The following is a 72,089-nucleotide window of genomic DNA, read 5'->3' on the forward strand; positions in this document are numbered from 1 at the left end:
TAGTGTAAATGAGTCTTAGTGCAAATGAGAGGACAAAATATAGGCGTGGTTTGAACCACAGATAAAAACAATGAAAATAAGTTGAAAAGTATTGCCTTATTTAAGAACAAAGGTCCTAAACTTTAAATCCTATATGAATCAAGTTTCTGAAACCATTCATATTCAAATACATTTAAATATTAGAAGCGATATTAGAAGGATGAAAAAAATAGCCTATGACATAAGGTATATCATAAATTAAAATTATCAACAATCTCCTCTATCTTGCTCAAATAATATGTATCTAATAACTTTAGAATACCTATTCCCATTACGAAACATAAAGAAACTACAACCATAACAAATACATTTAAATACGCAAATATGCAGCAAATCCCTAACACCAAATTCAAATTAACAATTTTCTCCACAAAAGAAAAAGATACCTGATTCGATTCAAAACAGTTCAAATTCCACAACCCCGAAGCAATTGGGGTTGTAATTTGACGTAATGGGATGGCTGTATCCAAACGAAGAGCTTCAATCAATTCAAGTCAACGAAATATCAATAATTTATCCAAAAATAAATAAATTCAAATAATGAACACCAGGGGACTAAGGAAGAGGTAAAATCTGAGACAAAAAAAAATTAAAATTTTAGAGATATTTTTATTGGAATAAGATTTTCTTACTCGGAGATGGAATAGAAAGTGCTAAGAGTAGTAGAGGGGTTTAGGCGTCCGTTTGAAGCCAGAGCAGGAAAAATGGAAGCAAACCTCCTGCAATTAAAAAAAAACCCATATGAAAAACTGAAAGCTGTTTTTGATGATGAGTCGTACCTGGTCCGAGAGAGGAGTAGTGTTAGCAGAGATCTCTTGTGAAAATACTAAAGATGGACCAAACCATTGGACAAAGATAACCCAGATTTTTAAAATTGAAATCACAAAAATTTGAACAAAGAAAAGAGAACCCACAACCAAACCCGAAACAAATATGTCGGAGAAGTATTCATGCAAAGGAAATCTGACAGCAACTTGAAAAAAAAGATGTGAGAGAGACAGAGACTAACCTACTTGCAGAGACCAGGGGTTCGGGTCTTGAGCGAGAGAGTGGAAAAACTGGAGAAATATGTTCTGGAAGCAAATGGAAGAGCCTTGGCTTTTCCATCCTTTTTTCCTTCACGATGAGCAACACATGTATAGAAGGGGTAAATAAGTAAATTCAATGTGCAACACACGTTATAAAAACCTTAGATGAGTGGTAAATAAAGGGCAAACTCGTCAAATCACTGTTAATGAACATTAACCAAAACTGAGTTTTAGTATATATAATGTCCACACACCCAAATTATTTCTCCCACACCCTTTTTAATTTTTTTAATATTTTCTATACACCACTAACACTTAATAGAAAAATATTAAAAAATTTAAAAAGTGTGGAAGAGGTAATTTGGGATGTGTGAATATAATCTTCCTATAAATAAAGATGAAACAATATTTAAATTAATACAAAGATAATATATTATTCTACTCTACTTGACTAAACACTTGATACCATTAGGCCTGGCAATTTCTGACACGATCCATTAACCTGACACTACACGACACGAAATTAATAGGTTTTCGGGTCGACACGAAAACAAATCAGGTCGTTATCAGGTAACCCGATAAGCACTTGTTAAGATAATGGGTTGGTCCAGATATACACATGAGTAACCCGTTACACGATAGAAAAATATTAATTTAATAATTTTATACCACGAAAAAGAAATATTATAATTAATTAACAGTAACATTTAACCCCTAACTGAACTGAAAGTTAACATACATATATATATATATATATATATAAGATAAATCTCAATTTACTACCCTCAAGTTTCGTGGTTTTCAACATTTAGTATATGGAGGTTTTTCGTCCCAGAGTCATACCTAAAGTGTTAATTTTAAGACAGTCTCATACATCCATTAGTTTGGCTGTTAAGTCTCCCGTTGATGACATGGCACCTATGTGTCAATAAGGGTCCCAGGTGGATATTAAAAATAAAAAAAAATTAAACATTACAAAATTACAAAATTACTAAAAAAAGGTGTCTTCTTCCTCAAACCCCTAACCCCCTCCCTTCTCCCTCCCTTTTTTCTAGGGGTGGGTTCAAAAAACCGAAAACCAAATTGAGATAGAAAAAAATCGAACTGAAAAAAAAACCAAACCGAACCGAATCTAGTTGGTTCGGTTTCGGTTTCTGGGATTCGAAAATTGAATCGAACCGAAAATATATTAATTTTATTTATTTATTTATTTATATTGGGTATTTATGTTTTTAGCCCAATTTTAGGCTCAATTTTCAAACCCAAATGTCTTGAAAGGCAAACTTAAGCCCAAATGTTTTGAGCCCTTTCACTGTAAGCTCTTCTCATTTGAAAATCCACTTCGCCACTTCGGATCGATCGATTTGTCTTCCTCCTCAGCTCATTGGAATCCATGGCGAAAGAACCAGCTTGCATCCTCGTTACTAAAGTCGCAGGTACTGTATCGAATCCATAATCTCACAGTTTCTTTGAATTTTTAACAAGTCCTAATCGATTTTCCAGATCTACGACTTTGTTCTTGCTTGTTAACTTGTAAATTCATATGATAGATGCACCGTCATGGTGGGTGGCTTCCCAAGGAAAGAAGGCATGAAAATGAAAGACATCCTGACAAAGAACGTTTCCATCTACAAGTCCAAAGCTTCTTCACTGGAAAAGCATGTAGCTCCTAACTGCAAGGTAAAAAATATTTGAATAGAACAAAAATTATTGGGTAGTTTGTTGATTTTTATAAGGAGTATGTTACTTCATTGTGATATGAATTTGTGCAGGATTCAAATACATCTTCATGCAGAATCATGACTAATTTCGCAATTATGTTTATACAAATTGTGATTTTTAGCAAAAAACCGAAAAAAACCGAAACCGAACTAAAAAAAACCGAAGGGAAACCGAACCGAACAACAAATTCGGTTTGGTTTTCAGTTTTGGCAAAAAACCAAACCAAATGAAATCGAACTCACCCCTACTTTTTTCCTTTGCACCTACCTAACCTCTACACATCCATCATTCCCCCTCCCTCTTTTACTCCACCCACTCAACCCTCATCCTCTTCGACGGCCCCGTGAGCTCAAAGGAGCGTGCCCCACCTACCAAATTTGACGGCAAATCTCAAGAAATCGACCGCAAATCTGGAGAAAAGCAGCTGATCGAGCTGCATTCGCATCTCCGATTTCATTCTCAAGCTGATTAAGCTTGACCTTGACCGGATCTGAGTGGTGCAAGAGGTTTAGGGGCATGTTTTGCCCTGAAACATGCAGCACCTTTATCGAGAGAAAGGGAAAGGATTTGGGGGCATGGTTTCAAAAATGCATCATCTTTATCAGCTCACTCATGGAGTTGGAACCCATGAGTCTGCTCTTTCGCCCTAAAACAGTTTTCTTTAGGATAAACGAAATCAAACTTTTGGTAGGAAATCTAGGAAAATAAGAAATAGGTGTAAGAGATTTGAGCCAACAAGAACGACGGATGAAGATTTTGAGATTTGGGTGGTGGAATAAATTGGTGGATGCTGATGATACAACGCCATCCCAATCCCAACCCTTCAATTTCCTCATCCTATCTCTTGTAAGAAATTATTCTGCATCGTTGACGAGTCGAAGCTCGTTATGGAGTTTGTCAAGTGTAACCTGGTGTCCGGCTGGTTTAAAGAGAAGTGGTAAGGTAAGGGGTGGTTGCAGCGGGTGGGGAAGTTCTAATGTCCTATTAAATTTTAATTTTTTTAAAAATATTTATAGCAAAATTAATTAATTAATTTATTTTTAATATCCACATGAGACCCTTATGGACACGTGGCACCCAATCATTGTTCACGTGGGTGCTATGTCATCAGTTAATGGGAGACTTAACGGTCAGACTAACGAATGTATAAGACTGTCCCAAAATTAACATTTTAGGTATGACTCTGAGACGAAAAAAACTTCATGTACTAAATGTTGAAAACCACGAAACTTGAGAATAGTAAACTGAGTTTAACCTATACATATTAATTAAATTTAAAAAAAAATTGATGACCCTTGGATTGGCTGAGATTTAATCTCAGCAGTCCAATGATTTTCACTGCCCTAAATCAGACTTGCTTTCATTCTTGAAGGCTCGAATTGAAGCAGTTGCCCTTTCTCTCTCTCTCTCTCTCTCTCTCTCTCTCTCTCTCTCTCTCTCTCTCTCTCTCTCTCTCGAGCTGAACTCTCGAAATTCAGTCTCGAACCTCAACTCTGGCCAACCACGAGTCCACGACCACCCTTTCCAGTCTCCCTCCACCACACCATTGTCACCACATACGACCTAGTAACCCATCACCAGTCGATCTGCAACTTTTGTCTCTGATTCTCTCTTTGGACCTAGCGAATCTCTAGTCTTAATCGAGGTAATTGTTGATTCTTTTGAATTACTTTCAAAATATAGGGTTTTGCTTCGAAATAATTTTCAAATTAAGATTGGTTTTATTTTTTCAATTTGGGATATTTCATTTATGGGGTTTGTGAAATTCGGAGTTTTTTTTTGTTTTGAATTAGTTTTCGAAGTAATATTTATATGGCAATGTTGTATGTGTAGATTTAGAAGAAGAAAAAAAAATCTTAATGGGTCATAATGAGGTCAGGTCATTTTACACCTATTAAGAACCCGTTAAGATAACATATATGACAGGATACGACTTATTAAGATAACAGGTGTTACACGATTATAACATGAACACGACAAACATAACTCGTTTGTCAGGTCTAGATCTACATGATGTTTGCAAGTACTGGCTTCTATTTATTCGAGGAGGATTCTCTACCTTCTTAATCTCTCTATCCTTCTATCCCCTTCTATTTGAATGGTCACGATTAAGCCACGTCAATATTTTATATTAATTTTTTTATAAAGATAATAAGACAAAAAATAATGTGTGAGAGGAAGGGAGGAAAGATGATGAGAATAAGAGGATAAAGAATCCTCCTCCCTATTTATTACCATATTGAAGTCCAATCTGACACGTTGGTACCTATAATCCCCAGCTTTTGGAAACTTAACACATTTTGATTAGACGTGAAGTAAACGTTATGTGCCACATAGAGATAGAGAGAGAGAGGTTATTCTGGCTTTGTTGCCAGCTGCTTGTACGAGTTTTGTCCTTATTTATAAGAGGAAGTTATGTTGGAAGCTTGGGAAGCAAAGCGCAACGCATGGCTAAAAATGGCGGCACCACCACACCCTAGCAAAACACCCCACAGCACCACCACACTCACACACTGACGAGAGAGGGAGAGGGAGAGGGAGAGAGCTAGCGTGGGTTGTATTTAAGGCTATTGACCTTTTGGGGTTTTGTGCGTTTGGACATTGAAGAGGAAGGCAGTGAGAAAAGCTGTTTATTTAAAAAAAAAAAAATTCAATTTTTGAATTTGATTTCATATCATGGGACAAAGAAATGGGTTTGCTGAGAAGGGAGCAGCAGCAGAAACAGAGTGGCTGGGATTGATGATGCGAAAAACCCAGCAAACCCAGCAATCATTTCCTCGGAAGAAGACGATGATGGTGATGAATCACCATCATCATCATCATGATCCTTTGCTTGCCAGTGCAGGAAGAGAAGCTTGTGGGGTTTGGGATAACAGTCCTGCTTCTGGTGGTGGACTTTTGTTTTGCAACACAAGCAATCCAGTCTCGAGTTGTCCGACTGATTTATATCCTGTCGGCTCTGATTTTGTCCTCCCAAAGTCTCTACAGCACCATCTGCCTTGCTCTGATCACAGCTTGGCTTTCAGTTCCACAGGTAAAGTTCCCACCTTTTTTTCATCACAAAAACAACAAAGATTCCAACTTTAACGAACAGTTCAGTAATTTTCTGGTTTATTTATTTTTATTTTTTTAATTTTTCCTGTTGGGTTTTATAAATTTTGAATTTGAATAGGTGGAATGGTGAATGCGAATGTGAGAGTTCCTTTTACATCAGCTCAAAGGGAAGAGCTTGAGAGACAGACAATGATTTACAAGTACATGGACTCTTCCCCTGCCCCTCCCCAATTACTTTTACCAATTTCCAAGTTCCCAAATTGTAAATATTTCTGCTTTTTTTGTTCATCTTTTTAAATCTTTCTACAATACACTGCAGTATTGCATACTTCGGCACTTACAGCCGTTACATTCAACCCGTAGATTGGATCTAACGGCTCTAAGTTCCCGAGAACTCCGATATATTGTAGGCAGACCCCATCCTTTGGTCATTTTAATTCCTTGTCTTAAAAAAAACATTCCTTTGTTTTACTTTGTTGTTGGGCTTTTTGTTTAGTGGTGAAAGGTTCACTGGAGTTGGGGATTTCCGGGAGCTCAGATCCGGAGCCATGGAGGTGCAAAAGAACAGATGGCAAAAAATGGAGGTGTTCCAGAGATGTAGCTTTTGATCAGAAGTATTGTGAGAGACATGCTCACAAGACCAGGAACCGTTCAAGAAAGCCTGTGGATTCCCAAACCCTAAACCCCAACCTCCTCACCAACAACAACAACATGAGAAGTCCTAGGTCTAATTTTTTCAGACAAAACCACATCAGCAGCCAGACAACTCCATTTTCTTGCAACATGGTTCCTAGTACTGCTGCTGGTGGATCACATGTCCAACCCAGGTGGGTTTGGTTTTGGGTTAGGTTAGGTTTGGGTTCAATTTTGAATGCTCTGAAACATAGGGCCAAAACCCATCAAGTTCTGTTGCTTTGTTCTTAATTATTGCCTCTGAATGTGCCAATTAGAGAAAATTACCTATAAGAGAATGTCAATATAGCAGTATGTCAAGCCAATCAGTCACTGCTATGCATTTTTAACGTTTTCATTTGGCATAGCATAACTGGCTTGTGATACAGTCACAGTAGCATCTCATGTTAGGGAAGATGGTTATAGAGAAACTTACAACAGGAGGCCATTGCAGCGGTGCAATGTGTTTTAACTTTTGCTAGTGAACCTTTACCACAGTGGTGGAAATGTGTTGAGTCTTTGTATGACAGTGTGAGTTCGAACTCTATCGATGGTTAATCTAACATCTAACAAAATCTATCCTTTGACCAAAAAAAAAGTGTTCTAACTTTTTACTTGGCGTCGCAAGAATGAATTGTGATACTGATATTGTAATAATGGCATCCCATTGCAGAAGTTGTCATGTGATTTGATTCTTTCATGGATGTTTCCATTGTTTTGTGTAATAAGTGTTGTTTTTTGTCCTTGACCATGGAAGGTCGTCGGCATGGTTCATGAATGGGGAAGCCCCAGCTGTGGATGGTTCAAACCAAGAGTGGGAACAAATGATGCAATTCAAGTTGGGCCTAAAGAGGAGCAGCAGCAGCTGCCCCTACACGAAGCCTACTAACAGAGATGTGGATATTCCGAAGCAGCAAACTGAAAGCTCACTAAATTTGCACACAGATTACACAGGTGAAATCCAAGGCCTGCAAACTCAACAGACAAGGCAAATCATCGATGCATGGTCCACGTTAGCATCAGCAGAGAGAGAAGACAGGGTCTTTGTTTCTTCAAACCAGAAGCTTCCCATTTCATCTCTCACTCTATCAATGTGTGGTGGGGAAGGAAGCAATGAAGAGAGAGGAAGTACCCTAATGGGGATTGGGGTTTTGGGGGCAGAGAGGGAAAGTGTTGGGGATTTGAAGTCTCAGCGGGCGAACCCCATGTCTTGGGTGATGGGGTCACCACCTGGTGGACCATTGGCTGAAGCTTTGTGCCTTGGCATTGCTGGTGGTTCTAATGGCAGCGACAGTGGCTCCACCAGCTATAGGAGCTCACGTGGAGATGGTAGACAAGAATATGGTTTGATTAACTAAATGTTTGATTTGAGGAGGGCAGTGGTGGTTTGTTTTCACCTAAATGTTTGAAGTTTTTTCTTTTGTGTCTTTGACTTTTGAAGTAGATCAAGAATGGGGAAGATAATTACTGTTTTAGTTGATTATGTTGCATGCCTGCTATGCCATTATGTTCCGGATTTTCGAACAACCTAAAAAGAAAATTTTGAATCGTTAAGTTAAATTACTTGCAAGTGTACAAGCGAATATGTAAGAACAAGACCGTACTAATTAAATTTCACTCAACGTCACGGCAATTTGTTCGACTTGATCTCATACCTTGCCCAGATGTAATAGATAATGGCAATACCCATGATGCAGATTGCAGAAGCCCTAAACCTCATAGTCTACCAAACTTCTTCAGCATTGAGAAACACTTGTTGCTGAAGAATTGCCCAAACTAAACAAGCTAACTCATTGCAAACCAAGCGCAATTCGGAAAAATAAGTATTGAACTTACAAGGTTTGTCTCGAATTAGGCTATATCTGCTTCTTGCTCACACTATTCAGTTGAACTCAACTTACAAATTCTCAGAATCTTCCAAAACTTGTCTCCTTAAAACTAGGGAGAAAAAGAGACGAAAGAACTTTGTATAAAGAACATTGTTAGGGAAATTAGGTATGGTTTGGTACTGAGGTGATTTTGAAAAAAGCAGGTATCGAAAAAAGTTGGGAGCATTTTGTTTTTGGAAAACTTCCAACTTTAGTTTTTTTTCACAGTTTTGGATGAAAGAAAAGCCAAAAACAGAAGCAGCAAAAGGCAACTTTGAAAAAGTGGCTTTTCAGCTTCTGCGCAAACCTCTTTTCTAAGAGGCGTTGAGCACTTTAATGAAACTTTCATGTACCCAAAATGACCTTAAGCAATTAAAACTTAACACAGAGGTTCAAAGATTTACCTAGTCATGGATTAGGAATGAATTGGTCTTTGATTAGTTGTAATGGCACCAGTTATGCTTCATTGGTTTCTGGGCAGAAAATACAGAGCATGGATTAGCTCTAGTCCTTCGAATTTAAACTTCATAGATAAAGTCAAGAGAGTTACCCAGAGTTGAGATTTGGGTGTAGATTCAGTATCGAGTTCGTCGGAAAAATGACCAAGAAGGTCACCAGATTTCTAGGCATGAACACAGAGAGGGCATTTGGGGTTAAATCCCAAGAATTTCATGCCAAAATTCGATATGCAGGATACAGAAGTTATACTTGAGATTAAATGAAGGTTGAATTGAGTTTGAAGCACCCCAATTTCGTCAAGCCTCAGATCAACTCGTCGAAGAGTTTTTCACCAAGAGGGAAGGGTTGGCTTTCTTCATTTTTGAGTACTTGATCTTCACATGCAACGCCACCATTCGAATCCATAGGTCAAACTACACCTAAACAGGGAATATTGGTATGGATTTCACTCGAAAATTGGCGTTGGTGTGGGTGATTCTCTCGGTAATTCGAGAAAGTGAGTATCATAGTTAGAGAAAGGAGAGTCTCACAGGCAAAAAGGAAGAACAAGAGAAGAAGAGGGAGACCAAATAAAGGAAGAACGAGAGAAGAAGAATGAGAGGCCAGCCTCTCTGCCTACCTGCATTTACATGTTGTGTTGGCCTAGGCCAGCTTTAATAAGTTCTATTTTGTACACCACAACATGATTGAATACTCAATTCAAATCTTCCACATTTTCTCTTCCTGAACCCAAAATTCCAAGAACCATTCGGAGTATTCTTCCCTTCATTAATTGGTTTCTATCCCATAGAAGAGTAGGGGATTGCATCCTACATCGATCGTCAAAGCAATAACACCGATGTGGGATAAAAACAAATTCTATGGTGCTTCAAGGTATCGAATATTCTTGACTTATAAAATCTTTTGTCAAAATGAAAAATCAGTCCAACGGTTCAAAAGTTTGGAATATTCGACACTTTGATTACTAGCACATTAGAAAACAGAGAAAAAATCTCTTTTCTTTTACCAGAAAAACAATGAAAACAGAGAAAAAAAAACATCTCCTCTAACCAAACTAATCATAAAGTTTTCATTCCCAGTTCCAAATCAAATAACAAATGAAGGGTGATGCTATCTACACATTTCTTTTTAACTCCCACACACACCAAATGAAAAACTAGTTTCAATTTCATAAGCACTTACCTCATTTTAACTCTCTCAGAGCATCTCCAATACAAGGAATCAAATCTTATATTTGAGTCCAAATATAAGGTTGGGGTTTGAGTCAAAGCGATACCCAAATTGGTGTTCATATGAGATTTGAGTCTAAGGTGAAACTCCCATGTCAACTAGAAAAAATGTTATTCAACCAAGAAAAATGACATGAGTTTTGAGTTCAATGTTTTCTTCTCCAGTGTAAAAACCCATTCTTAAGACTCAATTGGAGAAGAAAACTAAAATACATAAATTCACCACTGTTTTGGGACCCAAATTGAAAATAGGGGTTTAGAATTTGAGTCTTTGCATTGAAAATGCTCTCAGATCAGTGGTTGAACATGGAGAAATATCTCCCCCTATGCTATCGGTGTACGATGGCGAGTTCTCCCTCCCATAGTAGCCATTATTTTGTACACTCTTGAAGCTAGGACTTCTCAAGTTATGGCTGAAGCTACTATAACCAATGCCAACACAATTATGTGGTTGTGGCTCAGCCGGGACAGGGTACGAAAGGCGTTTCTTGGCTGAACCGCCTCCTCTTTCTCTCTCGGGTGTCGAAGGTCTTGTTCTAGGTGCACTAAGAGATTGAGCCTTGGCTTTTGCGGATTCAGTGGCAGCCATGTAATTTGGTGTTCCAGAACGGCACATTGCACCCTTGAAGCTGCAATAAGCATTGAAGCCTGATAGGCTTGGTGTGTGTGCAGCTGATGAGCAATAGTATTTTTCCTCTTTTGGGCATCTTGGACTCGCCGACCGCACTTTCAGAGTTTTCAGTTCTGAAGGAGAGGGTGTTGCGGGCGAGAGATGATCCATGTTCTGTGATTTGTGTAGGGGTGAAGCTGAAGCAATGGCGTAGGAGGCTGGTTGTTTTTGCTGTTGCGAATGTGAAATTCGAACATTTGGAGACGTGTATGAGGAAGGCCTGGAATTTTTGTCGATTTCAACTGTTTTTATGGAGTCCCTTTTGTCAATTGAAGCTCGGCTGCTGTTTTCGAATTGCTTCGTGGCCATCCATCTTTCTAGCCATCTTGTTCTCTCTTCTATCTCTGCATCATCACCTGCAGACGGGTTCCTCCCAGGCCTCCATATCTTCAATTAGGCATCAAAGTATTAAAGACATTAGCTTGTTAGACAGAAACTTATATGCACATGACGGTATCCTAAACCAATCACTAACTTTTTGACTTGGCATTGTACGATGAGATTGGGATACCGCCATTGTGCCATCTAGATTCACGAAATATTTCTTCTAAAATAAACACAAAAATACTAAAAGAACCATATATTAGAGAGTGAGGGAAAACTTGATCAACCTGATGAGAGAAAGCATAAGCAAGAGCCTTTTCGCGCTTTAAAGCGGCTTCCTTTCGACTCCGCGGTATGGGTTCAAGCCCATCGTCCCAATAGTCCTCACCACTAAGAATTTTCTCTCTAGACTGTTTGACGCAGCGAATATAAGAACGAGGAATTAGACAAGCATCTAACGCCAAGAAAAGAACACCAGGAAACTACTAACTGTAACTGAGAAAACCCTCAAGTTTTAGTTCATAACTTCATATCAAGCAAAAGTACGAAAATAAGAAGCATAAATGCGAAAGCCACTTACTACGATGAATAAATTCATGTTATATATTATTATGCTAAAAAGTGAAGAAATAGCAGCAGCTGCTTACTATTGACTTTCTGTCACGAATATCCTGAATTCTGGATTCCCACAAGTGAAGGCCTGTTTCAGCAAACATGGAGTTTCGACCAGCATCATGCGAAAGCCTTGATCTCTCGTTGTGAACCTGATCTTGTACCCGAACCAGAGCTTGCATGCATTTCAATGTCAGCTTTGCTTGCTTCCGAACGTTATGACCTCTCACTAAGGCTTGAAGCTTTACCAGGCCCTTAAGTGCACGTAGAGCTCTCCTTGCCTTCAGTCAAAAACCACATTTGCATTTGCAATAGGTAAAAAAAATCAAAATAACAACCATAGCGCTTTTGCAATATGTACACATTTGCATTTACATATATGTAAGTAGTTGCATCTATTGTGCTCTATTTTTGTGTTTTAGGGCTGGTTTGGGATTGTTTTGATAGAAATCACTGTTCATAGCGCTTTGCTAGATGTCCTATGTTGAAATTTTATGTTGAAAAGCCAAATGCGTCTTCAAAATTACTTGGGAGTTCATCCCGAAGAAACAGTTTTTAACCTTTTCTACTCAACACAGTCAAAAGTGTATTTGTTGTTAATAAATGATTTTAGCCTACCATGCAATCTCAAACATGCCCTTGGTAAGTTACTTACCAAGTAACCTCTGAATGCTGTTTGAATGAGTGTAGCAGCGTAGTGTTCTCTAGCAAAGTTAGTCGGTCTAGTGAGCCGAACAATTTCTTCCGCCGCTTGGGCAGTAGCCACTGCTGCTTCGGCTGCAGCTGCAGTTGCTGCGGCCACAGCAATTGCGTGCCTCTGCTCAGCGTCCAAAACAGGATTCACAGGTGGGGTTGCACCTACAGTCACTGTCCTTGCTTCACATTGTTGAACATGAACAGTTGGCTTCCGGAAAAGCCACCTTCTCTTCTCTCTCTTCTGCGTCCATATATAAACCAAACAATGAGCATTGAAACATATACAAAGCGATAGAGATTAAAATAGTTTAGAATATCGTATCGTCAGAAAATCAAATTTTAATTTTGTTACCTTTTCTTCTTCTTCTGGTTCATGCTCATCTCTTCTTTTGCTGCTTTTTTGCTGATCATAATCTTTAGTGGGAGACCTGAATGCCCTTTTCACTATAGTCAGCCATGAAGTCCCACTTTTCTTTCCCATTTGAGTGTTCGAGCAAAGCTTTGCTGCATTACATGAAATTTAGCCGAATAGGGCAAAAGAAGGTGAAGTTGGTAGAGAGAGAGAGAGAGAGAGAGCGAGCGAGCTTGAGGGTTGTTTGGTTACATGCAATGCAGGAATCAAAGTACGAGCTCTCAGGTCTCCAATATATTGTAAAAACAATGGTGTTTTTTTTGTGGCATGCGAAAAATTATAAAACAAATGGAGGGGCGGTGTCAGATATTGTAAAAAAAACAATGTAATAAGTTTTGAGAGAGATAGTGGACACAACGAGAGAGGGACATGTTTCAATGGAGGATAAAGAAGAATCCAAAGCATCCGAACTACCGAGCTAGGGCTTCTTTGATTGATCAATGGCTTTAAATTTCACTGACAAAAATATAATGGCTTCACATGGCATGGACAACTAAAAGACGACGTAGAGAGAGAGAGAAAGAGAGAGAGTTTTACAGTGAGAGAATGCGGCCAAATGGGAGTGTCGCTGTTGTTGCATGCATTTGAAGTCCTCGAAGACCACCAGCTCGTATTCATGGGTAAAAGCAAACAGTCTGGGGCTTCGTTTTGCGAGTAATCTCAGTCAAACTAGTTTGGTAGGGTTTCTCCTTTGGTCAATTTTGTTTATGTTAATTGTACTTAATTAAAACACAGTTACAGTGTACTAGAACTTAGGCTTTCTTTGCATGAGAATAACTAATGAGTTTGTGTTTTCTGCCAGTTTTTTTGAGATTAAATGTGTAGTACTGTCAGTGTCACATCATATTTACACCTTCATAATGGTCAGGCCGGACCACTCTCCTCAAAATAAAAACTAAAAAGAGGTTTAACTTTAAACCATTTCTACTAGTATCTTAAGCTAATCATGCATTATTTTATGTTTAAATTATTTTCACCTAATACAATAACATGTAATTAGCTTACAATATCTTCATAGTAACATGAAAGTTCTTCTATTTCTACTATTTTTCTAGCAATATATTTTGAAATGGGAATGAAACTTGTATGCATCCTAAACTAGTAGATTTCATAGGTCAAATGTGTTAAGATCTATCCTCGAAAGGCTACCTTTGTAGGTGTTTTCAATTTGTTCTTTTTCGGGTTTTATTAGAGTAAATCGAACTCTGACCTATTATAATCTCAACCCGTTAATGAATTGTTAAAATAAACAAGAGAATAAGGCATTCATTATGATCAACCCTTGTATAATCTTGTGTGGAACTTTTTCTTCATCAACTGCCTTACTAAACCTATCACCAAGGTGATTTCGCACTTCCTTTTTGTCCTCTTACATTTTTTTGTTCTTTTAGCCTCTAGACTGAATAAAGGAAAAAGGAAATTAATCGACAGAAACAAAGGGAAGGCCACAAAAGTAGAAAATCCGAGCGTAAAAATTACTACCCTTAACCATAAAGTGGGTTACAAGACAGACCAAACTTTGCCAAACCCTGCAACTGAAACTTAACAGTAGCTGGTGAAAAAATTGAGCCTAATCCCGATTCAACACACAAATTTTACCCCTTCACAATCATTGTCATTCACCCTGGATAACGAGAGCATCCTTTCCTGGCATCCACTTCAATCCTCGGTGAAACTTCAAAAGGAAAACAGTAAAGAAAGTGAAAAAGCTTCAGGAAAGTACATATTAGCCAACTCACGTCAAACCTTTTCAGGACCAAAGTTCACAGAAAAACCAGAGGCCTCCAAAGCGCTTTTTGTTTAGGAATGATATGTTCATCATTCAATCAAGCAAATGTAAACATTCATGATGCGATCGGAGTTCCACCTACTCACCGTAAACTGATGTTTTTTTTCTGGAGAACAAAGCAGTCTAAGGAAAGTTTAAGCTTGATACCACTGGTTTATGTCAATCTAATTCAGAAGGTTTCCGCCACTTATGTCGTTCCTCGCTAGCCTTAAAGATTGATCCCTCTCTTCCACAAATATATTAGATTGCCAGTTAAACCTCTTTGCATAATTCGGATGGGAGAATGGATGAGCTTTGGACACTCATTTTCTAGAGACAGAGAAGAATACAAAAGCACGGAAGGGCAATGACAAGTCGGCATCGACTAAGTTTGTGTTTAAAGGTGTTTTAAAGATTCTGTACTTTCTCTCAAGGTCAGTACTTCCCTAGATTCAGAACTGTTATTTTCTCCACTGATAAATCAGCGGACTCTTTGCCACAAACTTGTGGCAGGCAAGAAGCATCGTCGTTCTACATAGATTCTTCAAACAAAGAGCACACCTATATGTTCAACTCTATACGATTGAATGGATAACTATTAGTTTTACCCTGTTCAAAACTTTCTAGTATAGTAAATACTTCATTTGTTGCGCTAAATTTTCTGCAAGTTGTTGTGATCAGTAGAGTTAAGCACAAGTCGTCTTGTTAATATAACAACTGATCGGCATAAAGAAAAACCACTTTAATCCAACATTGCTAACTATGCAACTAGAACCTATGTTCCCCTGGAACAGTGAAAGGCAACAAACTCTGGAGACTGAAGTAAGTTTCAAATAATTTCTAACCTACTGCACAGACGGCTGAAGCAAACTAGGAAACTCGGAGGCCAAGAATTCCAAAAGATGTAGGAAGTAATCTTTGACACACTGATTGCTTAGGGATTGTTCAAATATCAACAACTTCTCCAATTTTACTCGAGTACAACAGTTTTATAGCATAAGCAGAATTAAGACTCTTAACGGCTCATTTAGTGCCTAAGAGTGGGTTGGATTAGATAACTCACTATATTTAGGGTACATTGAAGGAAGAAACGAAGAAATGTTTTTCCAACTTGGAGGTAGAAGATGGACTACTCGTTAAGGCAACTTATCTCTTTCAGTCCCCTCAAATGGAAAAATTTATTAACCTCTACTTTCAACATACCTCAAATATTATGAGTTATATAATCCAATACTAAATACCAAACGAGCCCTAAGCACGTAAGATTAGTATATCTTGACAGAAATCAACTACACTTAGGTCTAATTTTATCTAAAACTACACCCGAAATACACAATTGAGACAATGGAATGAACAATCCTACTCCTAAATCTCCCTAATTATGTCTTCTAAACTTCAAATTGTTCAAAGCTTCATGCAAATCAAACATCTTCCGATCTTTGCAAATCAAAAACATAGATATATATAACTATCAACAGACAAAAACAAGAGAGTACAGTACAGAATTAGAAGCCTTTGGTTTCCATCAGAAACACAAAAAAAGCCCCAAAATTAAGAGAGAAAGTGCTTACAAAAACCCAATTTTGACACGAAAACAGAGATCTTTGCATCTCTTGTTCTTCACCATTCAGCTACAAATTGGGCAAAGCACCAACCCATTCTCATTACACTCAGGACACTTCACCACCACCGTCGTCCCCTGCCGCTGCCCGGCCACGTCATCCTTCACCACCAGCACCATCTTTGAGCTCCCATTGCATTGGAAGCAGGGCAAGAACCTTGCCTCCCCACACCCTTCACACACAGACCCAGCTTTTTTCTTTGGACACCCAGCAAGAATCTCAACCAGCAAACCCTCCTCCAAAATCTTCAACACCTCCTCAGCGCCGCCTATATATCTCCCCTTCACAAACACCTGAGGCGGCACCGCCACGTCCTTCCCTTTCCCCTTCATCAAATCGTTCAACTCTTCTCTGAACCCGCGATCCATCGACACGTCACGCTCGACAATCATCACCCCGAGGCCTTCTATCGCCGCCCGGACGGCGTTACACTCCTCGAAAGTCCGCCGCACTCCTCGCAGCGTCGTAGTGTAGACCACCACTTTGCTTTCTCCTCCCGGTGGGCATATTTTTTCGAACCGGTCAAGTGGGTCCTTCTTGTTGTTGACCCGGAAGACGCCGTCGTACGGAGATTTGAAAATTACCCGATTCGGGTTGGAGTTTTCTTTATCGGGGTTTTTTGGGTCATTGAAAACGAAGGGTTTGGGCGGCGGGAGCGGCGAGAATCGGAAACTATCAGCGTCGAGGCCGGCCATAAGCTCCCATGAGTTAATGACTTCCGGGTCGGACCGTAGCGGCCTAGGGTCGGACCATAGCGACCTGGGTTCGGACCAGAGCGACTTGGGATCCGACAGGGGGCTCGGAAAAATGGACCCGAGAGTGAATCGAGGAGGAGGGGTCGGCGGAGTGGTGGGCGCAGGCGGCGGCGGGTCCAGAGTGAGAAGGCCGTAGGTGGAGGAAGTGAGCGAGACGATGTGGTGGCTGAGCGCGGAGCTGCCGAGTTGGGAGAACTCGTCGTCGTGGTTGAAGAGATTGGAAGAAACACAACCCATGTTCTCGTTTCTCGAATAGCGAAGTGTGAAGTGGCGGAGGAGTGAAAAAAGCTGCGAGCTTGAGATGCAGAGGAAGTAGACTTTTTCTGGAGTCGAATTTAATGTTTTTTTTAATTTTATAATTGGGTTGGGGAGTTGGGAAGTAATTCTAAATTTGTAAATTTATTTGTTTTTGAAGGAATTGAAGATTTTTTATTTTTTGTTATTTTTAATTTTTATTTCGATTTTGAAATGGGGGATTCTGTAGCACGTGAGATTTGAGCGCTAAAATTTAATTCAAATTTATAGTGTGGGTGGGTGTTACGAAGAGGAGCGTTACCAATTATTGCGTTACTGTCCTGTGTGAGGAGGGAGGAGGGAGGAGGGAGGAGAGGAGGACCGTACGTTTCCTTTCCTTTCCAATCGACAGGCTCTTGGTTTCCACAATGGGCCTTGTGGTTTCTAATCTAAATTCTTTCTACACTCCATCACCATTTCTCTCTGTGTAAATCGGTCCAGTGTGTCAATACAATTGGGCTCTTTTCTTGTCTCTTCATAGGCCTTCTTTATCCAATGGGTCATTCTCTCATGTGCGAGTAGGCCTTCTTTACGTGTCTCCTCCTAACTGTAAGAGTCATGATCAAAACATCTTAGAAAACCTAGATTACTTAGAAAAGGGAGAGGATAAACTAAATACAAGTTTAGAAAGATTTAGTAATGTACCCACTGAACAAGAAGGCTAGTACATGAGACTTATCTTAGAAGACAAACCAAAAGAAATAGAAGTTAACACTAGAGATGTATTAAAAAAGGTAGAAGACCAAATAAAACAATTAGGACTAGAATAAATAATATTGAAGAAACACATAATCAATTACAAAGAACTATAATAGATTGCAGCTATGAATAGTGTCGATCAGTTTACAAATTATCTATCTTTCATAGATTGGTCTGACAAAACTAAAATTTTAAGAATAAAAGAAAGACTTCTAGACCAACTTTTACAAATAGAACAAGAAGTTAGAGCAATAATGGCTAGACCAGGATTAGTGAATAGATTAGAAATACATTTCAAAATAAAAATAATTACAGCAATTTTAGATCAAATAGAAGAGTTTTTGGAAAATCTCGATGGATAAATATAAAAATAGTAATTATTTTAAAGAATCAATTAAAGAAACGGATACATTAATTTTTAGTCAATTACAAGCAACATGGGTGAGCAGATTTTGTGTTTTGAAGCGCAGGAGAGACTCCTTGGTCTGGTTGTTTTGGGGTTTGGTCCCATTCCACCAAAATAAAATTGTGAAAGAGAGAGCTTAACTTCCCAAATGGAACCAATTGCTCTTAACAACTAGCTAATATGTGGTTTATAAAGTGGCACAACAAGATTAACCATAAAAGTTTGAAATTGAATAACTAATCGATTCTGCCAATCATGCAAGAAGGTTTGTTCTCCAAATAATTAAAGCTTGGCTTAAATTTCCATAGAGTCAACAAATTACATTATTAGTTTCTACTAAGTAATTATTATGAAAAGATAATTATTTTACGTGAACAGCAAAATTATCGTCCCAAATTGAAGATGATCCGTTCCTTTCTGGAAAATGCTTTCTAGTGGGGTTTGTCGGCAGGACCCATTCATCGGATGTAAATATCTTCTTCTTTCTTAAAACGAATATTATTGAAAAGGTTTGCTCATTTTTTGAAGAATCATTTAAAATTAAGAAATACTAATATGAAAAATATATTTGGATTCAGCGTCAACTACAGTACTGTCTGAGATTTTAACTACAAAATTAGCGTCCCAAATTGAAAACTTGGTATTTGGTATAGAAACCTAATGATAACATGGATTGATGATATATTCACATACACTTGCATAAAAATTAAAAATAACGCAATCTCATATATGGCTGTGTTTATCTAGTTTTCCATGTTATGAATAGTTTCATATTGTATAACGTGTTGCTATATATATTGATATGCTGAAAGGCTTGTATTAAACAATTTATTTGTCTAATCATCGGAAATCGTTTAGTCATTCATATGTTTCAAATAAATTGACAATATTAAAGAAAATAGGCTGTTATGGTACTAATACGATATAAAAAATGATAGATGATTAAACAATCTCCGATTTAATTTTTTAATACATAAAAAATGATCTAGAAAAAATGATTAAGAAAATGAATCATTATAATTATGAAATTTGTAGGGTAAAAATTATATGCTAATCGCAAGAGAGTAGTGGATAAGATTGATGGAAAATTTTTGGTATTATGTGGGTTATGGTTATTATGATGGATAAAAGATTGCTTCAAAACACATAGTAACTACGGTATCTTTCATATTTTATTTGCCCTCACAAAGTGTGTATATATTATCTGAATAAGCCTTGAAGATATAATGTAGCATGACCTTACACCTTTCGCTCGTCGAAGTTACAAACTCCACACACAGGAGAAAGCAATATGCTCAAGATTGTTTAGTTAATGATGGAAGAATGTGTGAAGGTAAAAGAGTCTCACATTGGTTAAAAGAAAGTCTTGCAAGGACTTATAAGAGGTTAGACTACTCTTAATATTGTCAATTGGTTTTATAGTAGAAGCTCAACTTTCTTCATGGTATCAGAGTAGTTTGAGCTACTCTCATATTGTCAATTAATTTTAAGGTGAAACCTGTTGGGCTACTCCCCATATTGAAAGTTATGATCTTAGGTTACTTATTTCTTGTAGAAATCTTCCCTATATGTACAGTGATATTCTGAATTGATTAAGCAACCAATCAAATAGGAAGCATATCTTAGTTCAAACCTCCCAATCAAGAGGTACCTTTTCTTTTAGATCGTAACACTAGATAAAAGATTGTTAATAACCTCGTTTAAATTAACAAATCTTCAAAGTTTTGAGCTTAACGACACGATCGAGCAACTGGTCACTAGCGATAGCCGATCGGTCGTCAGCATGAAACTCGTTTAACTTTTAGACTTTGAGCGATAGCTTGTATATCCTTACTTCTACAATCTAGGGTTAAGGAAATTTAGCACAAATCAGTGATTTACCTACAAATTAAGGGGTGGTTTGAGAGTGAGGTGCTTAAAAAAAAAGCACCCATGAAAAAAAGCTGTGAGGGTTTTAGGTGTTTGGTAAACTAAAAAAAAAAGGTTTATTTTGGAAGCTGCTGTGAGAATAAGCTGAAATCAAAGGAAAAAGCTGAAGCTGCTATTTGCAGCTTTGGAAAATTGGCTTTTTTCAAAGCACACGGAGCTACAGTGCTCCTTTAATGAAAAGACCCACTATCAGACTGTTTTTTTTTTTTTTTTTTTTTTTTTCCAAAAGCACTTTCACAAAAAAGTTTACCAAACACTCTGCTAATTTATTTCACAGCCGCTTATTCTCACAGCACAGCCGCTTATTTTCACAACAGCTTTTTTTTCAAAGCACAGCAATACCAAACCAGCCCTAAGAGTCGTGTGCATGACCAATCACTATCTCCTATGAAAAGATGCTTGAAAGAAATCATTCTAAGTAGCTATCATGTTTGCAATAATGGGGATGCATGGAGCCTTCGATATGTTGATCAATCAGATGGAAAATCTTTTGTAATCTTTTTCTTTTTCGGTACAAATTTGGTGCGCGGGATTAAGTCGTATGACTATGGCTGCCCCTTTCAGTTATCTGATGCAGAACGCTCCTTTCATAGACTACCATTATACCATCAATTGGTCGTTTCTGTGCAGGCACCTACTTTTCTGAAAGTTTATGTAATCGCATAGTCTTCCATATAATCATTTTCCCAGTGTGACGATCGATGTGATTTAATTCTTACTTTAGTAGGCAACAATATCTTCTAGGTCTTTAGCAAAGAAACAATATATCTTCCGGGTCAAGTCTAACATATAATTAATTATACCAACTTTCATTGAATTATAGTAGTATTCTTTCTTTTGTTGGAATTATTGAATACACCTTAGAAGTTCAATATTAAACAGCTTATATACTCTAATATGAAAGTACTATTTAAGCTTTAGAAGCTTTTCAGAAGAAAAAATAATATTTTTTTTAATTCACCAAAGTCATTTTTAACGTTTAGATAACCCTGCATCTTAAAAAATTTCTTCTTCAAGCCATCAAATCAACTTTCACTCATCCTCGTTGAACAAAACCCTAACCTCTAAAGGCACAAACATGTTGATGAAAAAACTCATAACTGATTAATAGAACATGAAAATGGCTATTTGGAGGTTCTACATGAGGTATGACTTTATAATATTTTTTTTTTCATTTACATCAATTTGAGCGATGTCATACTGCTTGTGAAACCTTAAATCCTTATATGGACTCGTCTCACCGAAAATATGAAGATATACCTGTGGATACCTGCTAAAAACTTGCACCGTTTCATTTTCTGCATACCCTTAGGTTGGAATGTATACTTGCACCGTTTCATTTTCTGCGTACTCTTAGGTTGGAATGTATTGCAAATATGCAGAAAATGAGGAAAAGGAGGAGTATTAAAATAACTTTTTATTTCAAAATAGGTATGGAATTTTTAGTATGCGAGTATCCAATAAAATGTGAGCTGTTAATAAAACTACCCTAATTGTAATTGTATTAAAAATAAAAAATAAAAACTAAAGTCTCAGTGTTTGGACAATGAAATGTTTATTTAAAACGAGCGTTACGGTCTGGTTAAACTATGTAAGTTAGAATAGTTTACAAAACAAAAGGAAGGTTTTTTTTGGCAATTTCATAAGGCAGGTTTTATGTAGTGTTCTAAAAGACCCCACCTAGCGCCACCTAAACTTCGATTAGGTGTTAGGCGGCTGGCCACCGTCACAATTAATCTCTAGAAGTTTAAATAATAAGAAAGGACACCTAAACCTACCTAGGCACCTGCCTAGCCCTCCTAGATCAAAGCTCTCACGTAGACAAAAATAAATAACTTCCATTTTGCATTTTATTGTTTTAATAAATTGTAAGAAACTTGTTGGATACTTGGATGAACTGTCATTATATGTTTGTTCCCCATGTTTTGAATATGTTAATAGTAATTTATAATTTATATGTCATTCAAGGCGCTAAATTCCTACCCGCCACCTAACTAGCGGCCAATGCCTTTTAAAACCTTGATTTTAGGTTTAGTTTTTTTTTTTTTTTTTTTTCTTTTAGGATGGTGGGGAGTGCTTATTGAAGGAAATGAAAGGAAAAAGGTTGGCTTTATATATTTCGGGCATTAGCACTCCGTTAAAAGTCATTATTTAACTAAAAAAAATGTATATTACTAGACTTAAGAGTTAGTCTTTTTCCCCATAATTAGCGTGTGATGTGGGCCATATTGCCCTGAATTTACGTGTTATCATAAATGGGGTCTAAGGCATGAGCTGGTAACCAGAAGGAGGGATACATATATACAGACGCTAGGGTTTATAAATCTGTAGTGGAACTGTGGGGACAAATGAAGATGTAGAAACATCGGCGGTTCGTTGTAGCCCGACCTTTTAATATATGTGACAATTAATCTGTAGTGGAACTGTGGGGACAATTATTTTGATTACCTTTCTTCTAATTAGTTGGTATCTACTGATCAATTAGGTCTCATTCAAATCACTGGCTTTTATTGTCATATGCAGTGGATATAGGTCTTTTTAGCTTTTCTTAATTAATTACTAGCATTTGCCTACATATTTTGTGTTTATAAACATATTTTTTTTTTAGAAAATGTGAAAGGAGAGAGGGTGGGGGGCGGGGGGGGGGGGGGGGAATAGAGGTTTTTGTTTTTTGGTTTTTTTTTTTAAATATTAGAGGTATTTTAACATCACTTGTATGTGAGACTTCAATAAAAAACAATAAAATTTGGACTTGTGAAATTAGATTATTACCCATCATTTTTTTTGTGTGTGATAGAATACTAAGTAGTATTTTTACTCTCTTTTAATTGACAAAGAGAATTTCATTAATTAATAGAGACGTCATACCGTTATAGTAATCAAAATAATTGTCCTCACATGTTGGATCGTTGTAGCCCGACCTTTTTTCAATGCAAAAAAAAAAAAAAAAACACTCTGATGAAAAGTTTCCGTTTTGGGACGGAAGAAAAACAACATTCTGTAATGTAACTCTCAATGCTGTAGCAGAGAGCTGCAGGTGTGTGTATATATATATATATATATATATATATATGAAGAAATTAGGTTCACATCCATCTTTTTGCTACTCCATTGATTAAAATTATATTCATTTTCAATTTTTTATCAAGATCCTTGGGTATTAATAACATCATTAATTATTCAATAATAAAATATTTTTATTTTTAAATATATTCCTTTAGTGTTAAAAATGTTACAATTAGTATATTTATATTTATGGCTAAATTTTTTATCATATATTTTTATTTTTAGTTAGTACCTATTTTTAATTTGTACCTTTTTTTTTCATTTTTAATTTGTACCCATATATTAGTTTCTTTTTGTGCCCATATTTTTCTAAAGTTTTTTTTGTGTTTGTACCCATGTGCAACATTTTTTTTTTAAATTTGTAGTATTTTATTTTGTACCCATGTATTAATTTCTTTTAGCGCCTATATTTTTTAAAAATTCATTTGTACTCATAGTTTTTTAATCTTTTATCTGTACCTTAATTTATTTATAATGTACCCATTTTTCTTTATTAATGTACCACTTTGTTATATGTGAAATGTACCAATTTTTTTAACACTATGGATACATTCTTTTGCCATTTATTATTTCTTATTTTTACATAGTTTTTATCCATTTATTCAATCAAAATGTTTGAATTTTTTTATTGTAACCGTTTCTAATAGTATTATAATGAGAGATTTTAAATTTATAAGATTATAAATCTCATAAAATATCAAACAATTAATGTCAAAACTATAAAAATAAAAATATTAATTGTAATATAATGAGGTGTACAAAGTTAAGGGATTTTGATCAAACTTTGAATATCATTAAGGTTTTAGTAAAAAAATATTAAGGATTAGGGACCACATCCAAATCTACATTCATTCTTTTGATGTATAATTCACTTTTCAAATCTACATAGATAAATACATTTAAATTGTATAAGTCACGCGTAGAACACAGTAATCATAAAAAGGCCTTCCGCACGTGCATGAGCGCGTGCAGGGAGACTAGTAAGATATAAAGTAGAGGAAGAAGAAGCAGCAGCAACAGCAGAACCAGGAGAAACAGAGGCAGACGAAGCCGATAGAAACGAAGCAGAGGAAATGAAGCAGAAGAAAAGGAAGGTAACCCAATTGATCTCGAGTATTCCAATAAACCCAACAGAGATTAACCCCAAAGCATTTTTTATGATAAAATTATTAAAAATTAAATTTACAAAATTACCCTTGTATTATCTTATACATTCATTCATTTTTGCTGTTTTGATTTTTTTGGCGTAGGGGCATTTTGGTCTAATTCATTTTTGTCGAATGCACCAAACTTTTTGTCAGCATGCACACTGTTCATCACACTGCTGGCTTTATATATAATAGATATAATCACTTAGCACCAAACGTTAATCTTCTCCACAAAACAAGGATGGGTCTTCTCCACAGAACAAGGATGGGCATGCAAGGTTGCTACCCAGCCACGTAATGTTTGTGCAAATGTGAAAGACCTAGAGCTGTAGAGGTTCTAAATTTGTTATTATGCTAGAATTTTTATTTAGGAAGAATTTGGATACGGTCTCTAGCCATTAGTACTCATGATTAAAATCTTAGTGGTTTTTAATTTTTGATCAAAAGTCTTTTAACTTTGTACACCTCAGCATATTAATATTAATATATTTTCATGTTAACAATAAAACTTGAGATTTTGTGGTATTTAAAATCTCACATCTAATGAGCTATAAAAAAAGGGCCGACAAAAAATATGGAATTTTTTTTCAAAATTTTGATTGAATAAAAAAATCAAGGGCAAAAAATTGTTTACTACCCTCATGTTTCGTGATTTTCAACATTTAGTACATCAAATTTTTTTGGTTACCTAAAGTGTAAATTTTGGGACAGTTTCATACATCCGTTAGTCAAACTGTTAAGTCTCCCGTTAAGTGATGATGTGGCGCACATGTGGACAATGAATGGGTGCCACGTGTCATTAAAAATATTAAAAAATTAATTAAATAATTAAAAATTAAAAAAAATTAAAAAAAAAAAACCAGCCATTCCCCCCTCTCCCCCTGTGCCCCCAACCCAGAGGAAGAAGAAGGATCTGCAACACTAGAAGAAGAAGAAGAAGGAGAAAAAAAAAGAAAAACTGTCTGCCAACCCAGAAGAAGAAGAAAAGGAAGAAGAAAAAGGAGGAGGAAGAAGAAGAAGAAGAAAAAAAAAACCCGAATCGGCAACCCAAAAGAAGAAGAATTCGTCCCCCCCCCCCCCCGGCGACCCACTTGTTCCAACGCCTCCACAACTGCTTGGGCTTTGTTCCTGGGTTCTAAAGGAGTCTAATGGTGGTGGTGGTTGACGGGATTTACTTCGAAAATGGCGGATCACCGTCACACCACCTTCGCCGCACCCCTCGCGATTTCTTCCATTTTCACCACCAAATCTCTCCAAATTTGGGATGTAATAGGTAGAGGGAAGGTCATGAAGTTGATTCTCGGTGGTTAGGTAGTGCAATTTGCCGGAAAAATTGGTGAAAAATTGTCGGAAAACAAAGAATGATGCGGGTCGGGTCGTGGGTCAAGGAGAGACCCAGCTGTTCCCCTCCTTCTCCCCTCCCTCCTTTCTCTCCTTTCCTCCTCCCTCATTCGCCACCTCATTTCTCTCTCCTCCTCCCCTTGGCCGAAACTCTCCCCTTTCTCTCCTGAAACTCTCTTCTTCCTCTCTTCCTTCTTCTTCTTGTTCTGGGTTGCAGACGGCTTTTATTTTTTTTAATTATTTAATTAATTTTTTAAATATTTTCAATGACACGTGGCGCCCAGTCATTGTCCACATGGGCGCCACATCATCACTTAACAGGAGAACTAACAGGTTGACTAACAGATGTATGAGACTGTTCCAAAATTAACACTTTAGGTATGACTCTGGGATGAAAAAAATTTGATGTACTAAATGTTGAAAACCATGAAACTTGAGGGTAGTAAACAGTCTTTTGCCCAAAAAATCAATATAACAATATAATTCCTTTTGAAAATGTATATTAATAGATGTTAAGTACATGTACGCATATATATATATATATATATATATATCAATCAATTGGAAACAATGTTAAAAAAAGTGCCAAAAGAATGTATCCAACATTATTTTGAATTTGACCAAAAGAAAACATTGTTATGAATGATAAAATAGTTGTCACATGTCAAATGAATGTACCCGTACATTCGTCATAAATAATTATCTATGGGGTACAATTTCAACATTGTTCCAAAAGTAAAATGTTTTAATATGTAACCCATAAAAATGTTTAAAAAAATGTACCCATATAATTAAATGAGTACAATGGTGCACATAATTATAAATTTAAAAAATGTGGGTTCATTTTATACAAAAAATGGGGAAGTTTTATATTAAAAAAAGGGTACATTTTATATAGAAAACAATGCGTACATTTTATATAAACAACAATGGATACATTTTAGATTAAAAAAATAAATAGATTTACATTAAAAAATGGGTAAATTTTACATATAAGAAGTGGTACATTTTTAAAGATACATGGGTACATTATAAATAAATTATGGGCACAAATGAAATGGGAAAAAATTATGAGTACAAATAAAAAAATTTAAAATATGGGAACAAAAAAATTAATATATGGGTACAAATTAAAACTGTAAAGAAAAATGGTACAAATTAAAAAAAAAGGTTGGAAATTAAAAATGGATCAAACTAAAAATAGAAATATATGATACAAAGTTTAATTATAAATATAAATATACCAAATGTAACGTTTCTAACACTAAATGAATATATTACTACATGAATATATTTAGTAATAAAATTTAATTATCTTGACATGTAAATATTTTATTATTGAAATAATGATATTCATTAAAACCTAAGGACCTTGATCAAAAGTTGAAAAGGAATAAGATTTTAATCAATGGAGTAGAAAGAAAAAAAGATGGAAACCTAATTTCCTCTTTTATTTAATTAGGAGAAGAACTCTATACATTGCACTTATTAGAACATAAGTATCTAATAATCTGAAATTAGTTGATAATGGGTGAAAGATTCAACAGTATTTAAATTATGAGGCAAAGTTTTAATTCGGGGATGTGGGATCATCCACACTCTTAATACGTTCCTCATGGGTCATTTTAGCATCCAACTCAAAACCAATTTATAATGAGTGAAGAGGGCTAAAATGATTTAAATTATTAGGGAAGGTTTTAACTACACAGACTAGTTATCCCAAATTGTCCTCACTAACATTTGACTAGATTGAAGAAACTTAAGGTTCTACCCCAAAATTTACTGGTAATGGGAGAGTAGTCAAACTCTTTATAAATTTACGCAAAGTTCCTTAATTTCCTGATATGATACATTTTATCTTGTGAGGAAATTTTAAGTCTAACATGTGGACAATTTACTAGGTAATATGGAGCACATGCCGTTGGACTTTACACATGGGCAACCTACTCTAGACCCTAGAACCAAGGTTCTAAAAACCGTTATACGCTTATCAGGCAGTAGGCAGGGTCCTTGCACTTAGGTGTCTAAGTGGGGCCTAGGCAATATTTTTTTAATTTTAACTAAATTTATTATTTCATTTAAATAAATGTCTACTTATACTTAAAAATATATATAATTGCATTAGAATACATATATTGCAAAATATAATGACATATAAATTATAAAGTATTACGTCATATTGAAAACATGGGGAATAAACATATAAGAGTGTTCATCCAAGTATCAAATAAGTCTTTACAATTTATTAAAAAAAAAAAAGCAAAATGGAAGTTATCTATTTTCTATCTAAGTAAGAGTTAAGACCTTTGCATTTGCTTAATTATAAAAGTTTGGCTACTTTCTATATTGTCAATTGATTTTATGATGGAACCTTAAGTTCCTTGATGGTTTAGCAAAAGTTTGGCGCATGTGTGAAAGGTCTATGGGCACACATACTCCACATCATCTGATATGCGTTTACTGCTTGGCTTGAGTATTGCTACATGTGAGGGGAAATGTGAGGATGTGCATTTGTGTTCCATCTCGACAAGTTAAAGGATCTTGCATATACTTATAAGAAGTTAAGCTGGTCTTCATGTAATAATTTTGGCCATTTTAAGAGAGAGAGAGAGAGAGAGAGAGAGAGAGAGAGAGAGAGAGAGAGAGAGAGAGAGAGAGAGAGAATTTTCATATGATCCGTATGCTCTAATCTTATCTTTATTGGTAAAGGTGATCGCTTTTGCTACACCATATTTCGTACGTACGTTAGGTGAAGTTGTGAAATAAGCCAAGGATCTTACTGTTTATGGACACGAATAACAAATTGATTTGTTGGAACTGAATGACCTCTTACCAATGTCATAAACTCCTTGACCAAGCCAACTATTTATATATATAGTGCTTAGCAGGTTTCATATACACTCATCTACAATATTGACATCGATCATGACCAATTGCCATGATACCAAATATACGATCAAAAGTCAGCAACATGCTATCATTGAAGCATAACCTAAGGACATAATTATAGGTTAGAAATTCGACAACAAATTAACTCACTTTAATGGAAAGACATGTTTATTTAAGTAAAGATAATGGTATGACAATGCCACACTATCTCATTATCACCTAATTTATTTATTATTTATTATTCATTACAAGTATTCCCATGTAAACATATACGTACGTACTTCCTCGCTATATATATTTCTTATAGGTTAAGCTCCTATATCGTACATAGTATATATGTCGTTTCAAGTGCATCCCTTACACCGACAAGTGGCAAAGCGGGTCCGTTGATGACGGTGATGACGACGATTTGGTGAAGTTCCACAGATCATTCTCGTTGTTGTATACGTCGGATTGATGATGGGATGAACTACTTGTACGTAGGTATGGATATGATAGTTGTACGTCATGGTCATGATCATTACGAGGAGGAGGGGAAGAACAAAAGGCCATGTTTGGATCTCCAAAGCAAGACAAGTGCTTTGGTGTCACTTGATCTTGGCCATTGAGTTGACCTAGTTGGGATGCCACAAGCCTATCAAGGGTAACCCAGTCATTTACCCTTCTTTTGGGGTCCTCGTGATCATCAACTAGCTCATTATTGTCGCAACCATTGCTTTGTTGGTTTGTTGAAGGCGGCTCAGTTTCTATGAACATGTCATCAATGGCCTGATAGCAAGCTTTGAAGCTACGATCCTGATCGAAAGCGGGAAGGTTTGGAAGAGTTGGGCTCTCAAGCCTTGGCAGATGCATAAATCTTTCTGAGATGTTATTCATGGTTAAGGGTTCATCATGATTTTCGAGCTTGCAAGTTCTTCCCATGTACATTAGTATTTGATCAAGAACACCATCGTTTCTTGAACCATGTATTTGGTTGTTTGATGAGTCCATGGAGAATGAGGCTTTAGGGCTCTCTAAGGCTTTCTGATAGTTCTTCTTCTTGAATACTCGGCAAACCACCCACCCCTCTTCGGTCATCGACTCCCCCATTGAGCTAGAAACCTGTATGAATACACATAGTATGTAACGAATTTAAGAGTAAGTATACATCAACAAATGTGTACAGAAAGGAGCATATATATGAAGAAAAATATTATAACTTGTAGCATTTACAGTGACTGAGTGACCTTACTTCCATGATCTAGTGAGATTTAGACTGAGGTCGTTCTGATTTATAAAACAGAATTGTATACGTATAATACATAAATAGCACTTTGTGGAATGGACACCAGAATGCAAAGTGAAGTGTTTGATTGATTTTGGAACAAACTAAGTGTTTGATAAATATCCGTTGTGTGAAATTGATGAAATGGAGAGAATGGCTTACGGTGGTGTCATGAGTGCTGTTGCTTTCCTCAAGCCTATATTCATGCATGATCCAATCTGACTTTTGTCCATGAGGAGCTCGACCCTTATAAAACACAAGTGTCTTTCTCAATCCAATTCTTTTGAAGCCGCTATAGATGATCTTGTCCCGCCCGGTGGCCTTCCAAAACCCGGCAGTCGTTGCCCGATTGGTTCGAGTTCCGGTTGGGTATTTCTTGTCCTTATGACTGAAGAAGTACCAATCATTTTGTGGAGTGGAACCTATTTTGCACTTCTCTGCATTATGTCACAAAAATGAATGAACCAAATTACAAAACCGCCATCAATCGTGACTCTTATAGATGAAAATTTCACGATGAGTTTATATATATGTACGTACCTTGAATGTCCCATGGCTCAAGCTTATTAAGATCAACTTCTCGAATTACATCAAGATCAATCCTCTCAAAGGCAACTTTCTTCCTAAGATAGTAGTGAAGAAGCTCCTCTTCGGTTGGATGGAATCGGAAACCTGGAGGAACTTGAGATTGACCATTTATTGATAGACTCATATGATCATCAGACATTATACACAAGAAAAAAGAAATCAAAGAGACAAAATATTGGTGGTGATGAGCGAACTGAAGATGGAGAGCAGATAATCGAATTGAAGGAGAAAACACAAAGGAGGGGTTTGATTTCGTAAAGGGTACACCGCAGTCATCATAATTTATAATGGGAATAGGGCAGGAAGGGTCCAAAAATGCATGAAAAGCTTAGGTATCATGGCTATTAGTGTACTTAGAGTGGGTCCATCCCTTGAAGAAGAGCCAACCACCTTAACTATAGATAATAGAGAGTGAGAGTGAGGTATATGAGAAATTTTGATCGTATATTACGTCATTTGCTATGTGATTTATCATTTTATATGTTATATTATATGCAATGATATGATTGTTATGTTCATATTTTTGAGTATATTAACAAACAAAGAAATATATTATTGTTGTAATTCGAGTGAAATAATTATATGAGTAGTGTTACATATACAATCTATTTGTACTATTTTTCTAATAGAAGTATGGCTCATTAAAACATGTGAATCTCATCTCTATTTCTCTAATATAGGTAGGGTCTACCAATACATGTGTGTCTCATCTCTAATAAATAGATGATACAAATGATGGTACAAATAAACGGTAAAAACTGATAAAAATAAAGGTAAACATTAGTACAAATAAATGGTAAAGATTATTGTAGGCATAATTTACTGAACAATTATGGAGGTCTTAGAAAAAGGGTGAGGCAATAGTAGATAGAAAGAGAGAGATGTGTAATTGTGAGGTGTGTTCTATTCATGCCTTTATTTATAGTAGTATGATAGGTAAAATCCATACCCTTTTAGGATTATAACTCTTAATAGGTAATCAACTCCTGATAGTAATATAAGAGATATTCCTATATTTACTAGGATTTATACAATCATATTCCTAATCAAATAAGACTGCAACAAAGATAACAATTTTATAACTATATTATATAATGCTGTTAGTATACACTAAAAAGATCTCTAGAAGATTAAAAGTTTGTGGGCCAGCCTAATATAGGTTGTAAAATGGGGGTCCACATGATAAAATGCGTTAGAGGCAACAATATTATTGTGAAGTCAGTGTGTGCTGGGGGCACACACACATCTCAACCACGACCCTCGACCTTAATATCCATTTGAAAAGCTCCTCTAAAACCACAACTAGCTAGGCACTATTATCTTCCGAGTAATACTAGAAAAATAATCTATTTAAATAATATTTTATAAATTATATGACGAGTTTATTGATAATTAAATTATTAATTAACGTATTTATTTTGTATTGATGATACATCACTTAATTACAAATATAATCTAAAAAGTTAATCTACTTAACATTATTCTTATCCTCATTCATCAATCCCTCCATAATCTCTCCTCAAGGGAATCTCTCTCTCTCTCTCTCTCTCTCTCTCTCTCTCTCTAACTAAGAAGACATGTCCCTCGTTTTACTTGTGCAACCACCTCAACGACAAGAAGGGCAAGAGAGAGGCAGAGATGATGGGGTCGGAGCCACTGAGCTTTCATATGGTCCCTCATCAGAAAAAAGGCATGATGGCCTTTTGTGGCGGAGAGATTTTAATCAGTTGTGGGTCGAATGTGGTATGTGGATTTCCTATATGTTTTAATTTAATTAATTTCATTAAACATATGTTGGATTTCACCATGTGAGGGGCAAGGCTCCACATGAACACAATGATTCAACAATACTGTTATAAATATTATATCCTTGATACAAATTAAAGTGTGTGAGCAAGAGAGTACTAAACTATAAGTGATCATCGTAAAGTCGTATTATATTTGTGTTCAAGGTATAAACAAACTGCACAATTGAATAAGTGCAGTACATGCTATATCAGGAAATTTGGGTGGATGCATGAACGTGTAGAAGATACACAAGTGCCCTACTTCATCTTCAAGTACTACTTGCATGGGGTACGTTTTGCACCGATGGTCAGTGGTACCGATTATCTATCACTGTTGAATGTTTTATCGACGCTTTTGGTATTTTACATATTATTGGTAAAGTAATTTTCTAAACTATGATTTACAAATAGGAGGGGACAGTGGTGGAATCATGATTCTATAAATGTGAGGGCATTAACTAACATGTGGTTAAGTATGAATCATTATATGATATCGCAGAACATTACGTGTTATATGTCTTGTAAGCTTCAAGTTGTTGAGGTGTATTGAATATTTTATATAATAACAATATATCAGGCCTCATGGCTTGTTTGTCCTCTAGTGGGGGATCTACTGTGCTAATAGGTTGCATCATAGTCAATTTGTTTCTACAAATTAATAGGTCCAAGCTTTAACTTATTATTTTTTTAATATGGGCAGCTGCCTACACTAGGCATAGCTAGCTTCGCCAGTGGAGGAGGATTCGAATCCAAGGTTAGAGACGAACATGTTGCCTTATAGCGAATGACCTAACCCACATTTACCATAGTTCTACTATAATATCTTAAATGAAACAAATAATCATGTATGAATTTGTTTAGAGGTGAGCATGTTGCCTTATAGCTCACTAACCTAACCCACATCTACATAATTCCATTAATATTGAAATGAAACAAATAACTGTGCATGAATTAGTGTATAGATTTGGTCAAATTCCAGTTTGTTCATCTACAAATTAAACAGCCGATATCTCTCTAAAAAATGGAAGCCTGTATACCGGCGTCTAATGTTCAGAAAAGTGAATTCTAGGTATTCATACAGGGACGTCGATTATGACTACGTGTGTATGGCTGTGGACGTCAAGTTGGCGGTTGGTGCAAGACTTGGAGACAGTATATTATATATATATATATGCATGTATGCTTTAATGATGCGAATCATTTATCTTTTAGAATACCATTTATAAATTATTCTTACAAAAAATTAGACAAATAAAAAATTATTAAGATCTTCATTTGTAATGAAGAAAATGGACCAATAGGGTTCTACAAAAAAAAACCTATACCTTTAATTCAACGGTCATATGATTTTGGATTTTGGTAATTTTTGGTAGCTATAATCTTTTAGGGAAGATATAAAAGATAGACGGTTCGGATCGTTAAAATACATTACAAAGTAGACTCTACAAAAACATATGGCAAAAATTGTGAAAAAAAAAACTAGTGTCATGGATCAGTCCCAAATATATATATACACAAAGGTTGTTAGAAAACTTCAAATCAAACTTACGATTTTTTTTTCTTCAAACGATCGAGTGATTAACCTCCAGTTGGCACGTACGAATTTGTGAAAGCTTTATTATGAAAGTTTTTTTCTTTAAGAAGGTTTTTGTTAATTTAGCTAAATTTTTTTTTCATGTCAAGAAGTTGTTTTTGGGTTTTCTAGGACTACTATATGTAGAGCACTTTCGTTATAAGTGCTTTTATTGTGAAAATGTTGAAATTGCATGAAAAAATCAAGCGCTTTCGGGGAAAGCAGGTGGAAATGTGGTTTTATTTTTTTTATTTTTAATTTTTTTAATTTTTTTTTAAATACCTATACGATCCATAAGTTGTTTTTGCCAACATAGACATAGAGTGTCTCTCATCGTTAAAAATATACTTCTAACCCTTCCCAAAACAAATTTCCAACTGTCTATTACTTTGTCATTTGTCTTTTTTTATTTATTTATATTTTGTGGAAGTGGTGAGCTCATTTCTCAACTTTTTTTTTCAAAATTTCGATGAGGATTGGGGTTCCAACCCCTTGTGAAAGTTAGGAAACAAAGTTAAAATTAAAGTATATCTTCTTTTCTTAATTAGCTTCTCAAAACACTTTTAAGTTTTAACTCCAACCGATCTCCATTGCTAAAAATATGCTTCAATCCAAAGAATAAATGGTTTTCAGTACTCCCTTAATTTGAAGAGACTGGAAAGTAGTTGTATAACACATTCGTAAACCAGAAATTATTACATTCAAAAGAAAACCTGATACTCATTTTACCGTACTCCAATTTTAAAAAAAAAAGAAAGAAAGAAAGAAAAACCATATTTTCTCATTCTTTTTCAATTCCTTCTCTTCGTGTGCCTTTCCTCCCTCTCCCTTTACCCACAAAAAACAAAAGTATAAATGATGTCATCAACCCCATAATTTGCGTAACCAAAATATAAGGCATGCATTACTTTCCAAAAAATGGTACCATGGTTTATTTAAGCAATCCCCAGTTGCCTACCTAATTAGTCAGACGAAATCGCATTCGTAATCTTAGTTCAAGATTTTTTTTTAAGTATATTTATAACAAAATACCCTTTTGGCCATTTGTTGAAGATTTTAGTGCTGCTTTCTCAGTCTTTCAAACCCTCAAGCACAACACTGCACCGACAAAAATAACGGTAGGACGCACTAGCTACCAATATAATTTTCACAGAAGATTTTCTGTTATCTGATTTTTTTTCATGTGTCTTTCCCATAATCATGAGTTTTATTTCTCCAAATTCAATTCTATGCCCTAATCATGGTTTATGAGAGACTAATTGACTCAGCAACCACCTCTCACTAACCTGCACTGGACAGTGGATAGTGGACATCTCATCTCTCCCTTTCATGTTATTACTTCGTGACTTCATCTTCTTGTTTGTTGTTCCTTTTTTATTTAAAAAGGAGATCAATTGGGATTTTGTTACGGTAGTCCACTCTTTCGAGGACCGGAAAGACTCATAGAGACATTTCAACTTTCTAGTGGCCACCATCGTGAGCTAGAAAACGATCTTAGGACGTACCATGTAGAATATGAGCTTGGAATTCATCTCCCAACACTAAGCCACTCCGAGGTGGTTATCTTCTTGTTTGTCGTTGATTGTGTATAATATTTCTGATTGATTACTTAGTGACAAAATATAATCACCAAATACCTTGCGAAAACGCTATTCAATTAATTAATTAATTTATGGTCACCTAGTGACGTGTATTTTGACAAATCGTGAACAAAGATCCAAGTATAGTATAGGGAGTGACAAAGGATATGGTGAGGGTTGATACGTTAAAAACTACAAAATCAATATAGGCGATGCTGATTGTTGAAAGTGCATGCGTTGTCCATGACGTAATATGTGTGAGAGCGGCAAGACGTATAATTAACTGGTTTTGTCGACTCAAGTCTTTTCAATGTATTGTTGAGGGTTTACATGGATTTTGTATTAATATCGTGTATGTATTTATTAGTACTATAATTTAGATTCATGAAATATTGTCAATCACTCTATTGCAACATGTAAACTGGCTTTGAAAATATTAGTTTTTTAATTTTTAAATTTTTTAAATTTTTTTAATTTTTAATGTAAGCCCAATTGAAAGTATAACCTAACAATATACCTCTGTATTGAGTATCGTTAGTAGTATTGTGTCTCTTCAGAATATTTGTTTCATATGAAAATGAATGATAGAATTCTAACTTAATACCACAGTTTAATAGTATTTTTTTCCACTTGTAACCCAAAATTTCATAAATGGCAAGTACAATTCCAATTTATTCCCCCGCCGACTGTTTTAAAAATCAGCATGTGTAGGCGCTAGGCGATGGAGTGATGCAAGGATTTATGCCAAATCATGGAGGAAAATCAGGTAGGGGTTAGGCGGGAACCTAGGCAAAATCTAGGCGGTCTAGGCGGCTATCTAGGAGAAATTGAGAAAGCCAAAGGAATTTGAGTCCCCTCGCGACAGAGACGGTTGCATGAACAATAACTCGTCAACGACGTCAAATCTCTTGAGCATGATGAATGGGGTGGTTTCCGTCAAACGTTCTTGTCGATGAAGTAGCCGTCATATCCGTTGTAGACCTGGCAGTTTTTGACACGACACGATGACACGACACGAAAACGACACGAAAATAACGGGTTTCGGGTCAACACGATAACTTATCGTCACTATCGGGTGACCCGTTAAGAACCCGTTATTAACGGGTTCTTAACAGGTATACACACGGGTAACACGTGGGTAACTTGTTTCGACCCGTTAAGAAAAAAATTATTTTAATAATTTTAAAGTTTAATTACTAAAAGATTTATTATAAAATACAATAGTCATATTAATATATACAATATATTCTATATTAAATATATAGTTTTGTATTATTGTTCTATATAAATTATAAAAAAATTAAAAAAAAAGTTTTAGTCATTTATTTTTATTATGAGAGTTCCTTATTATCAATACTATGATAAATTTTACATAACATATTCTTGTCCAAAATTAAAATATACTAGTATAGTATTTGTATATGCAAGAACTAAGAAGACATACATACAAGTATGAAAAATGTGAAAGAATATATAAACACTCGTGATTTATCATTATTCCTCTACGAATAGATAATTGTTACACTTATATTATCGTTTAGATTTTTAAAATCCTTCCAACCCTCATGAATAATGTTTTTTATTTGAGGGAAAAATTAATAAAATTAATAATAATTATTGTAGAAGTGTAAAAAATGTAAAAAAATATATATACAATCACTCATATATAAAAAAATGTAAATGCTTTAAATTAAAGATCAAATTTATTCATTACATTCTTATAGGGTCGAGGAGTGTATCTGTAAAAATTCATCAAAATCGGAGCTAAAATAACCGTTAAATTGTGATTTTTCGTTTATAACCGTCGATAACTTTTGTTCGTTACGTAATCTCTGAATGTTTTTTTTTTACGATTTTTTAGGTATGCGATCTTGGAATGTGTACAAATAAGTTGATGGTTGGATCGTTAAAAAAAGTTTTGTAGAATGCATATTGCGTCAAAACGATAGATTAAACAAACACTTGAAGTTAATATTATACTTTTATTAAGTATAAAATAAGTTTTTGTGGTATCCACTAGTGTAAATAATTTAAATTAAAGATCAAATTTATTCATTACATTCTTATAGGGTCGAGGAGTGTATCTGTAAAAAAATCATCAAAATCGGAGTTAAAATAACCGTTAAATTGTGATTGTTCATTTATAACCATCGAAAACTTTTGTTCCGTTACGTAATCTCTGAATGTTTATTTTTTACAATTTTTTACGTATGCAATCTCGAAATGTGTACAAATAAGTTTGATGGTTGGATCGTTAAAAAAAGTTTTGTAGAATGCATATTACATCAAAATAGTAGATTAAACAAACACTTAAAGTCAATATTATACTTCAATTAAGTATAAAAAAACGTTTTTGTGGTATCCACTAGTGTAAATACTTTAAATTAAAGATAAAATTTATTCATTGCATTCTTATAGGGTCAAGGAGTGTATCTGTAAAAACTCATCAAAATCGGAGCTCAAATAACTGTCAAATTGTGATTTTTCGTTTATAACCGTCGAAAACTTTTGTTCCGTTACGTAATATCTGAATGTTTGTTTTTTATGATTTTTTACGTATGCGATCTCGGAATGTGTACAAATAAGTTTGATGGTTGGATCATTGAAAAAAGTTTTGTAGAATGCATATTGCGTCAAAACAGTAGATTAAACAAACACTTAGAGTTAATATTATACTTCTATTAAGTATAAAATAAGTTTTTGTGGTATCCACTAGTGTAAATACTTTAAATTAAAGATCAAATTTATTCATTACATTCTTATAGGTAGGAGTCTATTTGTAAAAAATCATCAAAATCGAAGATAAAATAACCGTTAAATTGTGATTTTTCGTTTATAACTGTCGAAAACTTTTGTTCCATTATGTAATCTCTGAATGTTTATTTTTTACGATTTTTTACGTATGCGATCTCGGAATGTGTACAAATAAGTTTGATGGTTGGATCATTGAAAAAAGTTTTGTAGAATGCATATTGCGTCAAAACAGTAGATTAAACAAACACTTAGAGTTAATATTATACTTCTATTAAGTATAAAATAAGTTTTTGTGGTATCCACTAGTGTAAATACTTTAAATTAAAGATCAAATTTATTCATTACATTCTTATAGGTCGAGGAGTCTATTTGTAAAAAATCATCAAAATCGAAGATAAAATAACCGTTAAATTGTGATTTTTCGTTTATAACCGTCGAAAACTTTTGTTCCATTACGTAATCTCTGAATGTTTATTTTTTACGATTTTTTACATATGCAATCTCGGAATGTTTACAAATAAGTTTGACGGTTGGATCGTTGAAAAAAGTTTCATAGAATGCATATTGCGTCAAAACGGTAGATTAAACAAACACTTAGAGTTAATATTATACTTCTATTAAGTATAAAATAAGTTTTTGTGGTATCCACTAGTGTAAATACTTTAAATTAAAGATCAAATTTATTCATTACATTCTTATAGGGTCGAGAAGTGTATATGTAAAAAATCATCAAAATCAGAGCTCAAATAACCGTCAAATTGTGATTTTTCGTTTATAACCGTCGAAAACTTTTGTTCCGTTACGTAATCTCTGAATGTTTGTTTTTTATGATTTTTTACGTATGCGATCTCGGAATGTGTACAAATAAGTTTGACTGTTGGATCGTTGAAAAAAGTTTTGAAGAATGCATATTGCGTCAAAACAGTGGATTAAACAAACACTTTTAATATTATAATTCTATTAAGTATAAAATTCCACTAGTGTAAATACTTTAAATTAAAAATCAAATTTATTCATTACATTCTTATAGGTCGAGGAGTCTATTTGTAAAAAATCATCAAAATCGAAGATAAAATAACCGTTAAATTGTGATTTTTCGTTTATAACCGTCGAAAACTTTTGTTCCATTACGTAATCTCTGAATGTTTATTTTTTACGATTTTTTACGTATGCGATCTCGGAATGTGTAACAAATAAGTTTGACGGTTGGATCGTTGAAAAAAGTTTCGTAGAATGCATATTGCGTCAAAACGGTAGATTAAACAAACACTTAGAGTTAATATTATACTTCTATTAAGTATAAAATAAGTTTTTGTGGTATCCACTAGTGTAAATACTTTAAATTAAAGATCAAATTTATTCATTACATTCTTATAGGGTCGAGGAGTGTATCTATAAAAAATCATCAAAATCAGAGCTCAAATAACCGTTAAATTGTGATTTTTCGTTTATAACTGTCGAAAACTTTTGTTCCGTTACGTAATCTCTGAATGTTTTTTTTATGATTTTTTACGTATGCGATCTCGGAATGTGTACAAATAAGTTTGACGGTTGGATCGTTGAAAAAAGTTTTGTAGAATGCATATTGCGTCAAAACAGTAGATTAAACAAACACTTTTAATATTATAATTCTATTAAGTATAAAATTCCACTAGTGTAAATACTTTAAATTAAAGATCAAATTTATTCATTACATTCTTATAGGTCGAGGAGTCTATCTGTAAAAAATCATCAAAATCGGAGATAAAATAACCGTTAAATTGTGATTTTTCGTTTATAACTGTCGAAAACTTTTGTTCCATTACGTAATCTCTGAATGTTTGTTTTTTACGATGTTTTACATATGCGATCTCGGAATGTGTACAAATAAGTTTGACGGTTGGATCGGTGAAAAAAGTTTCGTAGAATGCATATTGCGTCAAAACGGTAGATTAAACAAACACTTAAGAGTTAATATTATACTTCTATTAAGTATAAAATAAATTTTTGTGGTATCCACTAGTGTAAATACTTTAAATTAAAGATCAAATTTATTCATTACATTCTTATAGGGTCGAGGAGTGTATCTGTAAAAAATCATCAAAATCGGAGCTAAAATAACCGTTAAATTGTGATTTTTCGTTTATAACCGTCGATAACTTTTGTTCCGTTACATAATCTCTGAATGTTTGTTTTTTACGATTTTTTACGCATGCAATCTTGGAATGTGTACAAATAAGTTTGACGGTTGGATTGTTGAAAAAAGTTTTTGGACCGCCAGCAATAGATAGTTTTGTAGTAGTGAAACCTTAAGTTTATTTAACCGTCGATTGTCATTTACGCTTTATTCTTCTTACTGAATTTCATTTTTAAAATTTTATTTTTTGAAAACATGATCATTTGGCAGATGTAAGAAGATGATATCATGTTTCGATATTTACGGTTAACTGAAATATGAGTCAATGTCATATAATTTGTAGAAACTTTATAAACATCAAGGAATATTTTCACTAACCGTAAAACTCTAAATATAATATCAACGATCCAAACCATTCATCTACCTGCACCCTCTAATAGATCTTGTTTTCAAAAAAGAAAATCTAAAAAAACGAAATTTGATGAGAACAGTGAAGCATAAATGTAAATAACAATCAACGGTTAAATTTTGATCTATGATTTATATGATTATAGTGGCCAATTTCAAAGTTAAGCTCTTCATGAAAGTTATAAAGCTTGTCATTACGAGTATTTATATATTTTTTTACACTTATACATTAATTAAAAAACTATTAAAGACTTTAGGTAAGCGAAACTATACTTAAAACAAAATTGCGTTTTTATGTTTTGAATGTGATAATATGGAATGTATATACTTATTTAGCATTATGTTTTTCATTTGATAATTTATTGGTTTAAAATATATTTTCCTTAATGGGTAACAGGTCGGGTCATATTACCTGTTAATATTATCGGGTCGATTTCGGGTCGGGTTTGTTCGTGGCAGGAATTCCCGTAGGGGATGTTTCCTGGCCAACGAGCACACAGCTCCCCTGGAGGTTCGGCGCCGGTTGATGGTTGCTGTCGGGCTTCTGCTTTCCTGTCAGGTTTTGTCGGGCAAGTCTCGTTGGGCAAGAACTCGTCGGGCAAGGCTGAAAGAGAAGGACATCGTTAACTTTGAGAGGTGCCTTTGTGAGGCCTTAGGTGTAAGCCTTAAGGCTCACAATCAAGGTTAACATTGTAGTGCTCAGGCGTGCCACTGCCATCTTTAGCATGGCAGATGTCGAATAGATGTCAAGTTTTAGTTGTGAATATGCATATGCCCGAGGAACCGTGTTAGATATAACAGGCGCCTTTGTGAGGCCTTAGGTGTAGGCCTTGAGGCTTCCTGTCAAACTAAATCAGCACTTGAGCATATTATATTCGGTCTTTATGGTTGTCGGGGTCTGATAACTATTATATTTCTGATTATCCGAGTCTGCGAGGTAGAGCGAACCCAAATAGGTGCCTTTGTGGGGCCTTAGGTGTAGGCCTTGAGGCTTCCTATTAGAGTCCGTTCTTATACTCAAACCATTTAGACCGCAGAATAGAATGAATCCAGATAAGTGCCTTTGTGGGGCCTTAGGTGTAGGCCTTGAGGCTTCCTATCAGAATCCATTCCATACTTAAGCGTTCTATGATAATCATGATATAATAGAAATAAAACCAAGAGGTAGGTCGATTACTTGCGCCCCAAGTAACTTCGGACTTCTTCGTTTATCAAGGATTGTCGTGGATGGGTTAAGTCCACATAAAGTTCTTTTTTATGCCTTGAGGCCAAGGACTTTTAAACTAATCAGATTTACATGCCTGCGGGCTTAGGACTTGGATCTGATTTAAACACTGAAGATATATTTAAATCGGATCCAAGTACTGAGAAAGCTTTGTCATCGTGATTTTGCTAGAAACAACTTGCATATAACTAGAAATATACAACATATTGCTAGACTTTAAAGAAAGAGAAGACAAAGACAGAACAAAGCAGGTCGGGCAAGATTAAACCTTATCAATCAAGGCCGATCGTCTTGCAGGTCCCTATCTTTGTGGTTATGTCAAAGGTCTGAAAGCTTAGAGGGGGAGAGGGGAAAGGAGAATACAAAAGGTGAATCAATACTACGACAAGTTTGAACAAGGTAGCAGAGCTATTACAAAGGTTAGGAGAAAAGACTATCCCGCGGGAGATGAAGGCTTGAGCTAACTACAACTTTGTTTTGAAAGGCAAATCTGGCTTTTTGAGCAGAGTTTGTGCTTTTGTTTGTTTGATTGAGTGTCCTTATCTTTGTCTTCTCTTCCTCCTTTTATAGACGACTTGGTTTGGCTCCTGTAGCAACAGCTTTGCCCGAATGCGGTCTGAGGGTGATGACTCATCAATTTTATTACATGTAATGCCCCCATAAAGTACTTTATGGGCTGTGCAGTCTGATTAGTCTACACCACTTGGTCCTTGGGTAGGTAGGCAAGTGGCCCTTGTGAATTGTATCAAGTCAGAAAAGGTCATTTCCTGCTTTCCCAAGTTTCGGCCGGGCTTTGATCTTCTATTCCTCCATGCCTCCTTTTGGGCCGACTCAATCCTTGGGCCAAAAATCAAGTTTTGATCCAAACAGTGCCCCCTTCAATTAATGTGAAGGTTGGAATCCCAAGCGTCGACATTGATTGAATACCCGCATGCATGCATATCCGTCCTTGGGAATTGGTGCTTCCGGTACCCCTTGCTCTTCTAACGACCCTTGAACTGTCCTTTGAGCCCTATAAAATCTAGCTCGGGACTTCTCCTATCAAACTACCAAATTCCCTTTGGCTCTGGTCTTCAACTTCTATCCATTTTGAGCGTTTTTGTCTTCTCTTAGCAACTGAGAAATGGGTTCCTTAGGTTTTGAGTGGAGTTTCCTAAAACTCCCCTTTCGTGAGAAAAGGAGGTTTTATCCGATGATTGCTATTTCCAACACCCTTGGTCAACCGCCCCTCTATCTCCAACACCCTTGGTCAGACGGCTTCCTCTTAATGGTTTATCTTCCCGCAAGCTGCGGCGATAAGTTGTGCTTCACCATCACATATGGTGACAGCCCCGTCGGAGGATCCTCTACCAGGCCCATGTTGGCCGCACAACCCGATCACCCGATTGGGTTCCATCCATGAAGACATCGGGAAACCAGCCGAAGACACCACCATACCCAGAGAGAATCAAATGTAATACATAGGATTGGAACTCTGTAAATTTCATCAATTTGTTGACATGAAATAAACACTATTTTAGCAATTTCTGTCTTTTTACCTTCTTTGAATGTTTGATGAACAAAAAACACTGCATATGAGATTCCCGAAGCTCGCTTCACTCTGCCCCCTCTTTAATGTAACAATCCCTAACATCCCATAATGTAGGACAATATTTCTTTAAGAATATAACATTAATGGGATGTTTCTGCCCATTTCCTTCGAGGTCCGCTAGGTAGTATCCTCATTTATTTAAGACTCGACTGATAATGAAAGGACCTTCCCATGTTGGGCTCCACTTTCCAAAACCCCGAAGCTGAGCTCCCAGCAGGAGGACTGTTTTCCATACTAAATCTCCCTCTTTGAAGGACTTTACCTTCACCTTCTTGTTATAAGCTGGGGCAACAGCTATCTTTCCTTCTTGAATCTGGTTCAAGGCTTCAATTCGGGCTGCATCCAGGTCTTCAATACCTTGACACATGGCTTCGATATATTCTGCACTATGTAACCCAAATTGGTTTTGAATTCTTACGGAACTAATGTTGATCTCCATGGGGAGCACTGCATCTTGCCCGAACGTCAAGGCATAAGGAGTTGTGCCTGTCCCCGCTCTTTTGGAAGTCCTGTATGCCCACAACGTGTTCCCCAACATCTCATGCCACTTTTCTGGACTATCTATCACCATTCTTTTAATAATGTTGACCAGGATCTTGTTACTAGCTTCAGCCTGCCCATTTGACTGAGGGTAGTACGGACTGGATTGGATCATCTTTATCTTGTACTTGCTTGCAAACTCCTCGACTTCTTTTGAAATAAAAGATGGCCCACGGTCCGTCACTATAGTCTCGGGCACCCCATATCTGTGCAGGATCTTGGTCTCGATAAAATTCTTGACTACGGTGGAAGTTATAGATTTTACTGCTGATGCTTCCACCCACTTAGTGAAGTAATCTGTTGCTACAATTATAAAAGTATGCCCTTTACTAGAAGCTGGATAAATTTGCCCGATGAAGTCCATCGCCCATCCTCGGAACAGCCAAGGCTTGACCACTGGATTCAAAGGTACTGAAGGCACATGTTGGAGAGGTCCATGCCTTTGACATTCTTCACAACCGCGGGCATAAGACTTGCAGTCTTTTTCCATGTTGGGCCAGAAATAACCGTACCTTCTGAGTAGCCATCTCATCTTTGTCCCTGCTTGATGTACTCCACATATTCCCTCATGTACTTCGGCCATCACTCTCATGGATTCTTCCTGGCCTAAGCATTTTAACAGTAATCCATCTGGGGTTTTTCTTAGCAGGTTCTTCGCCCATAAGACATATTTGGTTGCTTGCTGCCTATTCTTCTTACTTGTAGGTGAAGAGGGATCCTTCAAATGATGAATGATGGGTGCCCTCCAATCTTCCATCTTGGTTTCTAGAACCATTACATCCAAACTAAATCCCTTATCTAAGATGGAAGGAAGGTTTCTTGTTTGGATCTCGACATCTACGCCATACTTTCTTTCATGTATTGGCACTCCTGAGGCTAGTTGCGCCATTTCATTGGCTGCTAAGTTAGATCCCCTAGGAATATGATTGACCGATATCTCAGATTCCCAGAAACTTAACAATTGTGTTGCTGCCATATAGTACCCCGCCATAGTGATATGTCTGCACTTGAACTCGCCATTTAGCTAGTTTATTACCAATTCTGAATCACCAAAGACTTCTACTTCTGCTGCCCCCAAATCCAACAGGATTTCTAGACCAATAATCAATGCCTCATACTCTGCCCGATTATTAGTATTTTCCTGGTAATCGAGCAGGAATGAGTAATAATGATAAACCCCCTGAGGATTTATAATCACAATCCCAACCCCTGCAGCCTTCTGAGTGTGGGATCCATCGAAATACAGCTTCCAAGGAGTAATCCAGAGGCCCGTTACTCTTCTTATCTCTTGCTGGATCCAATCTTCTTTGCCCGAAACATCACTTCTTGGTGGGATCCAAACGCTAGTAACCTCCAAACTTCCTGGGATATTGATTATCTCACTTTGAGGTTCCTGATGCTCGGTCAAGAAATCAGCAATTGCCTGGCCTTTGACTGCCCTTTGGGGTACATATTGAAAGTTGAATTCTGACAGTGCTAGAATCCACTTCCCAATCCTTCTTGCTAGTATAGGTTTTGACAACATGTACTTTATCACATCTGTTTTGGCAATGATGTGCACGTGACAAGGTAACATATAATGCCTTAGCTTGCTAGCAGTGAAATATAAAGCCAAACACAATCTCTCCACCAGAGAATATCTTGTTTCTACCTTGGTCAAAATTCTGCTGAGGTAGTATACGGCCTGCTCATTTCCACCTTCATTATTTTGAGCTAGCAAACTCCCAATTGATTTTTCCGAAGCAGAAATATACAGCTTCAAGGGCTTTCCCCTTTGAGGCGGTACCAGCACTGGTGGAGAAGTTAGATAGGCCTTGATGCTGTCAAATGCCTGCTGGTGGGTCGGCCCCCACTCGAAATTCTCTTTATCTTTCAATCTTAGTAGAGGAGTTAGCGGCTGGATTTTGCCCGCTAAATTGGCAATGAATCTCCTCAAGAAGTTGATATTGCCTAGTAGTCTTTGAAGCTGCACTTTGTTGGTGGGTGGAGGTGACTCCAATATTGCCCGAGCCTTGTTTTTGTCCACTTCCACACCTCTCTGATGCACCAAGAATCCCAAGAAGTTGCCCGTTCTTACTCCAAATGCGCACTTCTTTGGATTCATCTTCAATTTGTGGATCCGCATCCTTGTCAATGCTTGCCTAAGATCTATTAGATGCTGCTCTTCTGTTTTAGATTTCACCACGATGTCGTCGATATATACCTCCATGTTCTGGAAAATTAGATCATGAAAAATAGCATTCATTGCCCTTTGATATGTTGTGCCAGCATTCTTGAGCCCGAATGGCATGACCAGAAACTCATATGCCCCCACATGACCAGGACACCTAAAAGCTGTTTTATGAATATCATCTGGAGCCATCTTTATCTGATTATATCCGGCATTTCCATCCATAAAAGATAAAACTTTATGCTTTGCTACTGCATCTATGGATAAATCAGCCATGGGCATGGGGTACTCATCCTTTGGCGTAGCGCCATTAATATTTCTGTAATCGACACAACATCGTACTGCTTTTGTTACAGCTTTTAAAACGGGTACAATGTTGGCCAATCACTCCACATATTTGGCTGGTCTGATAAAGCCAGCTTTCACTAGCCTCTCAATCTCTTCTTTGACCTTCTCTTCTATCTCCTTTGACATCCTCCGTGGTGCTTGCTTGACTGGTTTATACCCTTCCTTGACGGGCATTCTATGTTCCACCAAAGTTGGATTTAACCCTGGCATCTCGGTATAATGCCAAGCAAAACAGTCTTTGAATTCTTGCAAAAGACAAATAATCCTGGCCCGATCATTGGCTCCTAATAAACCATTGATCTGTATTGGTCTTGGATCCTCCTCTGTGCCTAGATCAATAACTTCCAAAGGATCCTGAACTTCGGGTGATGGCTTATCAGGTTCTGCACATAAAAATTCAACCAACTCTGGGCTCTTGGGCAAGTCGTCTGGCCCATCTAGATCATATATGCACTCGGCCATTTGAATGGCCCTATCCAGTTCTTCACTGCAAGATTCCTCTCTATTTCCATGCTGGCTGGTTGAAGCTTATTCCTGCCATTCTTGTTATTCCTGCTCCCTTTCTTGTCTTCTTCCCTTCCCATATACCAACAGTCTTTTAATCAGGGATCTGACTGCCATGACCTGATCTTTCTTCTTTTGTTCAATCATTGATGGTGAAGGGAATTTGGTATGAGACAGGGTCTATCCCACTCCTCCTTAGTAAGGAGCATTCCTTGTTCCAAAAGCTTTTGGGCCGTCACCTTGGTAGGGTGGCCGTTCTTATCAGCTCCTGAACATTTCAAGATTCCTACGTTGGGATTGTAGAAACTTGCTTCCGCAACATTGGCTGAGGGGAGGAACGGCTGTGTTTCAGCCTCTATTATCTCCCAAAAGCCTAGTCCTTCAATACCCGCCTCATGATATACAACCACTTGTTGATGAAGAGTGGAAGGTATGGCTAAACTTTGATGGATCCAATCTCTTCCGAGTAAGGCTCCGTAAGTGGATGTGCAGTCCACCACAAAGAATGCCAGCATTATCTTTTTGGATCCTAAGTCCACCTCCAAAGGTAATATCCCATGAGTCCTAGTGATAGCACCTGAGAAGCTAGAGACCGTAAGGTCCGTGGGAATAAGATCTTCCGTACTTCTCCCTATCTTTCTCATCTGCTTGGCCGGTAACACGTTAACAGCTGCTCCTCTATCAATTAAAATTCTTTTGAAGGGTACACCTTCCAAGTGAGCTGAAACATATATAGGTTTCAGATGGTTGGCCAACGAAATACTCGGGCGGCTGAACACCATCTCGTCTCTGTAAATCCTCATAGGATCACCTTTGGATGCTTCTGAGGGCTCAGCCTTGCCCGAGTCTTATTCTTCTTCTTCTGCTATCTCCACATTGACTTGTGCCATCATTGGCTCCGTTGTTAAGTAATCACCCTCCATAGTAGCAGGCTGATCAGGTCTGGCACCAAACGTGGCGGATAATACATACGCCATGTTGATGTGGAAATTACTGGGCTCGGGCAGATCCTCTTTATTGCTCCCAATCTGTCCCATAAATTCATCCAACCAGGCCATCGCATCAGCTGTAAGTAATGGTTCTGGTGCCCCCTCCCGTTGTGGTTGATCCATGCCCTCGTACAACGTTTGTTTTGGAACTTCTCCAAAGGGATCCACCAATGGCAGAGAAAGTGGTCTTGCAACAGTTCCCATGTGAATAGGCTCTGGCTTCCATCCAGGAGTTGGTACCATGATCAGATCTTCTTGAGCTCTCCTCAAGATCCTATACTTCCCAGGATGTTGGATCTGCGGCACATGATCCCCTACCCCCTCTGCTTTGCTATTGGCTTTATCTACCTCCCTCTTATTTCGCCAACGGAGCTGGCTATTACCTCCAGATGTTGCTCTTTCCAACTTTTGATTTTTTGAGGCTTCGGAGGTAGTGGGGGTTTTCAAAGAGTTCAAGTAGGCCTTATGCTGCCTTTGAACCCTCCTGATCATAAAGGCTCCCATTGGTTTGGTAGGCTGTCCGTTCTTCCCGACTACATACCATTTTCGCCCAAGGTGGGCAGGATTCCCTTTTTTGCCGGGATTAGCTATCCCATCAGTTCTCTTGACTTCCCTCCCCATCTGGCCATTCTGAGGATAACCTTCACCTCTTTGGATTGTGGCCTCCATTTTTTCTGCCTCGTCAGAAGCTTCATGGTTTCGAAACACTTCTGACAAAGCCTTGGGTTGGGAATCACCTCTTAAGCGTTGAAAAACGCTTCGGGAGGTGTCCTTCCTTGTTGCCTGCTTATTTTTCTCGCGGGCTTCTCTTCTTGCATCTTCTTCCTTCCTCCTGACTAACTCGTGATCAATGAGGACTCCAGCCGAGGGAATCTCGAGCTCACACTCACACTGGCATTTACTGCACATAACCATCCCCTTGATTATGGCAGCCTTTGGATACTCGGGTAGTTTGTTTATTCTCTCTGTAGGTTTTTTGGCCAGTCTTTCTTCTTCTTCCCTTGTAATCTTCCCTTTTCCTTTCTCCGCCCATGTCATATTGAGCATATTTATAGGGGCCTCTGAAAAGGGAAATGCAGGGTTGATTACGTCCATCCCGTCTGGCTGGCTGTTCCTACGTCTTTCTCCTTTGGGATGAACCACATCTATATCACTTCTAGAGCCCGTGGAGGCTTTCTCCAAGTGTTGCAGCATTTGAAATAACGTGGTCTGCAAGTCTTCTGGCATATCTGTTTTTCTATCTTCTGATTAGACATCCCACCGGGCGTGCCAAAACTATGTTCGTGGCAGGAATTCCCGTAGGGGATGTTTCCTGGCCAACGAGCACACAGCTCCCCTGGAGGTTCGGCGCCGATTGAGGGCTGCTGTCGGGCTTCTGCTTTCCTGTCAGGTTTTGTCGGGCAAGTCTCGTCGGGCAAGAACTCGTCGGGCAAGGCTGAAAGAGAAGGACAGCGTTAACTTTGAAAGGTGCCTTTGTGGGGCCTTAGGTGTAGGCCTTAAGGCTCACAATCAAGGTTAACATTGTAGTGCTCAGGCGTGCCACTGCCATCTTTAGCATGGCAGATGTCGAATAGATGTCAAGTTTTAGTTGTGAATATGCATATGCCCGAGGAACCGTGTTAGATATAACAGGCGCCTTTGTGAGGCCTTAGGTGTAGGCCTTAAGGCTCACAATCAAGGTTAACATTGTAGTGCTCAGGCGTGCCACTGCCATCTTTAGCATGGCAGATGTCGAATAGATGTCAAGTTTTAGTTGTGAATATGCATATGCCCGAGGAACCGTGTTAGATATAACAGGCGCCTTTGTGAGGCCTTAGGTGTAGGCCTTGAGGCTTCCTGTCAAACTAAATCAGCACTTGAGCATATTATATTCGGTCTTTATGGTTGTCGGGGTCTGATAACTATTATATTTCTGATTATCCGAGTCTGCGAGGTAGAGCGAACCCAATTAGGTGCCTTTGTGGGGCCTTAGGTGTAGGCCTTGAGGCTTTCTATTAGAGTCCGTTCTTATACTCAAACCATTTAGACCGCAGAATAGAATGAATCCAGATAAGTGCCTTTGTGGGGCCTTAGGTGTAGGCCTTGAGGCTTCCTATCAGAATCCATTCCATACTTAAGCGTTCTATGATAATCATGATATAATAGAAATAAAACCAAGAGGTAGGTCGATTACTTGCGCCCCAAGTAACTTCAGACTTCTCGTTTATCAAGGATTGTCGTGGATGGGTTAAGTCCACATAAAGTTCTTTTTTATGCCTTGAGGCCAAGGACTTTTAAACTAATCAGATTTACATGCCTGCGGGCTTAGGACTTGGATCTGATTTAAACACTGAAGATATATTTAAATCGGATCCAAGTACTGAGAAAGCTTTGTCATCGTGATTTTGCTAGAAACAACTTGCATATAACTAGAAATATACAACATATTGCTAGACTTTAAAGAAAGAGAAGACAAAGACAGAACAAAGCAGGTCGGGCAAGATTAAACCTTATCAATCAAGGCCGATCGTCTTGCAGGTCCCTATCTTTGTGGTTCTATCAAAGGTCTGAAAGCTTAGAGGGGGAGAGGGGAAGGGAGAATACAAAAGGTGAATCGATACTACGACAAGTTTGAACAAGGTAGTAGAGCTATTACAAAGGTTAGGAGAAAAGACTATCCCGCGGGGGATGAAGGTTTGAGCTGACTACAGCTTTGTTTTGAAAGGCAAATCTGGCTTTTTGAGCAGAGTTTGTGCTTTTGTTTGTTTGATTGAGTGTCCTTATCTTTGTCTTCTCTTCCTCCTTTTATAGACGACTTGGTTTGGCTCCTGTAGCAACAGCTTTGCCCGAATGCGGTCTGAGGGTGATGACTCATCAGTTTTATTACATGTAATGCCCCCATAAAGTACTTTATGGGCTGTGCAGTCTGATCAGTCTACACCACTTGGTCCTTGGGTAGGTAGGCAAATGGCCCTTGTGAATTGTATCAAGTCAGAAAAGGTCATTTCCTGCTTTCCCAAGTTTCGGCCGGGCTTTGATCTTCTATTCCTCCATGCCTCCTTTTGGGCCGACTCAATCCTTGGGCCAAAAATCAAGTTTTGATCCAAACAGGGTTATTTTACCTGTTTATTTTAACGAGTATTACACGACACGACCCGTTAAGATATCAGGTATGACACGAAAATGACACAAACACAGAAAACACGACACGAATATCAGGTCTAATCCGTTGGGATATAAAATTTGAATCCAGATTGAGAGAGGACAGAGAAATTATGGTTTAAAATTCTAAATCGTTTGATGCTTGTTTGAAGAAGAGAGAGAAGAAGAGAAGTCACCGTAGAAAAGAAAGGAGTTGGCAAGGCCTATTTATTAAGTATAAAGTACGCCATCTTTTTAATTGAGGTACACTACCAAAAAACAAAAAAAAAAAAAAACCTTGCCAGATGGAAAATATTTGTCGAGGAAAACATGATTTCGTCACCAAATATTTTGGGTGAATTTGAACTTGTGCTGCAGTTGAGCATTTCTGTCCAATTGTTTCATAAACACAATACAACGTCTCACTACCAGAGGTGGCCCTTGAGTTTAGTTGCTTTTGGTTTAATATAGTATCGACAACAATAGATGTTTTTCCTCGATCCCGCAACCCCATCTCCCTATTGCCTATTGTCTTCTTTTGTGAGTTTCGCCTGATCCACCGTCATGTCCTTCTCTAGTTGCATATCCTGTTCCGGAGTTAGAGATCCATTGCATGAATCCCTTCAACATGAATAGGCTCATCAAGAAGAAACAGCGCCGTAGCTATTCCAAAACTCCTGAGAGGTTGTGAAAATTCCAACTTGTTTATTTCTAATTGCCCTTTCTCTGCTGGTTGTTGGTGTAGCCTACCACGAGGATCCCGTATCGACAAACTACTATTTTTGAATCCGTCAAACTACTTTTTTTCCCCGACAAAATTACAGACGACACTTTCTTCGAGTAAAAAGGCACTTACCCGACCCAAAACTTTACTGGGGCAAAGTTTAAATTTATGTAAAAAAATTATCGCTTTATTTTACACGACGAAAATTTCGTCGGATAAGCTTTTTAAAATTGAAATTGAAATATAAAACCTTAACAAGACGATTCTTTTCGTCAGGCAATATTATTTAATATTAAAAAATATATTAAATTATGTTTAAATTTAATTAATTAATTTTTATTATATGAATATCTTAATATTAAAAAAATTATCTCATTAATAAAGCTAAATGCTCATACAATTATATTAAAATTGAGAAACAAATTTATTTTCGATGGGAAACTGCATGCTTCACTCGTCCAACTATTTCAAAACTCGGAGCTAAAACAATTGTTAAGTCGTGATTTTTTGTTTCTAACCATTGAATGATTTTGTCCTTACCTAATCTCCGAACTTTTGTTTTTGGTGATTTTTGGCGTATGTGATCTCCAAGTATATACAAACAAGTTTCACGTGTAAGTCATTGAAACTAGTTTCGTAGAATGCCATGAAACCCTTCCAACCTTTTTTCAAGAACAAGTTGTCCTCTTTTAGTTTCAGTTTAAAAGCAACTCCACCCATGGAGCCCTCCCCCTGGCAATCCACTATTCAATCCACCCTATTGAACAGTAACTGCCTTAAATGAATAGTAATTACCATTAATGAACAGTAATTTCCATTTACATCTCCACCCTTGGAACCCTCCCCCCCTGACAATAAGCAATAAAAATAATAGTTTTTTATGTTTGTTTAAATAATAAAAAATTACAAAAGCTATCTCTCTTTCTCTCTCTGACACAAAAAAAATAAAAAAATACAAACCCTCGGGCCACAGGCCCGTCGACTCCCCACCCCCCCTTCGCTCGACCTCCCACCCTCACTCGGGCCCTTCCCCGCTGGATTTGCTCCCACCGGCCCGAGGGCCCTTTCTCCTCGCCTGACGCCCGAGCAACCAGCAAGGCTGGAGTTGCTCTAACAGCCCAGCAGTCCCCACTAGGGTTTCATAGCCCATCAGTCTCTAGTATACCTTTTAACATCTCATCCATTTTTACACATGCAGTTCACCGGCAAAAGTAAAAATCCAACCGAGTGGGTTAAAAACAGAAGAAAGACAGAGAGATTTATAATTTAAACCTGCGCTTTACCAGCCAGTTTTAATGAATTTAAGTCCTCGAGGAAAAAATTGTTGGTAGGGTTTATAATGGGTCATCGTGGCTCTTTGTCTGACGAATCATGAATTTAGTCAGATAAATAGTTCATCGAGCAACGACACCTCTACCAACAAATTACTTTCTTGCCATCGGGCAAAAGCTGATATTATACGCGCCAATTTTTTTCTTAGCGTGAAATCTTGGCTTGACGAAGGTCACTTTGCCTGTCCAACGTGTTCGTCGGGCCAAGGTCTCTGGAAAAAAAAAAACGCTAACCACTGTTGTCGGACCAAGAGTTCATTTTTGTCGGGCCAAGAGTTCACTGTTGGTAATTTCTGATAGTGAGAGTGCATAAGAAGAAAATAGAAGTGCAAAATATTGGATCATGATTCATGCCAATTAATTAAGTAGAAGAGAAAAATGTAGGATCCTTAATATGTATAGGCATTGAAATTGAGGCGAATTATCTACATATACACATGCATGAAGAAAACATATCCAACAGATTGGTAAATTCTTTTCATAATTGATTCAAAATATTACAAATATTTTGGGTTGCTGTTATAGCCAGCCATAAACTCGTGTTCTCGACCGTAATCGTCAAAACCCGATGAATGTATTACAGTTTTTTTTCTTTTTTCTTTTCATTTATTAAGATGATTGTTTTGTTTTAAAGGTCAGTCCTAATTTTTTTTTAATTCATTTTTATTGCTTGGGAAATACTCGGCACTTTGAAGAAAGACAGAAACTGGACATGAAGGAAAGATACGAAACTCTTGAAAAGCTTACATGAGAGTACTTTTGAAGGGCGATAGGTACGCACCTCACGCAAATCATCAAACTAAAGAGTAACTTTTGGGTGGGGGTGGGGGTGGGGGTGGGAGGGGGCAAGAACATAATCGGGGATATGTTTAGCCATCCATAACCGCAGCCAACAGTCATAGGCAACTTTATGTGCAAAAACCCGTGTGCAAATTTAGCCCTCATTATCTATAAAAAATAGTATTCTTTTTCAAAGATGGATATTCTGAATAATAACAAGTTGTTATTTATAATAGGATTAAGTACTTAAAACCCTTCAACCTTTTCATATCATTTCAAATTGGTCTCAATATTTTTAAATATTCCAAATAAGTATCCAACCTATTGAAAATGTCACATTCGTTAAGTCTCTGTTAATTTTTCCATTAATTATACATGTGGGTACAATGAGTTCCACTTATTTGCTTACTTGGACACTAAAATAATAATAAAAATAAATTTAAAAAAGACATGAAGATGAAAAAAAAAAATTCACGAATCAAATGGAAAACAAAAATGAAGATCGGGAAATCTCCTTACAAAGAATAGGGTTAAGAATTTAGATAGGCTTTCAAGGAGCTTGTTTATACTTGTGATTTCCTTATTCCCCGATTTTTTGTGAGTAAAGCTTCGAGTTCTTCTTTGTGGGCAGTGAAGATAGCGGTGGTCACATTATGGCAATTCATACCATTTCAGCAACCTCCAAGACCTTATTCTTGATGTTGATGGCTTGAGTGTCAGGGTGGATTTTGTGGTCGCGCATTCGGTTTTGAGGCGATGGCCTAAAGGGTGGTGGTAACTGTTACTAATTTATAAATAGTAGTTTAATTTATTAAAATAATAAATACTAATTTAATGCATGAGTGTTATCCTATAGTTTTTCCAATACATTAAAAAGTAATAAAATATGAAGATGGCTAAAACTTAGCTCTACATGGTTGGAGATGAAAAATTAAAGGTGAAATAATTAAAAGTCCCTCGCAAACCATTTTTTTTTATAGAAAAATGTTTTTGTTGGTAATGGTGATGATCGTGTAAGGTGATTTTTGTTTATTTTATATTGAGTGTTGATAAACACAAGTCACTGTCTTATTTTCCCACTCATCTTTTAATAAAAAATTTAAGACCAAAGAAAAGAAAAACCCCTGTTGTCTAGATTGACAGGTTCGTTCTTCCCCATCTTCTAGAACAACCCACCGCTCTAGATCTTCAAAAAACCAAGTCCCATGTACCTTAATTTGATTTGTTTATTTTTGTTGTCAGTACCAGTAAACAACCTTGAAGACTAGGATAAGGGCTTATCTGTCCACAATCCACATAAGCGGAGGGAGGCGCAGATGAAGTGGAACACGGTGTTCTCGGGGCGGGGCGGGGTGGGGTGCTGGAGGATGGAGAAGACATTGGAAATTGTATAAAATGTAAGTAAAATTATATAGATATGATCCTCATTGTGCATCTTGCTCCATTAAATCGTTTCTTTGTAGATTTCGTTTTACTCAATAAAAATAAAAATAAAAATAATTTCAATATAAAGATTATTTTAGGAATAATAGTTGGTGGGAAAATAACATTTTAATTTTTTAACTTTTTATGGTGGGTGGAATTATAATATAGGTGGAAAATTAAGACACTAGAATGGATCTAGTAGCATAAAAATTTAATTACCATTTTAACTTCTTATAAAATGACATATAAGGACTGAGGAAATTGTTTTTTCTCTATCCACCTGATTCCACCCACCCTGCAACTATTCCTCAATTTCCTAAAAATCTATTTCTTCAGTTTCAATTCCTTCAAGGGAAAATTTGATATATGTTCAATTTTTTAGCCAATATTAGAAATATTTCAGTTTATTAAAATAAATATGATCCCTTAGGTTAGGATTATTTTATTATCAATAATTATCTCTTTAATAATAAGATTTATTATAAAAATTAAATTTCTTTTTAATTATCTCTATAATTATTTCTTCTTGTTTCTTTTTATGTTATTTCATGTCCTTCTTCCTGATCTAAACAACATTTTATAGACTTCATTAATAATTTTTATAATCAACCTATATCGATCACATGTTAATTATATTTATATATTTATATTTAGGGGGGGTGTAGTCAAACTAAGATTTTAAAGGATTTTAAAGGATTTTAAAAGTGATCGATTTGATAGGATTTAAGAGTATTAAAGACTCCTACAAAATTCATATGGATTTTTAAAGAATTTGAATGGATTGTGGTGGAAGGATTTGAAATCCTAGGGGGTGAGGTTGGATTCTTTTTAGTCTTGGTTATTGTTTGGACCCAAAATCACATCATCGGCTTGTGCAATCAAAGCCGTTGAATGGACATAGCTCCCAACCGTTGGATGAAAAATGAAGATTATTTTGTTATTATCAAAGGATAGTATTATGGTTTTATCATAATTATCTTTTAATAGTGATTTATCTTGACATTTTCTTATGGAAGATGAAAATATATCTCCAACTGGAAACATGGCAGCACGATTCGAGCTGAGTTGGATGTTTGGCGTGTGGATGTGTGGTTTGGATCGGTTTTGGTGGACAGATATGCATGTATACGATAAGGGTGAAGTAAAAATGGTGATAAGATGGCAACACAATCTGATCAGAATCATAGGGATACATGGTCTTCATGCATGCATTGGTAACTTGTAGATGGGATTGTTTTGGGAAGTGAACTTCCGTGTGTGACCTTCTAATTAATTCATGGATTGGATTGGTGCACGTAGGCTTTATCTAGGGATATGGTGATTATATGGATTACCTTTTAGAGTTTAAGTTGATGAGGGAATCATCATGCATGCACGCAGTCTTTGGCGGAAGGTTATTGTACATGCATAGATAAAGGTTCTCAAGGTGGAATAAAAGTATCACTAAATATCCTTGGCAGGATGCCAATCATTTAGCTCATCAAAATTGCATTAGGTTGCAGGATAACAACAAGTTTTGCTTGATGCGATAAGACGTGAGGATAGCAACAAATAAAGATTCAGAGTCACATTGCAATTAGGATTGGTTTCTACGACTTGGGCATGCAGATTTCTATAAATACCAAGTGGCAGACAACTAGAAAACCCCCATCCAATTCAACACATAAACTGTCCTGCGCAAACCCTCGCTCTACGCGAAACCTTTCAAACATCTTAAGATTTTATTTTCTTTTTCGCCAACACATCTTCAGTTTGGATAAACAACACTGTTGCCGTAGAATCAGCCGATCGTGAAGCACCTTCAGTTTAGATAAATAGCACTGCGTCGAGGCCGACTGGTTATCTATCCAAGTCTTGGCGAGAAGGATTTTTGAATCCTTATTGGCAGAGGTCATCTCGTTAGCCTTCTCGGTGAAGTGAGGTGTTACAAGTTATTACATTTGGGCTCTAGAACCCGAAGGTCGAGACGTGTTCCTTCCTCGACCACAATCGCAAGATTGAGAAGTCCCCATTGCACCCAACGCAACATCGACATATTTTACTCCTCGACTAAGCTCGGTCAACGAGTTGGCACGCTTGCACATAACCGAATGACGTAGTTAGCTCATTAGTTACTCGGCCTGCGCGCCACGTAGGCTTGGTAGTTTTTAGGGTCAACATTTTGGCACGCCCAGTGGGACCATGTGCTAAAACTACGAAGTTCACATGATATATCAAGATCTCACTCAGCAGGATGAGATTTGGCGCCTATTCAAGGAAATTGTTGAGTAACAAAAACTCCTTGACCGGATCATTGAAGCGAATGAAGAAAGGCAAAAATCTTTCTCTCAAATGATAAAGATCAAGGTTCCTCATAGATTACAAGATCAATGGTTAAATGAAGATAAACCTCGATTTTATGAGTGGCTCGAAAAGAAAATGCCTATTGGGTTCAAGTCAATTCCATTTGAAGAATGGTTAGATTAAAAAGCCAGGGGGCAATTTTTCGCTCCGGCCACAACCAACATTCGGCCTAAGAAGATTGTCGAGATGGCCGAAGACGAACCTAGGCCACCTGTTTTTTCGGTCGAGACTGAAATTGTGGTAGGCCTAGAAGAAAAAGTTCACGTTTCTGAGCCAAAAATAGACTCAAGAAATGATTCGTCAGAGGAGTGTTCTAATGACGAACAAGACCAATACACAACTTCAGACCATAAAACCACATCAATTGATATGGTAATTGGAGACATGGTCTTAGGCACCAAAACCACGCCAATCGATATGATTATTGGCTATAAAGCTAATATAGAGAAATCCCATTCGACTAAGTTGTTCGAGTTAAAAGTCGAAATTAACAAAGTAATTATGCCCGGGGGGCCATAATAATTGTTCAACACATTCGGCGGCCGATGATAAAAAAATATTTCGTCAAGTCAGAAACATTTGGGAAAAATTCCTTATTTGGCATAGTGCAAAATCAAATTGAGAATTTTGATATAAAAAGATCTCGGCTGGGAATAAAACATCGTTGGCCTCCTCCACTTTATAGTTCGGCAACTTTTGTTTTCTTTTGCTAAAAAAAAATAAAAATAAAAAGATGAATAAATTATTCTCTTAACCATTCGGCCTTTCAGGCCGATACTTAAGAAAATAAAGGGGGCAACAAGATGGTGTGGACTTGAAAAATTTGAGGCATCGACTGAAAAGTTGTTCTTTAGCCGGGCAAGAAAAAGATGTTTGTAGAAGGCTACCCGTAGTAGGTGGTAGGCCTTCGTGTAGCCTAATCCTCACTCGTCGAGGATGAGCATATATAAAGGAGCTGCTTAGTGAAATTTGATACTTGGTGCATAAAAGGGAAAAACGAGGAATCATGGTTTGCTTCTCGGTGATCATGGTCTTTGAGGCATCGACTGAAAAAAAAAAAAAAAAAAAACTCAAGAGACTCCACCACTAAGCAGTGAATAAAAAGAAAATGCAGAGCCTGCAAGCCAAGGCTGCTGAGTGGAATGGCGTCAACTCGGCTGACGCGTTCGCCATCGATGAGACAAACCTGTTTTAGAAACTCAGCCTCCATGCCTCTATCAACCTCTCCACCACTTTCTACACTAGGGTATATGATGACGGACAAGAGTGGTTCCGGTCAATTTTCATAAATTCGAAGAAGGAAGACGCCATTCAAAACCAGTACAAGTTTTTCGTGTAGAGAATGGGAGGCCCAAATCTTCTCTCAGAGCAGAGGGTATGTGCATGGCAAGTTTTCTGGTATGTCCCAACTAAGAAAATTACAAAGGCTATCCACCAAGTTTATTTGTCGATAGTCGTCGAACTAGGCATAAGGGCCTATTCGATGGAGAAAGACAGTTATGAAGCAACTTTGCTTTGTATTGTCAACGTGCAGAGTGAGACCCAGGTTATTAAAGTTTTTTGTTGCTTTGTATCGCCGATTTGTGTTCGTACTCGATGAAGCATATATTATATGCATCAGCAGTGGAGTATAAAATTTATAGGGTGGAGTCTGGAACAAAAAACTTCACAGAGATTAGAATGTATGCGTTGCTGATTGGTTAAGGAATCAAATCATTTTTTGCTTCAAAGTGCTACTTGATGGTGGTTTTCTGGGATGTAGTCGACGATATCATTGCTTTGGGGTAAGCGGTGATGGTCTCTAGGATGTGAGCACAAAAGCCTGTTTACTTCTCAACCACTCGGCGGTTGCATGTTGGAAATGTATCTCATTCCAAGTTGTAAACAGCCAAGAGAATCAAGGTTCTATTTGGTGAAACCATGCCTGTTGGAAACAATGACACAAATTGGAAAAAGTGCCACCATGAAGACTTAGTCTAAATGGTGATTACATAACTAATACTCGACCCAAGGAATTTCGTATGGCGCCGAGGTATTTATTTGGCTCTGGGACATGCCACTAAGTGTTTGTTTTATTTCGGTTTCAAGTCCAAGGAGATTGTACTTCGGCCGAGAGAGAAGTTGTGAGTTCGACATCAGTTCAATGACCGAAGTTGGTTTGTCGAGCTCAATGACTTTTCTTTGATCTTGTGTTTCTCGACTGAGAAACTTGAGAAAACAGGTCGTCGAAGTAATTTAGAAATTCTTCGGCCCAAGTGAAAGTTAGTAGGAGTTGTCTGGTTGTCTTCGGTGAGGAGGTTTTGGTAGTGATTTAAATTCAATGTATTTTACGGTGAAGCTGTACTCGTGGTTGGCTTGAGAAACTTAATTTCCTTAACCATTCGGTTTATAAGCTGAAGCTCAAGGAAACTGGGGGGGGGGGCTGTGTTTGGACCCAAAATTACATCATCGGCCTGTGCAATCAAGGCCGTTGAATGGATATAGCTCACAACCGTTGGATGAAAAATGAAGATAATTTTGTTATTATTAAACGACTGTATTATGGTTTTTATCATAATTATCTTTTAATAGTGATTTATCTTGACATTTTCGTATGAAAGATGAAAATATATCTCCAACTGGAAACATGGCAGCATGAATCGAGCTGAGTTGGATGTTTGGCGTGTGGATGTGTGGTTTGCATTGGTTTTGGTGGACAGATATGCATGCATACGATAAGGGTGAAGTAAAAATGGTGATAAGATGGCAACACAATCTGATCAGAATCGTATGGATACATGGTCTTCATGCATGCATTGGTAACTTGCAGATGAGATTGTTTTGGGAAGTGAACTGCCATGTGTGACCTTCTAATTAATTCATGGATGGGATTGGTGCACGTAGGCTTTATCTAGGGGTATGATGATTATATGAATTACCTTTTAGAGTTTAAGTTGATGAAGGAATCATCATGCATGCACGTGGTATTTGGCGGAAGGTTATTGTACATGCATTGATAAAGGTTCTGATGGTGGAAAAAAAGTATCACTTAATATCCTAGGCAGGATGCTAATAATCTAGCTTATCAAAATTGCATCAAGTTGCAGGATAACAACAAGTTTTGATTGATGCGATAAGACGTAAGGATAACAACAAATAAAGATTTAGAGTCACATTGCAATTAGGATTGGTTTCTGTGACTTGGGCATGCAGATTTCTATAAATACCAAGCGGCAGACAACTAGAAAGCCCCATCCAATTTAACACACAAACTGCCCTGCGCAAACTCTCGCTCTACGCGAAACCTCTTAAAAATCTTGAGATTTTTATTTTCTTTTTTGCCAACACATCTTCAGTTTTGATAAACAACACTGTGAAGACAACCGGTGAACATCTTTAGTTTGGATAAACAGCACTGTTGCTGTAGAATCAATCGACCGCGGAGCACCTTCAGTTTAGATAAACAACACTGCATCAAGGTAGACTGGTTATCTATCTAAGTCTCGGTCGAGAAGGATTTTCGAATCCTTATTGGTAGAGGTCATCTTGTTAGCCTTCTCGACGAAGTGAGGTGTTACAAGTTACTACATTCGACACATTGAAAGCCGAATTTGATATTGAACTTCGCAGAACTAGCAGCCTTGTCTTCAGGCTCTAGAACCCGAAGGTCGAGACGTGTTCCTTCCTCGGCCGCAATCGCAAGATCGAGAAGTCCGCAGCACACCCAACGCAACATCGACATATTTTACTCCTCGGCCAAGCTCAGTTGACAAGTTTGCATGCCCGCACGTAACCGAAGGATGTAGTTAGCTTATTAGTTACTCGGCCTGTGCGCCACGTAGGCTTAATAGTTTTTAGGGTCAACAGTTATATATACTTTTGGCTCTCAAATCCCACGAAATCCACAACTTATTGAAATCCTCCAAAATCTTAATTTTTTTAATACACTTAGATTTGGATGGATTTTAAAATCCTTTAAAATCTTTTAATTGACTACACCTAGATTTTAAAGGATTCTAAAATCCTTTTAATTGACTATACTACGATTTTAAAGTCTTTTAAAATCCTCCTAAATCCGAGTTTGACTACACCCCCTTAATTCTTTGTTATAATCAACATGCATCACAGATTAATGTATCTTTCTTATAGATATATTATGTTTTTGTAACTTTTAGTTAGGTTTCATAGCTCCCTTATAGGTATATATACATTCATATATTTGTTACTTGAGTTAGCATCGTATATTTTGCAGATGGATTTGTGTTAGTATAATAATTTTTTTGTTAAAAAAGTATTATGTAGATTTTATTGGAATTAGAAGATGCTTGAAATTAGAAGATATTTGACACACCCCGACCGAGATCAAGGCATGCTGGCCTTCACGTGAGAGTGATGTAGCCATGTGCACAGTGCGGAAGCGATAAAGATAGCAACTATATGAATAATTAAAAACCAGATAACTAGAGTGCATTACTAAAATGAAAGTGATAGGAGTTAGTTATAACAGTAAACACTCCTAATCAGAGCATAAAGTCTAGGTGCAGTCCAGTAGGACAAGTACTAGTTATACAGTATCGGGAATGTCCTACTATTATTTAGATAAGTCAGAACAGCCGACAATCCCGAGCCACCAACAACAAACTTACTTAGAACCTGAAGGGGCGCAAAACAGAAAACGTGAGTGGGCAAAACAAATGTTTTACAAAATCATTTCATTTATCAATATACTAACCCCTCGCTGTAAAACAGGTATAATTTTCCCAGAATCAAGATATAAGTGTGTGTGTGTGTGTGTATATATATATATATGAAATCATATCAATTCAATTCATGCTTCACATAATCATATTCATATGTATGCCATGCCAAAATATAACAAAGTAAACAATCCAGGTAAGAATGATTTCATAGAAACATGATATGTTAGCCGGAACCCCTGAGGTAGTCTGTATGGCTAAATGCATAGCTCAAAAGTCAATCTGGCCGGAGTCACTACAATGACCTATACGGCAATATACTATACATAAGTCGGAACCACTAAAGAGGGTATATACGATAAGATTGGGTGAAATATAATTATGCTCAATTCTATTCTCTCATAACAGCCGGACGATGAATCGCTAGTCACCTACGAGTCGGAACCATGCATAAGGTCTGTACGACAAGACTGTGCACTTAAGTTGGATCCATATGAGCATATAGTGCAGGAGGTGACATAAATAAACAGGCATGTACCTCATATCTTTGGCTAATTCACAATCACCCTAGGTGCAGCTTTATGAGCTCAACCTTACTTAATCACATATCACATATCACATCATCGATGATTCACACAACCAAACATAACTTACCTGAACTCACCTGTGCCTCCACAGCACCACATTTATATATATATATATATATATATATATATATATATATATATATATATATATATATATATGCAACCATGCAATGCATATTCAAAATATAGAAGCATTTGGCATATAATTTCTAAGCATACTTTCCTTAAAAATGCATTTCTGGGAAATATATCAAGTATATAAATATATACTGAAAACAACACTGGTATGTCGAAGGGTCGTAGCCCTCGAGTCGCCCATGGATACGCTCGTCCTCGGGATAGGTCTCGCCTATATGCGAATTAACTATAAAAACGTTATTTTAAAGCACATAAGCAAAACTAGCTAATAACTTCTCATATATTGCTCAATTTTGGTATTTAAATATACCAACGTGACCTACATAACCTCACGAACATCGTGATATTTTTAGATAAATTTTTCTATGGCTCACGCGCCCTCACGCGCCGAGGAGGGCACGGCTTCACGCGCGGCCCACGCGCATCGTCTTTAACCTCTAGGCGCCGGAACTGTGTCACCGGTGCCAGATTCTGGGCAGACCTGCAACTGCCCATTTCTCACTCGTTTTTGCACCATTTTTCACGTATTTTATACCAAAATAAAGCTCTTAACTTGTAGAACACAATCATACTAATTTAAAACTCTAAAAGTCACGGGATCTCATCGAAGAATTCTAAGAAAATCGGCCAAACTTCGTCCACACGATCCCGACATCCAAAACCTTCAAACGAAGCATTCCAAGCTTCCTTGGGACCTCACTAAGCTCGCTATGAGCTTGGATTGTCCTAAAACATAACCATTTAAAAGTTCGTGAATAGTGCTCAACTCGGAGCTTGAATTTTTAACATGATATCGAACGAGTTCTTACCTGAAATGGGTACCTTTGAACTCATATGGTCCTCACGAACACAATGGTACTAATTTTGGCCACAATCCGTGAAGTTTCAAGGGTCTTGGGTGCTTGTCCGTACCATTTCGAAAGAGAGAGAGTGAAACCGAGAGAGAGAGAAGAGAGAGCACGGGAGAGTGAGAGAGATAGGATGTGTGGTCCAGATTTTTGGGTCACCAATCAAAACAACCCATTTTCCTTACTTCCAATTGGTTCCAAAATAATATGGACTTAACACATTGGTCCTCAACCACACATAGTCCCACAATGCAACAAACGCTAAAGGGCATTTTAGTCTTTTCACATCAATGATAACAAAATAATGTACATTTCCGGGACAGGTTGTGACAATATTAATTTATTTATAATATTAAAAAAAGAAAGATAAAATGAGTATAAAAGGAATAAAAGTGAAGAAAAGATAATACTAGACTTAACCTAAAACCATGTTAATTTTTTGGACCCATATCTAGCCCCTCCTTTCAATCGTTCTATTTTTTGTATTCATTTGTAAATTTACTTATAAATAATCAAGGGTAAATTACATAGTAACCCCTCAGGTTTGAGATCTATTACAACCTCATACAACATCTTTAAAACATTTCACTTTCATACCTCAAGTACTATTTTATTTCAATTTCATACATCCGTTACATTTTTCATCCATTAATCCGTTGAGTGCTGACGTGGCACACCACGTGGCAAAAATAATAATTTTTAATTAAAAAACCTAAATGTTATATATATATATATATATATATATATATATATATATATTAAAAAAAAACCTATTGCATATCCCCGTAACCCACCCCCCCCCCCAAAAAAAAACAAAAACCCAGATCTCTGTCCCTCACTAGGCTATCCCTGGTGCGACGCTCGTCACCTCAGCCCCCCCTCCGCAGCGCAGTGGAGGTCAACCCAGAACCCCTTCCCCCCCCCTCGGCGATGCAGGTCACCCATAACCCGACCCCATCCCTTCTCTCATCTGCAACCCCACCACCCACCCTTTTCTCCTCTCTACACCCCCACCAATCTCCTTTAAACACCCTCCCACTCCTTAAATCCACACCCGTTCCACGAACCCGGCGATGGCGAGACGAAATCTGGGTTTTTTGTTTTTTTTTTCTGGGTTGCAAGTAGGGGGTCGGGGGAAGAAGATGAAGATGGGGGAGAAGAGAGGGGAAGAGGGGGGCCGGAAAGACGAACTGAAGGGGTATTTTTTTTTTTTCTTTCTTTCTTTATGGGTTGCAGGGAAGAAGATGAAGATGGGGGAGAGGTTTGGGGGTTGCGGGGAGAAGAGAGGAGGATAAGGGGAATAAGGTTTTAGTTTTAGTTTTTTTTTTAATAATTTTTTTTTAATATTTAGAAGATTTAGTTTAAAAAAAAAAATTACACAGTAGCCCCTTAGGTTTTGAGGTTTATTACAACCCCATATAACAACTTTAAAATATTTCACTTTCATACCTCAAGTACTATTTTATTTCAATATAATACATCCGTTAGATTTTCCATCCATTAATCCGTTAAATGCTGACGTGGCTGCCACATTTGTGCCACGTGGCTACCAAATATCTGCCACGTGGCAAAATTTTTTTTTTTAATTTTTTTAAAAAAAACCTGAATTTTCTCAACCAAAAAAAAAATAAAAAATTGAAACCCACATCTGCAACCAGTGATCAGAAGGAGGAAAAGAAGTAGAAGAAGGAGGAACAAAAAAAAAAAAAATTTGTCCCTCCCCCAGCGACCAGAAGAAGAAGAAGAAGAAGAAGAAAGAAGAAGAACCTCCCTCCCGTCCCCCACCCCCCCCCCCACGCCCAGCGACCCTCCCCCCACCCCGACCCAGCTCCGTTCCTCCCTCTTCTTCTTCTTCTTACAGATCTGGGTTTCTTTTTTTTTTTTATTTTTTTATTTTCTTCCTCCGACGACCCTCCTCCCGTCCCCCCCCCCCCACGCCCAGCGACCCTCCCCCACCCCGACCCAGCTCCCTCCCTCCCTCTTCTTCTTCTTCTTCTTCTTCTTCTTCTTCTTCTTGCAGATCTGGGTTTCTATTTTTTATTTTATTTTCTTCCTCCGACAACCCTCCCCCCACCCAATCTCTTCTTCCTCTTCTTCTTCTTCTTCTTGCAGTGGGTTTCTATTTTCTTTTTCTTTTTCTTTCTTCCTCCCTCCTCTTCTTCTTCTTGCAGATGTGGGTTTCAAATTTGTTTTTTTTGTTGAGAAAATTCAGGTTTTAAAAAAAAAATTTAAAATTATTTTATTTGCCACGTGGTAGACATTTGGCAGCCATGTGGCATATATGTGGCAGCCACGTCAGCATTTAACAGATTAATGAATGAAAAATGTAACGGATGTATTATTTTGAAATAAAATAGTACTTAAAGTATGAAAGTGAAATGTTTTAAAGATGTTGTAAGGAATTGAAATAGACCCCAAACCTGAGGTATGAAAATGTAATTTACCCAAATTAAAAAATTAATTTTTTTGCCACATGACACATATTTGGCAGCCACATAAGCACTTAACGGATCAATGGATGAAAAATGTAACGGATGTATGAAATTGAAATAAAATAGTATTTAATGTATGAAAGTGAAATGTTTTAAAGATGTTGTATGAGGTTGTAATAGACCTCAAACCTAAGAGGTTAATATGTAATTTACCCAATAATCAATTAAGCTAAATAAAATAATTGAATACATCACGAATCTACAATCTATGACCTCGTACCCATGTCCATAATACACATTACTACTTTAGGCAGCAGTGGCAAAGGTTTTTCTCATTAAGGCCCCATTGTACCAACTTAAAGTGTGAATTAAAATTAGTTAACAGGAAGGTCCAATTAGATTTCTTGAACCTTCTGAACTGGATGAAACTGTGATATATTACCTCAGCAGAATCTTGCTAAAGCAGCTTTTCCTACAATTATTAGTGAATGATTTTACATACACATGAACAATTATATGTATCTTTAGGGTCCCTAACCAATATAAATGGAGACTAATTAAGCTGCCGTTACAAAGACGGGTCTTTTCCTACCATTTGTGTTTCCATAGATATTATGAATATCACGTGGCTGGGGTTGCTTCAAATCTCGTGAACTATGCCATTGAAATATGTCAAAGTTGTAACTTTCTTTCGTTTTCTTTAATTTGATTCTCCCTTCACCAAATTTCCCTTCACCAAATTCTTTTTCTTTAATTAATTGTAAAAGGGCTGTTGCATCGCTTCAATCGTGATCAATAATAATTCATTGCAATCTGTTCAACTAGGAGATAGGGTTTAGTCTTCATAAAGTTGATCAGGACGAGGTGGCTTAAATTTAAGCAAAACCATTACATATACCTTCTTTTCTCATTACCGATTAATTATGGATGGCATGATGAGTTCATTTCTCGGCAATTATGAATTAACTACATGGTCAGATCACCAAACAAAAACAACTCTTATGCAAGGTTTTAAAAGACGTTAGGCGCTAATCGGGCAGCAGGATGGGGCCTAGTGCCTAGGCGGACTAGGTCAATTTAAGTAAATCTATTGTATTTCGTGTAAATAAGTGTCTGTTTATACTTAAAATATATATAATTTCATTATAAACTAGAAAGTAAAATGACATATATATTATGAAAAATTGGAACCTGATGAAAACATGAGGAGCAAACATATAATGTGTTCAAGAAGTTTCTTACAATTTATTGGAAACAAGTCTCTTACAATTTATTGGAAACAATAAAATGCAAAAGGAAAGTTATCTATTTTCTAAGTGAGTTGCAACCTAGGCAGGTGTCTAGGCAGGTTTGGGCGGGCTAGGCGGTCTAGGCAAGCGCCTCAACAAGTTTAGGCGTCTTTTCTTAATTTTCAAACGCCCTTTCTTGGTTTAAAGCTTTGATTCAAGTCCTCCATTTATTACATTGTGATAAATTACATTCTGCTAACTCACCTTAACGATGAACATATATGCACCTTAAATTACTAACCTTTCCTCTGAGACCTCCAAATTATCCAATCTAATTAACCTCCAAATTATCCCAAATTTATATCACATATCAGTGATATCGGGCACACCAAATATCACTTTAATTTGATTTTCAAATTTGAAATAATTTGCACTGCTTACTGGTGGGTACAACCTAGCCAACTAGAACCCACACACAATTTTCTTATGTAAAATCACCCAAGCAATCCAAAAGTTGCAGAGTACAAAATCATAACACCGTTAATTGTAGTATATTTGCGGTACAATTGTTTATGTTTCAATCTTTGTACCCATGAACCAAAATTTTCTTTTGTCTTTCTACCCACAAAGTGCAAATTAAACCTGCCTTTTGTGTTCATCTTACCCATCTATAATATTATCTCATATTTGTATGTACCCACTGTAATTGTAACCCAACAGAGGAATTGTGAGAAAGAATGTACCAATTGTAATGTGGAACTCAAATATACACGTTATAAAAATTGTACATGTAACAAGTCCAGAAAAACCATAACATGTTTATGGGTGCAAATATCCCAAATGCATCAATGGGTACATTTAAATTCACATGTACCCATCAAAGAAATAACTTGAATTCAAACTAAGATATAAACGAAATAAAAAGCTATGTGCCAAAACATATTTTGTTTTGCCTAATATGTAGGAATTGATTAGTTCTCAATAATCTTATGAAATTTTGAAAAGATTTGAATTAATTACATTTATGGGTGGCATAAAGTTTTAAATGTAAATATGCTGATGTGTATAAAGTAGAAGGACTTTGATCAAAAATTTAAAATCAATAGGATTTCAATCAAAGGATATTGGTGGTTGGGGATTGCATCCTAATTTCTCCTATTGCAAATCTTAATTAAGCATCTAAAGGTGAACCTTACATCTCCATTCACACATACACGTGCATATTAATATATATAAACCATATATGATTGTAAGTAAAGTAACAGCCAAATGCGTAGTCTGACAAGATACGATGTTTACATTACTAAATATGTATGTCAAGAATTGTCCAACATTGAAAAATTAAGTACTACGGTCTAGTGGTATTCTTCTTCACTTATAAGTGAGAAGTTTGAGGTTCGACTCTTGGCAAAGGTAAATTTAAACCATATTATTATGATTCCTCCATTATGAGGCCTAGTCCACTCCCCCACCCCTTTTAGTATAAATAATATTGCTTGTTAAAAACAATGAGTTTGGCCGCTTCCGCCCCAGCACCGCTACACCCTGTACTCATTACTAAATACCACTTTGTTTTGATTTTGATGCTCAAATTACACAAGCCTCTAAATTCTATATGAAAGAGCTATCAAGTTTTACCTGTTTTATTTTGCGCATAATTAAAAGCACCATGAAAGTAGATGTCAAATATTAATTATAAAATTAAATTTGAGCTTATGTGACACTTTGAGATCTTAAAATTTTATTTTCCACTCGATATTTCAAAATAAACTATTATTTTGTTACATTAAATTATTATAATTAATGTTTTAAAACAAAAAACAATAATAAAATTAGGATAACACTTAGGAACTCTTAAGTGCTCACTAGTGAACACTCACTTTTTCATCTGGCCCAACAAAAAAAAATGTCATGTATTCCTTTTTTTTTTCAAAGCCCAAAAATGTCATGTGTCCGTTATTTTTTAAAGTAATAAAATATGTGTTAAAATATCATTAGATAAAATCAAAAGGTGAGTAGTTACTGGTGAGTAGCCAAGCATTATCCATAAAATTAATAAATTGCATTTAATAATCAATTAAAAAAAAGAATTGAAGTTGTTATCAATTTTGACAATAAGAATGAGGGCTGCCAATCCATGTTATGACAAAACAAATTTAACTTTTCGGTTGAAAAATATTGTTGTTGCATTTTTTAATGTTAGTGCTAATTTGGACATTTTATCTCTTTTGAAGATCCAATGTTGCACCCTCATTTCTTGACAATGCCATTTAATTTTATTAGAACATGCATTTTACAAGGGGAATGCATGTCACCTGCAGCCGGCTGGTACTATTGTTTTTTCACAGCGAACTAAAAATCAGCTTAAATTATTGCTTTCTAGGACCTATGACTGATGGCATTTTTCACTTCTTCTTTTTCTCTCTTAGAGGGAGACCATGCCATAATATATCAAAACGTTTTACGTTGATAAATCACGAAAGGCGAGTGGACATACGAAGATGGAAAATAAGTAAATAACTTTTTGAAACATATTCAATCAACAAAAGAAATAGTGTAGTTGCATATGAAACATGATCCGACCTCTTGAGGACTAGAAGAAGAATCTTTTTTTTTTTTTTTTTTTTTCTGGGGGCCAACCACATTTTCTTTCTCATTTTCAACCCATGCTTTTTCTTTTTGGGGTCATTTCAAACAATAATTCTACTTCACATTATGTTTGCGTTGGTGTACTGCATTGGACATAAGATTATATTATTTGATCGCTCTAATTACTTAACCGCATGCATGCAGGAGCAAGCATTTTATTCTCACTTAAATCCACTCTAGATTATATATATCGACATGAAACCCAATAATTACAACTCCATCCACAGCTGCATACCTACTGCACATGCAGCTGAATGTTGAGGACTAAATATATTGGATAGTTGGTGGTTCATAACTTTTATTTTTTTTCCAAAAAGATGAAGGATAGTTCGTCTGTTCGTAGATAATTCGAGGTTGTCAAGGCTAGGGTTACTAATTCCATTAGGTCGTGGTTGATAATTTGATATTTCAACCTCGAACTGTGGGCATATTGAAGTTGTGCGGCTTTAATTTGTTGAAATATTAGGTCATGCATGGTTTCGATTCCATTGTCCCACCACAAGATATTACTTATACAAACAAAAATATTTAATCTCGAATCTACTAAGTCACGTATATTAATTAGTTAATGCCATCAGTTATAGGTAAGAGTATTTCTCGGAAGGGTCGTATCGGACAACATTTTCAAATTTCGCTCCAAAATTTCAGAATCGGATTCTATTCAGGACATAAAATTTTGAAACTTTAAGAAATTTCGGAATCTGAATAATCTCGAAAATTTCAAAACATAATTCGAAAATTAATATATTTTACAAGTTTTTTAACACCGAAAATTAATATATTTTACAAGTTTTTAACACTCTCAATTTTTTCTTTTGTACATGTAACTTATTGTTCTTTCTAAATATCTGGTAAATGCTTAAGTACAGATTCAAGTATTTTGTGGTATGCTATTATGGTTATCCATTTTTAATATATACAAGTATGTCTAATACAAAAAAGAAAAAAAAGAATAAAATAGATTCAAAACTAGCAATAAAATTTAAAAGTTGATAAGAAATTAAATAACTTGAGTAAATAACTATAAGAAATCGGAAGTTTTTGGAAGATTTTTTTTTTTTTGAAGAATAAGTTTTGAACTCTTTGAAATAATTCGTTTAAGAAATTCCGAATTATCAGAATTGCTAAATGCATTCTGATTTCCGAGCCAATTTTTTGGAAAATATTTGAATTGAGAATTTTTTTAGTTCGGATTAAAAAATGTTATGGTCGAAAATCGGAAACTCATTCTAACTTGCTCCCCCAGTCATATGTGTTGGGTCAATGGAGAAAATTGTTAAAGAGCAATATTGGATTTTAAAAGTTACAACAAAAAATTGTTGGGTCCTGATTGGGTCCATATAAGCACTGGTGGATCAATTAAGGGGCAAGGGTGACATGCCCGACCTTGATATCCACTGATCAACAGGGTAGACACGTGCTGGCCGATACTTGAAGATGACAAAGCCATATATACATGCATGAGACTAATGAATAAAAATAAATCTTATAAATTAAAATACAATGAGTACACAATTGAGGAACGTGTTCAGAGCATACAACTAATCTAGAAAACTAAAAAGAATAATATAAAATTGAATGAACAAAGGAATGGGTCCTACATCGAGAGGACTGAAAGATGCCGATGCGGGAGTGCCTTGATGCTAGAATTGTACACCTCGATTCTAA

At 36.7% G+C, this 72,089-nt stretch overlaps 5 protein-coding genes across 5 annotated transcripts; 1 reads left to right on the forward strand and 4 right to left on the reverse strand.

Annotated features, from left to right (window-relative positions):
• Positions 1 to 4,985: 4,985 nt before the first annotated feature.
• Positions 4,986 to 7,990, forward strand: LOC126600761 (growth-regulating factor 8-like). The gene is made up of 4 exons (XM_050267407.1): positions 4,986 to 5,823; positions 5,962 to 6,105; positions 6,340 to 6,670; positions 7,273 to 7,990. Exons 1-4 carry the CDS (start codon positions 5,466 to 5,468, stop codon positions 7,871 to 7,873), a joined length of 1,434 nt encoding a protein of 477 aa, XP_050123364.1. The 5' UTR covers positions 4,986 to 5,465; the 3' UTR covers positions 7,874 to 7,990.
• Positions 7,991 to 10,166: 2,176 nt separating this feature from the next.
• On the reverse strand, positions 10,167 to 13,272 carry LOC126600762 (protein IQ-DOMAIN 17-like). Its single transcript, XM_050267408.1, has 5 exons — positions 12,726 to 13,272; positions 12,333 to 12,614; positions 11,713 to 11,958; positions 11,353 to 11,475; positions 10,167 to 11,128 (listed from the first exon to the last, which is right to left on the reverse strand). The coding sequence occupies exons 1-5, from the start codon at positions 12,852 to 12,854 to the stop codon at positions 10,328 to 10,330; spliced, it is 1,581 nt and encodes a 526-aa protein (XP_050123365.1). The 5' UTR covers positions 12,855 to 13,272; the 3' UTR covers positions 10,167 to 10,327.
• A 2,719-nt stretch (positions 13,273 to 15,991) lies between these two features.
• On the reverse strand, positions 15,992 to 17,336 carry LOC126600763 (uncharacterized protein At3g28850-like). Its single transcript, XM_050267409.1, has one exon. The coding sequence runs from the start codon at positions 17,165 to 17,167 to the stop codon at positions 16,181 to 16,183; it is 987 nt and encodes a 328-aa protein (XP_050123366.1). The 5' UTR covers positions 17,168 to 17,336; the 3' UTR covers positions 15,992 to 16,180.
• Positions 17,337 to 28,852: 11,516 nt separating this feature from the next.
• Positions 28,853 to 30,834, reverse strand: LOC126600764 (NAC domain-containing protein 43-like). The gene is made up of 3 exons (XM_050267410.1): positions 30,507 to 30,834; positions 30,129 to 30,403; positions 28,853 to 29,803 (listed from the first exon to the last, which is right to left on the reverse strand). The coding sequence occupies exons 1-3, from the start codon at positions 30,691 to 30,693 to the stop codon at positions 29,060 to 29,062; spliced, it is 1,206 nt and encodes a 401-aa protein (XP_050123367.1). The 5' UTR covers positions 30,694 to 30,834; the 3' UTR covers positions 28,853 to 29,059.
• Positions 30,835 to 43,718: 12,884 nt separating this feature from the next.
• On the reverse strand, positions 43,719 to 45,119 carry LOC126599097 (uncharacterized). Its single transcript, XM_050265447.1, has 2 exons — positions 44,303 to 45,119; positions 43,719 to 44,149 (listed from the first exon to the last, which is right to left on the reverse strand). The coding sequence occupies exons 1-2, from the start codon at positions 45,117 to 45,119 to the stop codon at positions 43,719 to 43,721; spliced, it is 1,248 nt and encodes a 415-aa protein (XP_050121404.1).
• Between the last annotated feature and the right edge of the window lie 26,970 nt (positions 45,120 to 72,089).

The sequence above is a fragment of the Malus sylvestris genome, chromosome 14 (assembly GCF_916048215.2).
Source record: "Malus sylvestris chromosome 14, drMalSylv7.2, whole genome shotgun sequence".
Taxonomy (NCBI): Eukaryota; Viridiplantae; Streptophyta; class Magnoliopsida; order Rosales; family Rosaceae; genus Malus; species Malus sylvestris.

Coding starts and splice junctions, on each gene's coding strand:
- LOC126600763 (XM_050267409.1), bottom strand. CDS start 17,167: ATGGGTTGTGTTTCTTCCAATCTCTTCAACCACGACGACGAGTTCTCC.
- LOC126600761 (XM_050267407.1), top strand. CDS start 5,466: ATGGGACAAAGAAATGGGTTTGCTGAGAAGGGAGCAGCAGCAGAAACA. Junction 5,824..5,961: donor CTTGGCTTTCAGTTCCACAG/GTAAAGTTCCCA, acceptor GAATTTGAATAG/GTGGAATGGTGAATGCGAAT. Junction 6,671..7,272: donor GGATCACATGTCCAACCCAG/GTGGGTTTGGTT, acceptor TGACCATGGAAG/GTCGTCGGCATGGTTCATGA.
- LOC126600762 (XM_050267408.1), bottom strand. CDS start 12,854: ATGGGAAAGAAAAGTGGGACTTCATGGCTGACTATAGTGAAAAGGGCA. Junction 11,959..12,332: donor CAGCATTCAGAGGTTACTTG/GTAAGTAACTTA, acceptor TTTTGACTGAAG/GCAAGGAGAGCTCTACGTGC. Junction 11,476..11,712: donor TTCGTGACAGAAAGTCAATA/GTAAGCAGCTGC, acceptor TGCGTCAAACAG/TCTAGAGAGAAAATTCTTAG.
- LOC126599097 (XM_050265447.1), bottom strand. CDS start 45,119: ATGGCGGGGTACTATATGGCAGCAACACAATTGTTAAGTTTCTGGGAA. Junction 44,150..44,302: donor CGAGACTATAGTGACGGACC/GTGGGCCATCTT, acceptor GAATGGTGATAG/ATAGTCCAGAAAAGTGGCAT.
- LOC126600764 (XM_050267410.1), bottom strand. CDS start 30,693: ATGTCTGATGATCATATGAGTCTATCAATAAATGGTCAATCTCAAGTT. Junction 30,404..30,506: donor TGAGCCATGGGACATTCAAG/GTACGTACATAT, acceptor GACATAATGCAG/AGAAGTGCAAAATAGGTTCC. Junction 29,804..30,128: donor ACAGCACTCATGACACCACC/GTAAGCCATTCT, acceptor GTATTCATACAG/GTTTCTAGCTCAATGGGGGA.